The sequence below is a fragment of the Nicotiana tabacum genome, chromosome 5 (genome assembly GCF_000715075.1).
Source record: "Nicotiana tabacum cultivar K326 chromosome 5, ASM71507v2, whole genome shotgun sequence".
Lineage (NCBI taxonomy): Eukaryota > Viridiplantae > Streptophyta > Magnoliopsida > Solanales > Solanaceae > Nicotiana > Nicotiana tabacum.
Genome location: NC_134084.1, coordinates 12,839,511 through 12,911,599, shown reverse-complemented (window position 1 = coordinate 12,911,599; position 72,089 = coordinate 12,839,511). Strand labels below are relative to the sequence as shown.

The following is a 72,089-nucleotide window of genomic DNA, read 5'->3' as shown; positions in this document are numbered from 1 at the left end:
ACTCCTTGATTTTGTCGAAGGCCTTTTGGCAGTTGTCAGTCCATTTGGTAGTGGTGTCCTTCTTCAACATCTTAAAGATTGGCTCACAGATGATAGTAGATTGTGCTAGGAACCGGCTGATGTAGTTAAGTCTCCCCAAAAAACTCATTGCGTCCTTCTTGTTCTTTGGTGGTGGCAATTCTTGAATGGCTTTGACCTTTGATCGATCTAGTTCTATTCCTCAGTGACTCACAATGAACCCAAGTAGTTTTCCAACAGGAACCCCAAATGCACATTTTGCGGGATTCAATTTCAAGTTGTACCTTCTCAGTCTATTGAAGAACTTCCTCAAATCTTCCATGTGATCAGTGGCTTTCTTGGACTTAATGATAACATCGTCTACATATACTTCAATCTCCTTATGTATTATATCGTGGAAGATAGTAGTCGTGGCCCTCATGTAGGTGGCCCCTACATTCTTCAACTCAAATGGCATTATCTTGTAGCAGTACATTCCCCATGTCATAATGAAGGCCGTTTTCTCAGCATCTTCTTCTTCCATCCAGATCTGATAATACCCAGCGAAACAATCTACAAATGATTGCAACTCATGTTTGGCGCAATTGTCAATCAGGATGTGTATGTTCGGCAAGGGGAAGTCTTCTTTTGGACTGGCCCGGTTGAGATCCCAGTAGTCGACACAGACTCTGACCTTTCCATCCTTCTTCGGCACTAGCACAATGTTGGCTAGCCATGTCGGATATTCTACTACCCTGAGAACCTTAGCTTTGACTTGCTTAGTGACTTCTTCCTTAATTTTCAGACTCATATCAGGCTTAAACTTTTTGAGCATCTACTTTACCAGTGGACATGTCGGATTAGTTGGTAGTTTGTGTGCCACAATAGATGTACTTAGACCAGTCATGTCATCGTACGACCATGTGAATATGTCCTCATACTCCTTTAGAAATTCTGTGTATTCTTCCTTTTCTGATAGTGACAAATGAACGCTGATCCGTGTTTCTTTGACATTTTTTGCATTTCCCAAGTTAACAATCTAGGTCTTGTCCAGGTTGGACTTAGGTCTATTCTCAAAATTCTCAACTTCTTTAACAATCTCTTCTGGTATATCATCTTCCTCTGAATCTATGTCCGTTTGTTGCGTTGTCTCATTGTATGTCACAATCATCAATTCATCAAGATAAGTAATAGTAATATTGTATGAACAAAGTAATAATAAGAGTAAGATTTGTAAGAAAAATTGGAATGCTTTGATAAATTTCATAATTGTTTTGAACACTGAAGACCTTATTGCGAAATTAAAAATACGAAAGGAAAGTCAACTAGTAAAATAAAAGGTAGTGCATGATGCTTGTTCAACCTTGCTACCCCGAGGCTCGTCGGGCTCTGGTGGTTCAGATGGTCCAGTTCTTGAGGCATGCTCCTTGGCTTACGACCTATATGGAAGGGTCTTCCTCCCCCTCCTCCTCGAAAATGATACAATAATCTATGTCATCATCTTCTAGGAATAAATTCTTCACTACTGCCAGTGCTTCCTCTTCTTCCGACCCATAGATAACATCGGTTGGCTGGAAGGTCTGCTCCAAATGTGGTATTGGCTGCTCTAGCGGGTAATAAGGGCCTCTCCATGGTGGCGACCAGTTGTTGAATTCCTCCCAAGTATACTCATATCCCAGACCAAAGGTGGTACCATGTTTCTTTAGTTTGATAGGCTTAGTGATTCCTTGGAGGTTCTTGCCAAGTCCCTTGCCAGGTTCATATTCGCTCCAGTTTAATATGCTTTCGATTTTGTTATTCCACCATTTGTCCTTGTCAACGGCGTTGACTCGCTCGATGTGGTGATAGGTCTCCCCTCCTATCTTTCTTCTGCCTCCGATTGCTGGGATGGTCTGGCGACTGTATATAGGATTGCTACCGTCGCTGTGAATGATCACCTTTTGGTGGTTCCACTCAAACTTTACTGCCTGATGTAGTGTGGATGCTACGGCCCCTGCGGCATGAATCCAGGGTCGTCCCAACAACAAATTGTAAGATGCCGGCAGGTCTATCACCTGGAAATCAACATCGAACCAAGTAGGCCCCATTTGCAAACACAAGCTAATTTCCCCAATAGTGGACCTTTGGGAACCGTCGAAAGCTTTGACGTTGATGGCTCCGTCCTTGATCTCATGCAGCCCCATTCCCAATGTCCTGAGTGTTACCAATGGGCAAATGTTGAGGCTAGACCCTCCATCAATCAGGATTCTGGTGATAAAATAATCTTCGCATTGCAAGGTGATATGCAACGCCTTGTTGTGACTCAACCCTTCTGGTGGCAGCTCATCTTCATAAAAAGTAATCTTGTGACTTTCCAATACCTACCTACCATGTTTTCCATCTCTCCTCCGGTGATATTTCTCGGTACATATGCCTCACTCAGCACCTTTAATAAGGCATTCTTATGTGCATCAGAACCTTGTAGCAAAGCTAGGATAGAAATTTGTGATGGTGTCTTGTTCAGCTGGTCAATGACCAAGTATTCCTTGGCTTATATCTTTCTCCAAAGATCATCGGGTCTAGTTTCAGTGAGGTTGGCCGCCTAGAGGCCTGCTTACTTGACTCAGCCAAATGTTCTGGGGTATAAACCCTACCGGTTATTGTTATACCTTGTGTCGCAACGGCTTCCCCGAACTTGACCTTTCCCTTTCTTCTTGCCTCAGCGGTGTAGTCCCATGGTATGGCATTTGTACGGAATGGTGTTACGGCCGACATTGCTACTGGGATGGGAACCTTCACTCCGAACGGAGCATGTATTTTGGAAGGCAAAACCGCAACTTCAAATGGTACGGGTGCGTTTATCGGAGACCCAAAGTCGACCTCAATTGGCGTTGGCGTTGGCATCTTTGACGAGGATGGAGCTTCAAACTTAAGCGGCATGGACATATTCACCTCGGCGTCCCCAGAAGGCTGAATCTGGACTAAAATCGGATTAAGGGTGACTATTGGCTTCTTTGGATCGTCGCCTTCCATGATCAAACCGATCGATCCCTTGGGGTCCCTGTCATCCTCTATTTCAATCATATGAATGCCTCCGCCCTTATGGTCTAGTAAAGGGTTATTGCGAACATTCAGAGCAGGCGCTTTTTCCACAATAATCTTGTTATCAATCAAAGTTTGGATCTTATCTTTTAGAGAGCGGCATTCGTCAATGGCATGTACTTTCATGCCGAAATGGTATGCACAGGATTTATTTGGGTTGACCCATTGAGAAGGGTTTTTAGGGGTTATAGAAGGGATAGGGGTGACATAACCATTAGCTTCGAGCCTTTCATACAGCTTTGAACCTTTCATACAGTTGGTCAAATGATGTCAGAAAATTTATGATTCTCGATCAGCATCAGTCTTTCATAGTATTGCGGGTCCTGAGCCTGGACAAAAAACTTGTTCATTTGTTCCTCTTCTAAAGTAGGTCTGACCTTAGCAGCTTCCGATCTCCAGCGAGTGGGGTACTTGCGAAATGTTTCCGTGGGCTTCTTCTTTAAGTTTTGCATGTAGAACACATCCAGTGCATTTTTTGTATTGAACCTGAATCTGTCCATAAAGTCGGATGCCATACTCACCCATTTCGACCACTTCTTCGGGTCTTGGCTAATGTACCAGGACAGATCATCTCCTTTTAGACTCCTCATGAACAGTTTTATGCGGATCCTCTCATCTTTCCCTACTCCGACCAGTTTGTTGCAGTATGTTCTCAAATGAACTCTTGAATCCCTCGTACCATCAAACATCTCGAACTTATAAGGTTTGGACCCCTCGGTCAGTTCGACATCGGGTTGTATGCAAAGATCTTCATAGTTCAACCCTTCAATCCATTTACTTCCTTCGACGCCCTGAATTCGGCTAGTCAACTTCTTAAGCTCTTCAGCCAGATTCCTAGTGAGTGAGTCTTTATCATCAGTCTCGGGTATGCTTGAGACGGGTTGGGTGGAGTGTGGCCTGGTCTCCACGTAGATGGGGGTGTTATGGTGATTATGGAAATGATTATTTGTGGAGTCCAAAGGTTCTGGGATGAGTAGTGGAGTACTGTTGGAAGTGTGGCAAGTATTGCAGTGGTGGTGAGGGGTGGGATGGTTTTGTGGTTTGGGATATTTTGCGGAGGTGTGGGGTTCTGAGCGTTTGGGAAACTAATGTCGGGAATGGTGAGGGAATATGACAAATTTGCCAGATTTCGAACCTGATCAAGTTCCTCCTGAAATTTCAACAGTTTTTGCTCGAGTTGGGATGCATTTTCTTTGGAAACCTTAGTACCATGGGTGACCTCTACCCGTTCAGTTGAGTTTTCCTTTCTGGTGTTGCTCAAATCTTCCATCTTTCCTTTGTTCTTGTTTCTGACGGGACTAGGAGGAGAAGGAGTGGGTGGAGGGCCATTGGATCTTGTAGAATAGGATGATGATGCCAGAGTGCATGAACTAACCTTTGGGGAGGGGAGTAAAACTAAAAAGTAAAAACAAAAAAGGTAACAAGTTAGTGAGGATTATAAGAAAATGTTGCTATATTTAAACACAGTGCAAGAATGTAAATCGTGTCCTATTTTGGGGAACCTCTTTGTGCCTAAGGTAGGCCTAGCGACAAGTAGATTTGGAGAACTCAGAATGCTAAATGCCTCATTTTATTGATTAAAGTAGACGAATCCCAAAACGACACTAAATAACAGGGAATAAAATGTCACTACTGGCCATTGGCCTTACTACAAATCCTAAAGCAAAAAGAAAACTCCTATCTATGTGGTCCCAGAAGGACCTTCCCTAGACTCAGCATCTTTGGCTCCATCGACCAGCTTCACCAACTCGCGAAGTCCCAGCAACAGGTAGGCTCTGGCCAGGTGTCCGCCCTCGTTTCCTTCATCATTCTGACAATCCTTGATTCTTTTGAGAAACTTCCTTTCCAGCTCCACTAAACCCCGCTCCAAGTATCCCAGTCACTTGTTGGCACTAACAGCCATGTCTTTCCAACCTTCAATCAGCTTTTGATTGGCTTCTTGTATCTCACGGTGCTCTCTTTCACATTCTCGAATCTTCTTGCGTAGTTGGTTGTATTTGACATGTGCTTCAGCCTTTTCATCTATGATCCTGTGACCTCGAACAAATCCGGGTTGACCCAGACCATTATGATTGTTCTCCAGCCAACCTGAATAGTATGGAGTACAACCAGCATGGTATCTGTCTGGCTCGATGGTATCCCTTCCCATGATAATTTTGCAGTGCCACATATGCTGAGCTTGGCACTTATAAGGACTGTCATCATCCTGAAATTCAGCCCAGAAGTGACTCATATTGTCGACCCTTGGTATAACCTGCCTCCTACTAGCCTGTCTCATAACTCTGAGAGGGACGTAAAGGTAGGTTCCTCTCAAACCAATCAGTATCAGAAATGGTGCATCCCTGGATCGGGCGATGAATTCTTCGATAGGGAACCACTCGAACATCCACTGTACTTGGTCTTCCTTTAGCTTTTCAAACAGCTCGACCCATCCCTTGGCATCTTCCAGTTGAGCAAACATGTTGGGCATGTAATTTATCCACCTTGGCTGATGGAAGGCTATATGATCTTCCCAGTCCCTACACTAAATCTCTTTTCAGTATTCACCTTTTTGGAGATGCTCCATGAGCCAGAGCTGGAGTAGCAAATTGCAGCCCTCGAAGTGTTTGGCTCCTTGTTGACACTTCTCCAAGGCTCAGTATATCTCTGCAATGATCATGGGTACTATGTTAAATTATTGTCCACCAATTCCCTCCATTAACGTTTTGGTGACCATAGCTAGCCTGGTATGGATCCTTACTTTCTTCATAGGAAACACTATCATCCCCAAGAAGCAGAACATGAAGACAAAGACCCTTCAGTGAATATGCCTTAATGATGTAAGGGCTAACTTCTCCGGATATGTACGGTAATATTTGCTGTGACCGTACCTCTCGTACAAAGAATGTACGACTCCTTTAAACATGTCAAGTCCGGGTTCTTCTTCAGACCCATCATTTTGAGAAAACTTCTACTCTTGCGGTTTTCCGGCATTAACAAACCCGGAGTTTCCCATGGTATACTAGCTAATCCTCTTATTTCCTCTAACAAGGGTGTCATCTCGATATCTCCGAAGCGGAACATAGACCTATCACAATCCCAGAACAGAGTAGCAGCTTCTACAATTTTGTTGTTGGGTTGGATTTCCAGGAGAGAAGGTAGATTTCCTAGGTATTTCCGGACAAGAGTCTGGTCACTAGAATGAATATCCTCCCACCAGCTTAGAAATTTTGGGTGGATGTTGGTGACCATGCCGAATTTGGGGACTTCGTGCCTCATATTTCTGCAAGACAAAAGGGTTAGGCCCTTACCCTTACCAGAATCAACTATTAAATATCAATAATTGGAATAAAATATTTAGTTCTCCAAATAAATGCACAAAATGTGGTAGTGTCTGTTTGGGTTTTAGGGAAACCCAATGGACTTTGGACAAGACTATCATAAAGAGTCATTATGCGGACAACATAACTGACTCGGCTAGGTTTAACCATGATGCATGCATGATTAAATAGAGTAAGGTTTCTTATGGGGTATTAGACTGGTACCCTTGAGCGGACAACTTAAGAGGAAAAGGCACGGAACCGTCGACTACACCGTTGATCGACTGGTTTTACCGCAAATATGCCTTTGCCAGATTTAGGGGGTGATAACATCGGAAGGGCGCAAGCATTCATTATAAGCGTTGCTATCGTATTTTGTTTGGCACGAGTGGAATATGATGTTGAATATGCAGTTACAATAATCAAACAAGTTGTCACGTATTTGCACGTTCATAAAGTAATAAATAGAATAGTTCATCAGAATATAAAACAGTAATGAAGGAAAGCGGTAAAGGAAAGAAACAAAGAGACAAGTTAGTTTTGTAGTTGAAGAAGGAATTAATGCTTAAAGGTATTAAACAAATAAAGCCGCATAAAGAAATGTAAAATCACAGTAATAGTCTGAAATGGTAAAAGCCTAAAAGGTTTCCTCAGCAGAGTCGCCATGTTGTCGCGCCCCCTTTTTCTCGCGAAATCGGGTTTATGACATTTGGGAGGACAACTCGTTCCCTTTTCGGAATTGGGTTTTTTAATTGAAGAGTCGCCACCTAATGATTTAAGTGCATTAGACACTAAGAGGATTTGATTTGAGTAACCAGAGATTGGGTAAGGACTTGAAATTATCGCAAGGGGAAGGTGTTAGGCACACCTCAGGATCCACTAGTGTGGTCCCGGCCAAACTATTGTTGTGACTTTAGGTGCGAATAACACGTAAACAAATAAAGCTTCAAATAAGAGGGGATTTTCACATAAGGGTTTGCAAACAAATAAGGTTGGAAAGAAATAAAAAGAAGCTTATTTTCTTAAAAGAAAAAAGTTTGAAATTCTTTAAAAGAGATAAAAAGAGAAAGGAAAGGGGGTCCTAGGTTTATTAATAATATGGATCACCCCACACAATTTCCGGTAATCACTGCTCGATGAGGGGTTACACGTGGCATTATCGCGTGGTCATCATCTCCATATCTACCCTTCCCACCCCGTTAAGGTATTAAAGCGCGAAATGGTCTCGTTTACTTATTATATGCTATTACCCACCCCAATCCTATCAGTCCCGGAGGCATTTAAGACTACTAATACTAAAGGGGGAGGATGTTAGGCTTATTTGTAGTTTCAAAGGCAAAATTCTAAGGCGACATACAAAAACATGTATAGCAGTTTGGGGGAAAGCACATAACAAGTAAAAGGGCTCAAATAGACTTCCTTTAAACAGAGAAATCAGGTAATTAGCACGACTTACACATACTGTTTAGGGTCTGATTAAGAACTTAAAAGTTGAGGCAGACTGATTTATTACATAATTCAGATAAGAAACCCGAATCAGGCCTGCCTGCTAGTTTTAATTAATAAAAAAGATTTCGTTTACAATTTTTTACCCTAAGTCTTGCCTAAGTGTTGGACAAGGATCCTATACGCATGATATCTACTGATTTCATAAAAATAATGAAATAAACTGAATGTGTACTGGTTAAGAGAGGTTGCCAGATTATTAAAGAAAGGCAAGTTTTAGCAAAAGGTTATAAGTTCTGCAGATGATGACACATCGTTATTACTGGTTTTAGCCTTATAAGTGAATGAAGCGATTCAGATTCGATTAATAGTTCCTATGGACATGCTTTCTATGTGTTGTTGATTTTAAAACCTTTTATAGGCATGGTAAAGAATGCAGAAGTCTTATAGTCATGATATCTAGATACTGAATTTTGTTTAAAACCTATAAACATAATTGCTAGATGAAGAATGTATATACGGAATTTAGAAGGACCTATAAGCATATTTCTCTCTATGCATATGCAAAATTCAGATTTCCAAGAACTTATGGACATGATTTCTATATGAGAGCATACAGAATTCAGAAATACTTATAGACATGGCATCTATGTGAGAAAATACACAATACCTATATGCATGATATATATGTGAGAATGCAGAATTTCAGAAATACCTATAGGCAGGATATCTATGTGAGAATGCAGAATTTTAGAAATACCTATAGGCAGGATATTTACGTGAGAATGCAGAATTTCAGAAATACCTATAGGCATGATATCTACCCTTTGCATACATAGTTACCCGCCCCTTTTCACTAGCCATCCTCAAGAGTTTATTACAAATTATTATAGTCCAAAAAAAAAGTAAAAGAATACATCAGAAATTAAAAAGTACAACCAAGGGGAGCCTGATTCAGGCTTCATGTTTGAAATATGAGGTAAACCAACTCCAAGAGACGTGATCCAAAGCCTTTCTCCCATTTAGATGTGTCAAAGTTCTCTAAGAGCCTCAAAGGGCACTCCGGGCAATGCTCACACCCAAATACATTATCAGATTAAGACAAGTGCAGTGTGGAAGGGCCAGCCCTCAAGTGTCCAAGTTCAGAGGGAGCTCAAGGACCCAAGGCAAGGCTCACAAGAGGGGGGCAGAACTTAAGGACTAAGAGAGTGTGCAAGTGCAAAAAGAGAATTCTGAAAGGGGGAAAGGGAAAGGGAAACAGCTACAAATAAGTACACATAGGGGTACAAGGGGGAATAGGGCAATTGAAAGAGGCAAAAGCAGGCTGTGGGCATACCCAGCCATAGTGAGTGCTAGCACACCCATAAGCTTGTTAGAACACACTATTTAGAGGTTAGGATCCCAAGGGATCAAATTTAATTCATGGACAATAACTTTTATATTGCCATGTCTTAAACCATAGCTCAAACACATAAGGGGGCAGGGGTTTAGGATTCATAATAGAAACAGGAAGAAGGAAATCAGCATGCTAATTTAGATGTTGAACAATACAGAAACAGTAAGTAGACACGGATACAACAGCAGTAAATTCACATTGTTGTGGTGTTAATGATTAAATCCGGACATACCAATTTCAAAGAGACAAATTGAGAAAAGTAGTAGGTCTTGCAAACAGGCCACAGTACAGACAAGAAGAGAGAATACTATTGTGTATGAATGTGAGTTCGGAAAGATTGTGAATGTGTTCTTGAGTTTGTGAAAGAGGCATGCCTTTATAGTGTGAAAATCAGGTAGAAATAAGGCAAGAAAACAGTTAAGGAACTGATTATCAATTAAGAATCAATCACACAAGACTTCTTTTAATTAATGAATTCAGAATCAAACGGGAAAACTAATTAAGGGAAGAAGTCAAATAAACATCTCGTGCAAAGCATGCAATTAGGGGAAAATACATAAAAGTTATTTAATAACAAAATTTTGAAATACACGGTTGTACAAATAAGGTAAGAAAATCAATTAGAATCCAATAAATCAGGAGTCAGAGATTTTGTAATTATTGGTCCATGAATGAACCAAGTCAGAAAAGCTGAGAAAGGTTTTAACTTAAGTTGAATCATAGGGAAATCAGCAAAAAATGGAAAGAAATCAATCATACCTATTAAGAAGGAAGTCTGAACTAATCACAAATTTGAAAGCTATTTTAAAGGGAAGTTCATCACATATAAAGAGCATACAGACATGTTAAGCTGAAAGAGGATTTCGTGTCATTGCAAAATCAGTAGATAATAGACTATAGGAGCATGGTTGTTACTTACGTCAGCAATGTTTAAGAGAAGTAGCATCTAGTAGCATATAAAATATCCAGTGTAAAAGGCCTTAGAAGAGTTTAGCAAAAAGTCAAAATCATATGAAAAACAAGGATGTTAAAACTCAGTTCAGAAACTCGAAATAGTTATGAAAGAGTTAAGGTTTCTGAAATAAAACCAGTTCAGGTAAATCACATAGCCAATGGCTTCCAAACTTGGAAGAAACCCCCAAATTCTAGGGTTTCTACCATCAATCAAGTGCAGAGATGAGAGGACAAGTAATTAAGTCGAAACGGGTTCAGAGGTTTCAGAAAAGAACTGAAACTTTTAACATGTTTCTTTCAGCAACAGAAACTCATGAGAAACATGATAGAAGAGTAGCATGCGAAACACTAATACGAAACATACTGGAGAAAGTGATAAGAACAGTAGGAGAAACATATTAAAAAATATTAGAAGAAACTTAACTAGAACATAGTATAGGAAACTAAATAAGAAACACTCAAGAACACAGTAGGGGAAAATACAATAGAAGAAACACACAAGAACACAATAGAGGAAAATACAGTAGAAGAAACATACAAGAACATAGTAGAGGAAAATATAGTAGAAGAAACACATAAAAGAAAGAGAAAATCAGAGAAAAATCTAAATATTTCAGAAAAACCCTAGATCGGAAAAAGAGTTTGTTTCGAAAGTATAGTTTTTTGAAAGAAAATCCAGGAAATAGTTTAAAACTTAAGGAAAGCATAGAACTGGAACAGATCTAAAGAGATCAGAAAAACCTCAAAGCTAGGGTTTTCAGAGGGACCCAAATGGTGAGAAAGGCTTGGATCTAAACAAAAGGAGTCGTAGCCAGGCTCAACGCAGACATAGCTTGCCGGAGCAGGGTCGGAGATGGCCTTAAAGCTTGAATCAACAGAGGTCTAGAACCAAATATTCATGGTTGAGTCATGAAGCTTCAGTTAATCAAACTTGAGGAGACATAGGTGGTTTGGTGGGTGGTGAAACCACCATAGATTTAGGTTAGAAGGTGGCCGGAGAAGATGAACAGAACTCATCGGAGAGGAGAGGAAGGGGAAGGTTCTAGATGTTGCGCCCCCTTTTTCTCGCAAAATCGGGCTTGTGACATTTGGGAGGACAACTTGTTCCCTTTTTGGGAATTGGGTTTTGGATTTGAAGAGTCGCCACCTAATGATTAAGTACATTAGGACACTAATAAGGGTTTGAGTTTGAAGAACCAGAGTTTGGGTAAGGGCTAGAAATTATCTCGAGGGGAAGGTGTTAGGCACCCCTCAAGATCCACTAGTGTGGTTCCCGGCCATGTTACAATTGTGACTTCGTGTAATCAAATAAGCAATTAAGGGCTCAAGTAAGAAGGGGTTCACATACAACATTGCAAGTAAGTCAAAAATTGAGAAAGGGTAAAAAGGGGCATGAATTTAATGAAAGATTTAAACAATTCTACAAGGAATAGAGGAAAACAGATAAAAGGGAAGAGGAGGTCCTAGGTTTATGATTAATATGGATCACATCAATGCAATACTCGGTAATCACTCCTCAAAAGAGGGGCTACACGTAGTATTAGCGCACCGGTCATCATATCCATATCTACCCTTCCCACCTCGTTAAGGTATTAAAGCATGGAATATTATCGTTTCTTATTGCATGCTATTACCCGTCCCATTCCTATCAGTCCCGGAGGCATTTGGGATTACTAGTACTAAAGGGAGGGAGGTTAGTCCTTTTCAGAGTTTTAAAAGGACAAACTTCTAATGCGACAAACAAAACAAATAGCAGTTAAAGGGAGAACAAATAGCAGTTAGGGCTCATACAGGCCTCCTCACTTAAAAGAGAAAATACAGCATGACTTCAGATACTGGGTTGGTCTGAATTAAATTAAGGCATAGGGTGGGCTGATTCATCATATATTTCTCAGATGATGAGTCCGAATTAGCCTTGCCTGGATGTAGTTATCAAAGACTGACACAATTAATTAATTACCTACTTCTTTCCTAGGTGGAAGTATAATGATTTTAAAGAAGGGTTATTGATTATGTTAGCTAAGATCTGCAGATTTATGATTGATTTTAGACTTATAAACGAAATAGACGAAGTGGATTCAATTTATTACTCCTATAGGCATAATTTCTATGCGTCATTGGTTTTAAGTGATTGCATAGATGCAGGAGTCCTATAGGCATGGTATCTAAATGAAGTAGATTATTTTAAACTTAAAACTGTTTGCCTAATGACATGCAGAAATGCAGAAAACCTAAGATCATGATTTCTATATGCAAAACTTATAGGCATAATTTCCAAGATGCAGAAATGCAGAACTTATAGGCATGAGTTCTAAAATGCAGAAATGTAGAAACCTATAGACATAATTTCTAAATGCAGAAATGCAGAAACTTATAGGCGTAATATCTAAATGTATAAATGCATCACTTATAGGCATAATTTCTAAAGTGCGGAAATGCATAAGTTATAGGCATGACTTCTAAGATGTAGAAATACAGGAGTGCAGAAACCTATAGCCATGCGTTGCTAAAAGTGCAGAAATGCAGAAATTATAGATAGCCTATAGGCAGGTTTTCTACCATTTCTGCGTGCATTCATCCCTATCCCTTTCCACTAAACATCCCCAATAGTTATTACAAAATTATTACAGACCCGAATGAATTAGAAAAAAAAAAGTAAAATTACATCAGAAGCTCCAGCTACATCCAAACAGCCTAATTCTGACTCAAAGTCCAACAATATGAGATAAAAAAACTTCTAGGATCAGATTTCCAAAAAGGCCTTTCTCATATTTGGGGTGTGTCAAAGTTCCCAAGAGTATCAAAGGGACTTAAGGCAGTGCTTACACCCCAAACATATTGTAGAATTAAGAGCATAGTGCAGTATGGAAATGCCAGTTCTCAGATGTCCAAGTTCAGAGGGAACTCAAGGTCCCAAAGCAAGGCTCATAAGAGTGGGGTAGAACTTAGAATCTAAGAGTAAGTGTAAGTACACAGGGGGGAATCAGGGAGATCCATGGTAGGCTAGTGGTCATACCCAACAATTGGAAATGTTGGCACACCCCTGACCAGCCTGTTAGCCAAACTTGGGAGTTAGGATCCATTGTGGATCAGGTTATAGCCTGGGCAGTAATTAGGATACTGCCAGGCCAAGACCTTAAATCATGCACATAAAAGGGAATAGGGGCAGGGATTCATAGTAGAAAAAATGCAGGGAAAGAACACAACTAACATAGATAATTGAACATGGGCAGTAGAGTAGACAAAGATGCAGAAACTGTAAAGTAAACACATAGGGATGAGGCAGAAACTTAAAATAAAGAACATACCAGTTTCAAAGGAAAACAAGTAATAAAATAGTAGTCTTGAGAGCCAAGTTGCAAACAAAGTGATTCCAGAAGATCCCAAGCAAGCAGAGTGTTGAATTCAAAACAGTATTGCAAGTGTGCAAGTACTGAGTTGGAAGTTAAGAACTAGCAGTGTCAAAGTGGTGAAGATGAAATCGCAAGGTGTAAGGTTAAGTTCTAAGGTGTCTTAAAAGTGCAAAAGGGCATCCCCTTTTATAGTGCATAGAAGCAAGCAAGAAAGGAAAAGAAATACCATTGAAATCAACCTCCCTTTGGTTAAGGGATTCTGATTCCAATAGGTAAAATTTAATTAAGAAAAGAAATTTCTGATTAAAACCTTTCAAAGTAGCATAAAAGGGGCAAATACATAGAAGTTATTTAATGAAAATAGTCAACGGTACACGGTTTGTGCCAAATATGGCAAGGGGGTCAATCAAACAGCCATGAAACCAAAATCACAAGTTCAAATTTGAATGAACCAAGTCAAGAAAGGTAAAGACGGTTCAATAGAAGAAAATCAGTGATAATTCATCAGCCTTATTAAAGGGATTTCAGAATCAATTACTTAGTTGGTAAAAAACTTTTGAAAGAGGAATCTTCTTATATATAAAGCACACAGCTTCAAACAAAAAGAAAGAGTCTAACATTGAAAGTTTCAGAGTCACAAGCAATCAGATTCAGGTTCAATTACAAACTCATAGTGAGTCAGAAAGACTAGGGTCCCAAAATGGAATCCTAATGCCATTTACTCAAAGAAAACCCCAAAACCTAGGGTTTCTAATAGAGTCAGACAAAGAGGTGAGAAAACAAGGTCATTGAAAGAGACTAAGAAGTCTCTTTCAAAGACTTATGAGAGGCAAACACACACGATAGAAATAACACTAATTCAAAAGTCATGAGAACAAGTCTGAGAGAACTTGGGGTCGAAACAAGTTTGAAAGGAAGGAGATGATACGAGTTCTTAAACAATAGTGGAGAAAATATGCTTAGTAGGAACACGAACAGAACTCAATAAGGTGAACTAGATCAAAGAGCTCAAACATAAAGACACGTAGCAAAGAATAAGGAAAACAATATCGATTAATCACGCGAGTAGGAGAGTGACAGCAAAGAACAGAAAAGTCTTGCATAATAGAAAAGAAACAAGAGAGCAATCTCAAGTATAGTAAGAAGCAAACACACGATTATAAAACACACATAAAGAAAGAACAGGAAGAATAAAAAATATTTGAATAAACCTTTTTCAAAAACCCTAAAATTGAAATTGAACGATTTTAAAGAGGAAATTTGGGAAAACCTTTAAAAAGTCAAGTAGAACACAAATACGTCACAGATCTCAGAAAACAAATAGGGAAAGAACCTCAACTAGATTAGAGTTGCAGAGAAAAACCCTAGAATGAGAAAGGTCTTGAGGAAAGTCGGACCCTGAGTCGAAAAGACTCATATTGCTTCAAAATGCAGGAAAATAGCCGGAGCCGCCATAGATCTACAGGTCTGAGAAAGATCTAAAGAGAAACATCAGAGTCGGCTTCCAACCTCGAGAAGCTTAGGTTTAATGGTGATAGATAGTGAGTATAGGCCACCCATGGCCTAAAACGCCATGGATTCTGGTGGGATTGCAGTAGGAACAGGTAGGAATCAATTAGTGTTTCGGAGAGGCTAGAAAGGATTTGGGAGATGAAGAGAGTTCAAAGGCGGCATCTCTGATAGAATGAGTTAGGGTTAGGTAGGTTAGGGGATTAAAAAGGAAAGGGGGGATCTTGGCCGTTGATCAAAAATGATCAACGGCTTGGATTAAATGGGAGCCGGTGGGTTTTACAATTAGGTCAGGGGCCGTGTTAAATTGGAATTGGGCTGGCCTCAATTTGGGGTGGAATTGGGGTTAAATTGAGGCAAAAATTGAAAAGAATTGAGGCTGTAATTGAAATAGAAATGGGCTAAATGTTAAATAGCTAATTTTCCCCTTTTATTTTATAAAAATAGCGAAAATTAATTTTAAAAACAAATTAAAAGAACTGAGCTAATTAATAATGTATAAATATTAATCCAAAAATACTGGAAATAATTTTATAATTGCAAAATGTTGTTAATCTTAAAATAGGCTATAATTGCAATTATATGCAATTTAGCCTTAAAAATACCAAATAAATTTGTAAAAAATATACAAAATCACCTTAATTATATTTTGGTGTAAATATGAGAATAGAAATAAATTATTCACCAAAATGATAATCTTGGGAATAATTATTGAATTTTGTACTGCTAAGATAGACAATAAATTGATTTTAAAATCTTTAAAAATTAGGAAAAAAATACTAAAATTCTTGGGCATGCTTATATATGTATGTACATGCTATTTTGAAAGAATTTGGTATATAAAAATACATAGGAAAAAAATTGGGTAACAACAGCTGCCCCTCTTTACCCGGGAAGGATGAAAGAGTTGTCGGGTAAAGATATGATGGACAATTTTGACCGAATGAAACGATTTGAAGAATTTTGACCGAGCTCTAGTTCCTGAGTTGCCTACATATCCCTGGTCTTACAGGAATTAGGCCATATGTAGTTCAGGATCCATTGGCGGAATATGCCGATGGAGATTTCGAAAAGCAGACGCGATGTTCGGGTTGAGAAGGATGGTCGGAGTCTGATAAGCTGCGAGTACTGGAGCAAGATCGTCCCTGCTGAAACGGCCGTTACCAGCCAGTTTACCTGCAAATGAGCGTATATTGTGCATAAATTTAAACGTGATGCAAGTTCCTATTGGACCATGAATGCTGTCATTAGACGGTTAGGATGACGTCCTGGGCCATGAAGCGTATGATAAAGGTTTCGCAGGCTATGACATGATGTTCTCGGGCTATGAGAATGATGCCTCCAAACTATGATGCCTTTGATTAATGATATGCAAGAGATAAAATGGGGTCCTCAGGCCATGGCATGGCATTCTCGGGCTATGCAAATGGTTCCTCCGAACAATGACGCCTTTGGACGATTTGGCGATCTTTCAGCCCATGAAATGCAGAAGGTGGAGATATTTTAGCCGAGCAAGACATAAATAAAAGGTGGCGATATTTCAGCCATGCAAGACGTAAATAAAAGGTGGCGATATTTCAGCCATGCAGGATGGGGATAGAGCTTAGTCTCGGAAGGCAGAACAGTACCCTTATGCAATGTAGAGAAATGCAGGATGGTGACAGTGCTTAGTCTTAGAAGGCAGAAAGGTAGCCTTATGCAATGCAGATGGAGGTAGAGCTTAACCTCAGAAGGCAGAAAGGTAGCCTTATGCAATGTAGAGAAATGCAGATAGAGGTAGAGCTTAACCTCGGAAGGTAGAAAGGTAGCCTTATGCAATGCAGATGGAGGTAAAGCTTAACCTCGGAAGGCAGAAAGGTAGCCTTATGCAATGCAGGAAATGCAGATGGAGGTAGAGCTTAACCTCAGAAGGCAGAAAGGTAGCCTTATGCAATGCAGAGAAATGCAGATGGAGGTAGAGTTTAACCTCAGAAGGTAGAAAGGTAGCCTTATACAATGCAGATGGAGGTAGAGCTTAACATCGGAAGGCAGAAAGGTAGCCTTATGCAATGCAGAGAAATGCAGATGGAGGTAGAGCTTAACCTTGGAAGGCATAAAGGTAGCCTTATGCAATGCAAAAAATGCAGATGGAGACAGAGCTTAGTCTCGGAAGGCAGAAAGGTAGCCTTATGCAATACAGAAAATGCAGATGGAGACAGAGCTTAGTCTCGGAAGGCAGAAAGGTAGCCTTATGCAAGGAGTAAAAGGGTAAAATGATGATAGAATTTTCTTAGCTGATAGCGGATCGAGATATTGCGGCTGCTGGGGATACTATGTCTGCTGGGAGCACTGCGTGCAGATATCAGCTGTGAGTAAGCACAACGGTTCCGAGAGTTGTATTTCTGAGCAATGTGAGTCTCGTGAGGGTATAGTATATTTGATGATTTTGCAACTAAAGTGCCTGCATTCAAAGAAAAATTGTGAGTTTTGTAAAGGGGGGAGGTTAGTTTGTCTTCCCGCTGGCTCTACTTGACCTACCCAGCTCTGTTCCGACGATATTGGGCATATTATTGGGGTAGCGTTGCTAAACAACGCAATTTTAGTAATGAACATGCATGACTTAGTAAAAGCATAATATAAGTGCATAATTAAGAATAATTTTCTTTAGATGAACCGACGACTGCGACGTGGTTCAAGACATTGCAACTTCGCTTGCTCCGGAATTTTGAGGGTTCTCCTCAAAATTCTGCCCCAGTTTATTGGGCTGCTGCTGCTTGCGTCAAATGGCTGAAATAACTTCGGAATTTTGAGGGTCCTCCTCAAAATTCTGCCCCAGTTTCCAATAGCGGGGGGGGGAATGAAAATTTTATTGAATTATGACCGAACCCATAGGGCTGCCTACGTATCCCCTCTTAAATAGGAATCAGGTCAGGCGTAGTTCAAATTACATCATACAGGAAATAATAAGAGTTACACATAGTATCGCTTCATTGCATTTGAATTGATCGGCTTCGGCCAAACTTCACCGTCCATTTCTGCAAGTATGAGGGCTCCTCCGGTGAGGACCCAGTGAACCATGTATGGACCCTTCCAGTTGGGAGAGAACTTCCCTTTGGCTTCCTCTTGATGTGGGAAAATCTTTTTTAACACCAGCTGCCCCGGTGTAAACTGTCTCGGCTTGACTCTTTTGTTGAAGGCTCTGGACATTCTATTCTTATAGAGTTGGCCGTGGAAAACTGCATTCATTCTCTTTCCATCTATAAGAGCTAGCTGCTCGTAGCGACTCTCTACCCATTCTGCATCGTCAAGTTTTGCTTCTTGTATGATCCTTAAGGAGGGAATTTCTACCTCGGCGGGAATGACTGCTTCTGTACCATAAACCAACATATAGGAAGTTGCCCTGGTTGATGTGCAGACTGTGGTGCGGTATCCCAACAAGGCAAATGATAACTTCTCATGCCTCTGCTTATGATTTTCTATCATCTTCCTTAGTATCTTCTATATATTCTTATTGATGGCTTCTACAGCTCCGTTCATCTGAGGTATGTGAGTTGTAGAATTCTTGTGTTTGATCTTGAAGGTTTCACACATGGATTTATTAGTTCACTGTTGAGATTGGAACCATTATCGGTGATGATTGACTCTGGAATTCCGAACCGACAAACAATACGGTCGCGGACAAAATCTGCTACCACTTTCTTAGTCACTGCTTTGTACGATGCCACTTCAACCCATTTGGTGAAATAATCAATTGCCACTAGAATGAACCTGTGCCCGTTTGATGCGGCAGGCTCGATAGGTCCGATAACATCCATTCCCTAAGCAGCGAACGGTCATGGCGAGCTTGTTGCAGTAAGCTCATTTGGAGGCACCTTTGTCATGTCTGCATGTATCTGACAGCGATGACATTTTTGGACATACTGGATGCAGTCCGTTTCCATAGTCATCCAAAAATTACTAGCTCGGAGTATTTTCTTGGCTAAGACAAAGTCGTTCATATGCGAACCGCAGGTCCCTACATGAATTTCCTCCAATAGCCTGGATGCTTCCTTTGCGTTGACACACCATAGTAACCCCAAATCAGGAGTCCTCCTATACAAGATTTCTCTGCTATGAAAGAAGTTGTTAGATAATCTCCGAAGTGTGTGCTTCTGAGTAGGATTTGCGAGTTCTGGATATTCTCCCTTTGTCAAATATTCCTTGATATCGTGAAACCAAGGTTTTCCGTCTGCTTCTTCTTCTACGTGAGCACAGTAAGCTGGCTGATCATAGATCTTTACCGGAATAGGATCAATGAAGTTCTTGTATGGGTGTTGTATCATGGACGATAGGGTAGCCAATGCATCGGCAAACTCATTCTGAACTCTGGGAACATGTTGGAACTCTCTCTTTGTGAACCTCTTCCTCAATTCCTGTACATGATGCACATAAGGGAGTATCTTGGAGTTCTTGGTTTCCCATTCTTCTTGGACCTGATGTATAAGCAGGTTTGAATCTCCGATCACTAGCAACTCCTGAATGTTCATGTCAATGGCCAGCTTGATCCATAAGATGCAGGCTTCGTACTCGGCCATATTGTTGGTGCACGGGAACCTGAGCTTGGCAGACACCGGATAATGCTGGTCAGTTTCTGATACTAGGACCGCTCTTATGCCAATTCCTTTGAAGTTTGTTGTTCCATCGAAAAACATTCTCCAACTATCATAAGGTTTTGCAATATCTTACCCTATGAAAGATACCTCTTCATCAGGAAAATACGTCTTTAGAGGCTCGTATTCTCCATCCACGGGATTTTCAGCAAGATGATCTGCCAGTGTTTGTCCTTTGATTGCCTTCTAAATCACATAAACAATGTTGAATTCTCTCAGCATGATTTGCCACTTGGCTAGCTTGCCAATGGGCATGGGCTTCTGAAAGATATACTTCAAAGGATCCATTCTTGATATGAGATAAGTAGTATAGGCACAGAAATAGTGCCTCAACTTCTGAGCTACCCAAGTCAGAGCACAACATGTGTGTTCTAATAGAGAATACCGGGCCTCGTATGGGGTGAACTTGTTGCTGAGATAATAGATGGCCTGCTTCTTTCTTCCCGTTTCATCACGCTGCCCCAGAACACAACCTAAACCTCCATCCAATACTGCAAGGTAGAGTAATAGAGGTCTAATCGGCTTGGGTGGGACCAAAATTGGCGGCGTTGACTGGTATTCCTTGATTCTGTCAAAGGCTTTCTGACAATCATCAGTCCATTTGGTAGCGGCGTCCTTCTTCAACATCTTAAAGATTGGCTCACAAATGATAGTGGATTGAGCTATGAACCGACTGGTGTAGTTAAGTCTTCCCAAGAAACTCATAACCTTTTTCTTGTTCTTCGGTGGTGGCAATTCTTGGATGGCTTTAACCTTTGATGGATCCAGTTATTCCTCGACGGCTCACAATGAACCCAAGTAGTTTTCCGGCAGGAACCTCGAATGCACATTTGGCGGGATTCAGCTTCAAGTTGTACCTTCTTAGTCTGTTGAAGAACTTCCTCAGATCTTCCATGTGGTTATTGGCTCTCTTGGGTTTGATGATGACGTCGTCTACATATACCTAGATCTCTTTATGTATCATGTCATGAATAATAACAGTCATGGCCCTCATGTAGGTGGCCCCAGCATTCTTTAACCTGAACGGCATCATCTTGTAACAATATATCCCCCACGGTGTAATGAAAGCCGTTTTCTCCGCGTCTTCCTCATCCATCCATATCTGATGATATCCAGCAAAACAATCAACGAACTACTGCAGTTCATGCTTGGTGCAGTTGTCAATTAGAATGTGTATGTTTGGCAAGGGGAAGTCGTCTTTCGGACTAGCCCGGTTGAGATCCCGGTAGTTGACACAAACTCTAACTTTCCCGTCCTTCTTCGACACTGGCACAATGTTGGCTTACCATGTTGTATACTCTACCACCTTGAGAACCTTGGCTCTGACTTGCTTGGTGACTTCTTCCTTGATTTTCAAACTTATGTCAGGCTTGAACTTCTTCAGGACATATCGGATCGGTTGGCAGTTTGTGAGCTACAATAGATGTACTGAGACTAGTCATGTCATTATAAGACCAGGCGAATATGTCATTATATTCCCTTAGAAATTCCGTGTACTCTTTCTTTTTTTATGGTGACAAATGAGCACTGATGCGCATTTCTTTGACATTTTCTGCATCTACCAGGTTGACAATCTCAGTTTCGTCCAAGTTAGACTTAGGTATGTTCTCAAAATCATCAACCTCTTTAACAACCTCTTCTGGTATCTCATCTTCTTCTGAGTCTGTATCCGTTTGTTGCGTTGTCTTGTTGCATATCACAATCGTCGGTTCATCAAGATGAGTAATAGTAATGATGTGTAAATAAAGTAAACGATATAAAGTAGTAAGGGCAAGATTTAAAAGAAACTGAAATGCTTTGATAAATTTTGTTTGAACATTGGAGATCTTATTTCAATATTAATACTGTGGGAAGAAAGTCAACTAGCGAAAAATAAAGATAATGCATGGTGCTTTGTTCAACCTTGCTACCCCGAAGCTTTTCGGGCCCTGGTAGTTCTGATGACCAATTGTTGAGGCGTGCTCCTAGGCTCACAGCTTGTATAGAAGGGTCTTCCTCCCCCTCCTCCTCGAAAATGACACAACAGTCCATATTATCATCTTCCAAAAACAAATTCCTCATTGCTGCCAGTGCTTCCTCTTCTTTCGACCCATATATAACATCGGCTGGTTGGAAAGTCTACTCCAAGCAAGGTATCGGATGCACCAGTAGGTGGCAGGGACTGCGCCATGGTGGCGACCAGTGGTTGAACTCCTCCCAAGTGTATTCATATCCCAAACCGAAAGTGGTACTGTGTTTCTTTAACTTGATAGGCTTAGCGATTCCTTGGAGATTCTTGCCAAGTCCCTTACCAGGTTCGTATCCCCACCAATTTAGTATACTTTCAATTTGTTATCCCGCCATTTGTCCTTGTCCACGGCATTGACTCGCTCAATGTGATGGTAGGTTTCTTCGCCTATCTTCCTTCTTCCTCCGATTTCTGTGATGGTTTGGCGACTGTATATAGGATTGCTATCGTCGCCGTGAATAATTACCTCTTGGTGATTCCACTCGAATTTCACTGCTTGATGTAGGGTTGATACTACAGCCCCAGCGGCATGGATCCAGGGACGTCCCAATAGCAAGTTGTAAGATACTGGGACGTCTATCACTTGAAAATCAATGTCAAATCAAGTCGGTCCCATTTGCAGACACAAACTGATTTCCCCAATAGTGGACCTTTGGGATCCATCGAAAGCTTTGACATTGATGGCTTCATCCTTGATCTCATGCAGGCTCTTTCCCAATGTTCTAAGAGTCACCAATGGACAAATATTGAGGCTGGACCCTCCGTCAATCAGGATTCTGGTAATGAAATAATCTTCGCACTGCACAGTGATGTGCAATGCCTTGTTGTGGCTTAGCCCTTCAGGTGGCAGCTCATCTTCGTGGAAAGTGATTTTGTAACTCTCCAATACTTTCCCTACCATGTTTGCCATTTCTCCTCCAGTTATGTTGTTGGGTACATATGCATCGCTCAGCACCTTCAATAAGGCGTTCTTGTGTGCATCAGAACTTTGTAGCAGAGCCAAGATAGAGATCTAGGCCGGCGTTTTGTTCAACTAATCAATGACCGAATACTCGTTGGCTTGTATCTTCCTCCAAAGATTATCAGGCCCAGTTTCAGTGATTATTGGTCATCCAGAGGCCTGCTTACTAGACTCGGCTGGATGTTCTAGGGTATAAACCCTGTCAGTTCTTGTCATACCCTGTGCTGCAATTGCTTCTTCACATTTGGTTTTCCCTTTTCTCCTCGCCTTGGCTATGTAATCCCAAGGGATGGCCTTCGTATGGAATGGTGCTATGGCTGACATAGATACTGGAATGGGTACCTTTGCCGTGGATAGAAGCACAGCCACTTCGAATGGTACAGGTACCTTTGGGGGGCGAAACTCGACCTCAATAGGTCCGGGCGTCTTTACAGAAGAAGGTGCTTCGAACTCAAGTGGTATGGATATGTTTACTTCAGTGTCTTCAGAAGGCTGGACCTGGACCACAATCGGATTAAGTGTGACTGTTGGTTTCTTTGGCTCGTCACCTTTAACAATTAATCTGATCGACCCTTCGGGGTCCCAATCGTCCTCTATCTCAATCATGTGAACGCTTCCACCCTTGTGGTCAGGCAGAGGGTTGTTGCGGACATTTGGAGCTGGCTCCTTTACTACGATGATCTTGTTGTCAATCAAAGCTTGGATCGTATCCTTCAGAGAGAGGCACTCATCAATGGTATACCCCTTCATACCGGAATGGTATGCACAGGTTTTGTTTGGGTTAACCCATTGGGAGGGGTTTTTGGGGTTTATGGCAGGGATAGGGGTGATGTAACCAGCAGCTTTGAGCCTTTCATACAGTTGGTCGATAGGTTCAGCAATGGCGGTATACTGTTTGGGAGGTCTGCGGTCAAAGTTTGGTAGGGTTCTAGGAAGGTTTTGGTGGGTAGGAGGTGATTGATAGTGAGAGGGTTGAATATTGTAGGTTTGATAAACATGTGCGGGTTGGGAATATCTGGGTGAAGTAGGCTGATATGTGGGAGGTGGAGGTGATTGGTAAGTAGGTGGTGTAGTTTGGTAAGAGGGCGAGTGTGCTTGGTAATTTGGGGTAGGTTGATATGTGAGTGGAGGTACTGGGTAGGTTTGGTATTCAATTGGGGATTTTGTTCTTTGTGCAACCATCACGGTGCTCACGTCCCTTTTCTTGGACATGCCGCCAAACTGTCGAGCCTTGTTGATGGCCTGTAAAGCTTCCAACTTAGTGACCATACCACTTTTGATACCTTTCTCTATCCTTTCCCTTAGCTTGATGATGTCGGAAAATTTCTGGCTTTCAATCAGCATTAACCTTTCATATTATTGTGGGTCTTGAGCTCGGACGAAAAACCTATTCATTTGTTCTTCTAAAGTCGGTCTGACCTTAGTAGCTTCTGATCTCCAATGAGTGGCATACTCGCGGAATGTCTCCATGGGTTTCTTCTTTAAGTTCTGGATGTAGAACACATCTGGTGCATTTTTCGTGTTGAACCTGAACGTGTCCATGAAATTGGACGCCATACATACCCAATTCGTCCACTTCTTCGGGTCTTGGCTAATGTACCAAGACAGAGCGTCTCCTTTCAGGCTTCTCATAAAGAGTTTCATGCGAATCTTTTCATCCCTTCCTACTCCGACCAGCTTGTCGTAATATGTCCTTAAATGGACTCTGGGATCCCCTGTGCTATCAAACATCTCGAACTTGGGAGGTTTGTACCCCTCAGGAAGTTCGACATCTGGCTGAATGCAAAGGTCCTCGTAATTCAGTCCCTCAATCCCCTTTCTTTCTTCGACACCCTGAACTCGGCTAGTCAGCTTCTTATGTTCCGCGACTAGATTCCTAAAAAGAGTCTCTTTATCATCAGGCTCAGGTGTGCTTGAAATAGGTTGAGTATAGTGTGGTGTGCTTTCCACATAGATGGGGGTGTTGTGGGGATGATCATTTGTGGAGTTTAGTGGTTCAGGAATGAGTAGTGGGGTGTTGTTTTAAGTGTGGCATATGTTGCAGTGGTGATGGAGAGAGGGTTGGTTTTGTGGTTTCGGGATGCTTTGTGGAGGTGTGGGGTTTTGAGTGTTGGCAAAGTTGACATTCGGGGTAGTGAGGGAAAATGACAAATTCGCCAAGTTCCGAACTTGGTCCAGTTCTTCCTGAAACTTCAATAACTTCTATTCGAGCTGGGAGGCACTTTCCTTGGACACCTGAATACCCTGAGGAACCTCTACCCTTTCGATTGAGCTCTCCTTTCTGATGTTGCTCAAATCTTCCATCTTTCCCTTGTTCTTGTTTCTGATAGGACTCGGAGGAGAAGGAGGTGGAGGGCCTTTGGATCTTGTGGAGTAAGATGACAATGCCAGAGTGCACGAACTAACCTTTGGGGAGGGGAATAAACAAAAGGTAAAAATAAAAAGGTAGCAAGTTAATGCGGATTATGAGAAGAAAACATTGCAATATTTAAACACATAGTGCAAGAATATGAATCATGTCCTAATTTGGGAGCCTCGTTGTTCCCGGTGTGGGCCTAGCGACAAGTTGATTTGGAGAACTTATAATGCTAAATGCCTCATTTTATTGATAAAAATAAGACGAATCCCAAAACGACACTAAATAACAGAAGATAAAAATGTCACTAATGGTCATTGGCCTTATTACATTTATAAAACAAAAAGTTAAATTCCTGGTCCCAGAAGGGCCTTCCCAGACTCGGCATCTTTAGCTCCATAAAACAGCTTCACTAGCTCACGTAGTCCCAGCAGCAAATAGGCTCTAGCCAAGTGTCCACCCTCATTGCCTTCAGCATTCTGGCAGTCCCCAATTCTCTTGAGAAACTTCCTTTCCAATTCCACCAAACCTCGCGACTAGCGCTCCAAATACCCTAGTCGCCTATTGGCGCTGACAGCCATATCTTTCCATTCTTCGATCAACTTTTGATGGGCTTCTTGAATTTCACGGTGCTCACTCTCGCATTCCTGAATCCTCTTGCACAGTTGGTTGTACTTGACCTGTGCTTCAGCCTTTTCATCGATGATCTTGTGACCTCGAACAAACCCTGGTTGGCCCAGACCATTGTGATTATCCTCCAGCCATCCTGAATAGTATGGGGTGCAGCCAGCATGGTATCTTTCTGGCTCAATAGTATCTCTTCCCATGATGATCTTGTAATGCCACATATGCTGAGCTTGGCACTTATAAGGACTGTCATCAGCTTGGAAGTCAGCCGGGAAGTGACTCATCTTGTCGACCCTTGGTATAACCTGCTTCCTACCAGCCTGTCTCATGATCCGGAGGGGGATATAAGGGTAAGTTCCTCTTAAACCGATTAGTATCAGAAACAGTGCTTCCCTGGATCAGGCAATGAACTTGTCAGTAGGGAACCATTCGAACATCCATTGTATTTGATCCTCAATCAGATTTTCAAACAGCTCCACCCATCCTTTGGCATCTTCTGGCTGAGCAAATATGTTGGGCATGTAGTTTATATGCCTTGGTTGATGGAAGGCTATATGATCGTTCCAGTTTCTCCGCTGAATCTCTTGCCGATATTCACCCCTTTGGAGATGCTCCATGAGCCAGAGCTGGAGTAGCAAGTTGAAGCCCTCGAAGTGTGGGCTCCTTGTTGATACTTTTTCAAGGCTCGGTACATTTTTGCAATGATCATGGACACTATGCTAAAGGGTCGCCCACCAATTCCCTCTATTAAGGTTTTAGTGACCATAGCGAGCCTGGTGTGAATCCTTGCTTTCTTCATAGGAAACACTATTATTCCCAAGAAGCAGAACATAAAGACAAAGACCCTTCTGTGGATATGCCCCAATGAGGTGAGGGAGAATTCATCTAGGTAAGTGCGGTAGGACTTACTATGGCCGTACATCTCGTACAGATAGTCGAAAGGAATGTAGGAATCCTTCAAATAGGTCAAGTCTTTGTTTTTCTTTAGTCCCATCATTTTGAGAAAACCCCTACCCTTACGATTTTTTGGTATAAGTAAACCTAGAGTCTCCTACGGAATACCAGCTAATCCTCCTATTTCCTCGAGCAGAGGTGTCATCTCAATCTCCCCAAAGCGAAACACAGACCTATCACAGTCCCAGAACAGAGTAGCACCTTCTGTGATTTTGTTGTTGGGTTGGACCTCCAGGAGATAAGGCAAATTTCCTAGGTATTTCCGGACAAGAGCCTAATCACTGGAGTGAAGATCCTCCCACTAACTTAGCAACTTTGGGTGGATGTTGGTGACCATACCAAATCTGGGGACTTCGTGCCTTATTTCTGCAAAACAAAGTGTTAGACCCTTACCCCGCCAGACTCGACTATTTAAACCAATAATTAGCATAAGCAACATTTAGTTCTCCAAATAAATGCACAGACATGGTAGCGTCTATTTGGGTTCCTAGGAAACCTAGTGGACTTTGGACAAGGCTATCTTAAAGAGTCATTATGTGGACAACATAACTGACTCAGCTAGGTTTGATAGTGATGCATGCACAATTGAACAGAGTAGGGTTTCTATAGGGTATTAGACTGGTACCCTTGAGCGGACAACTCAAGAGGGAAAGGCACAGAACCGTCGACTACACTATTGATCGACTGGTTTACCGCAAATATGCTTTTGCCAAATTTAGGGGGTAATGATATCGGAAGGGCACAACCACTCATTATAAGTGTTGCTATGGTATTTTATTTAGCGCGAGTGGAATATGATGTTGAATATGCAATTACAAGAATGAAACAAGTTGTCATGTATTTGCACGTCCATAAAGTAATGATTACAATAATTGTTCGTAATTACAACAGTATTGAAGGAAAGCAGTAAAAGAAAGCATTAAAGAAAAGAAACAAGGATCCAAGTCAGTTTTGTAATAGAAGAGAAATAAAGACATTAAATAAAGGCAATATAGAAGCAATAAAGTCACGAATAAGATGAAATGGTAAAAGCCTAAAAGAAATATCCCAGTAGAGTCGCCACGCTGTCGCGCCTTTTTCTCGCGAAATCGGACTTGTGACATTTGGGAGGACAACTTGTTCCCTTTTTGGGAATTGGGTTTTGGATTTGAAGAGTCGCCACCTAATGATTAAGTGCATTAGTACACTAAGAAGGGTTTGGGTTTGAAGAACCAGAGTTTGGGTAAGGGCTACAAATTATCTCGAGGGGAAGATGTTAGGCACCCCTCAAGATCCACTAGTGTGGTTCCCGGCCATGTTACAATTGTGACTTCACGTAATCAAATAAGAAATTAAGGGCTCAAGTAAGAAGGGGTTCACATACAACATTGCAAGTAAGTCAAAAATTGAGAAAGGGTAAAAAGGGGCAGGAATTTAATGAAAGATTTAAACAATTCTACAAGGAATAGAGGAAAACAGATAAAAGGGAAGAAGGGGTCCTAGGTTTATGATTAATATGGATCACATCAATGCAATAATCGGTAATCACTCCTCAAAAGAGGGGCTACACGTGGTATTAGCGCACCGGTCATCATATCCATATCTACCCTTCCCACCCCGTTAATGTATTAAAGCGCGGAATAGTATCATTTCTTATTGCATGCTATTACCCGTCTCATTCCTATCAGTCCTGGAGGCATTTGGGATTACTAGTACTAAAGGGAGGGAGGTTAGGCCTTTTCAGAGTTTAAAAAGGACAAACTTCTAATGCGACAAACAAAACAAATAGCAGTTAAAGGGAGAACAAATAGCAGTTAGGGCTCATACAGGCCTCCTCACTTAAAAGAGCAAATACAGCATGACTTCAGATACTGGTTTGGTCTGAATTAAATTAAGGCATAGGGTGGGCTGATTCATCACATATTCCTCAGGTGAGGAGTCGGAATTAGCCTTGCCTGGATGTAGTTATCAAAGACTAAAACCATTAATTAATTACCAACTTCTTGCCTAGGTGGAAGTATACTGATTTTAAAGAAGGGTTATTGATTATGTAAGCTAAGATCTACAGATTTATGACTGATTTTAGACTTATAAATGAAATAGACGAAGTGGATTCAATTGATTACTCATATAGGCATGATTTCTATGCGTCATTGGTTTTAAAGCGATTGCATAGATGCAGGAGTCCTATAGGCATGGTATCTAAATGAAGTTGATTATTTTAAACCTATAACCATTTTCCTAATGACGTGCAGAAGTGCAGAAAACCTAAGATCATGATTTCTATATGCAAAACTTAAAGGCATAATCTCCAAGATGTAGAAATGCATAACTTATAGGCATGAGTTCTAAAATGCAGAACTTATAGGCATGAGTTCTAAAATGCAGAAATGTAGAAACCTATAGGCATAATTTCTAAATGCAGAAACTTATAGGCGTAATTTCTAAATGCAGAAATGCAGCACTTATAGGCATAATTTCTAAAGTGCGGAAATGCAGAACTTATAAACATGACTTCTAAGATGCAGAAATACAGGAGTGCAGAAAACCTATAGGCATGCGTTGCTAAAAGTGCATAAATGCAAAAATTATAGATAGCCTAGTCTATAGGTAGGTTTCCTACCCTTTTTGCATGCATTCATCCCATCTCTTTCCACTTACCATCCCCAATAGTTATTACAAAATTATTACAGACCCGAATGAATCAGAAAAGAAAAGTAAAATTACATCAGAAGCTCTAGCTACATCCAAACAGCCTAATTTAGACTCAAAGTCCAACAATATAAGATAAAACAACTTCTAGGATCAGATTTCCAAAAAAGCCTTTCTCGTATTTGGGGTGTGTCAAAGTTCCCAAGAGTTTCAAAGGGACTTAAGGCAGTGCTTACACCCCAAACATATTGCAGAATTAAGAGCATAGTACAGTGTGGAAATGTCAGCCCTCAGATGTTCAAGTTCAGAGGGAACTCAAGGTCCCAAAGCAAGGCTCATAAGAGAGGGGCAGAACTTAGAATCTAAGAGTAAGTGTAAGTGCATAGGGGGGAATCAGGGAGAGCCATGGCAGGCTGGTGGTCATACCCAGCAATTGGGAATGCTGGCACACCCTTGACCAACTTGTTAGTCAAACTTGGGAGTTAGGATCCATTGTGGATCAGGTTATAGCCTGGGCAGTAATTAGGATAGTGCCAGGCTAAGACCTTAACTCAAGCACATAAAAGGGAATAGGGGCAGGGATTCATAGTAGAAATAAATGTAGGGAAAGAACACAACTAACATAGATCATTGAACACGGGCAGTAGAGTAGACAAAGATATAGAAACTGTAAAGTAAACACATAGGGATGAGGCAGAAAATTTAAATAAAGGACATACCAGTTTCAAAAGAAAAAAAGTAATAAAATAGTAGTCTTGAGATCCAAGTTACAAAGAAAGTGATTCCAAAAGATCCCAAGCAAGCAGAGTGTTGAATTCAAAATAGAATTGCAAGTGTGCAAGTACTGAGTTGGAAGTTAAGAACTAGTAGTGTGAAAGTGGTGAAGATGAAATCACAAGGTGTAAGGCTAAGTTCCGAGGTGTCTTAAAAGTGCAAAAGGGCAGCCCCTTTTATAGTGCAGAGAAGCAAGCAAGAAAGGCAAAGAAATATCATTGAAATCAGTATCCCTTTGGTTAAGGGATTCTTATTGTAACAGGTAAAAATTAATTAAGGAAAGAAATTTTTGATTAAAACCTTTCAAAGTAGCACAAAAGAGGTAAATACATAGAAGTTATTTAAGGAAAATAGTCAATGGTACAAGGTTTGTGACAAATATGGCAAGGGGATCAATCAAACAGCCATGAAACCAAAATCACAAGTTCAAATTTGAATGAACCAGGTCAAGAAAGGTAAAAGGGGTTCAATCGAAGAAACTCAGTGACAATTCATCAGCCTTATTAAAGGGATTTCAGAATCAATCACTTAGTTGGTGAAAAACTTTTGAAAGAGGAATATTCTCATATATAAAGCACACAACTTCAAACAAAAAGAAAGAGTCTAACATTGAAAGTTTCAGAGTCACAAGAAAAGAGATTCAGGTTCAATTACAAACTCATAGTGAGTCAGAAATCCTAGGGTCCCAAAATGGAATCCTAATGCCATTTACTCAAAGAAAACCCTAAACCTAGGGTTTCTAATAGAGTCAGACAAAGAGGTGAGAAAACAAGTTCATTGAAAGAGGCTAAGAAGTCTCTTTCAAAGACTTATGAGAGGCAAACACACATGATAGAAAGAACACTTATTCAAAAGTCATGAGAACAGGTTTTAGAGAACTTGGGGTCGAAACAAGTTTAAAAGGAATGAGATGATACGAGTTCTTAAACAATAGTGGAGAAAATATGCTTAGCAGGAACACGAACAGAACTTAATAAGGTGAACTAGATCAAAGAGCTCAAACATAAACACACGTAGCAAAGAATAAGGAAAACAATACCGATTAATCACGCGAGTAGGAGAGTGACAGCAAAGAACAGAAAAGTCTTGCATAATAGAAAAGAAACAAGAGAGCAATCTCAAGTATAGTAAGAAGCAAACACACGAGTATAAAACACACATAAAGAAAGAACATGAAGAATCAAAAATATTTGAAGAAACCTTTTTCAGAAACCCTAAAATTGAAATTGAACGATTTTAAAGAGGAAATTTGTGAAAACCTTTAAAAAGTCAAGTAGAACACAAATACGTCACAGATCTCAGAAAACAAAATGGGAAATAACCTCGACTAGCTTAGGGTAGCAGAGAAAAACCCTAGAATGAGAAAGGTCTTGAGGAAAGTCGAACCCTGAGTCGAAAAGACTCATATTGCTTGAAAATGCAGGAAAATAGTCGGAGCCACCATAGATCTACAAGTTTGAGAAATATCTAAAGAGAAACATCAGAGTCGGCTTCAAACCTTGAGCAACTTAGGTTTAATGGTGATAGATAGTAAGTATAGGCCATCCATGGTCTGAAACGCCATGGATTCCGGTGGTATTGCGGTAGGAACAGGTAGGAATCGATTAGGGTTTCGGAGAGGCTAGAGAGGATTTTGGAGATGAAGAGAGTTCAAAGGCGGCGTCTCTGATAAAATGAGTTAGGGTTAGGTAGGTTAGGGAATTAAAAAGGAATGGGGGGATCTTGGTCGTTGATCAAAAATGATCAACGGCCTGAATTAAATGGGAGCCAGCGGGTTTTACAATTGGGTCAGGGGCTGGCCTGGCCTTGATTTGGGGCGGAATTGGGGTCAAATTGAGGCTAAAATTGAAAAGAATTGAGGCTGTAATTGAAATAGAAATGGGCTAAATGTTAAATAGCTAATTTTCCCTTTTATTTTATAAAAATAACGAAAACTGATTTTAAAAACAAATTAAAAGCACTGAGCTAATTAATAATATATAAATATTAATCCAAAAATATTGGAAATAATTTTTTATTTGCAAAATGTTGTGAATCATAAAATAGATTATAATTGCAATTATATGCAATTTAGCCTTAAAAATACCAGATAAATTTGTAAAAATATACAAAAATCACCTTAATTATATTTTGGTGTAAATATGAGAATAAAAATAAATTTTGGAGATGAAGAGAGTTCAAAGGCGGCGTCTCTGATAAAATGAGTTAGGGTTAGGTAGGTTAGGGAATGAAAAAGGAAAGGGGGGATCTTGGTCGTTGATCAAAAATGATCAACGGCCTGAATTAAATGGGAGCCAGCGGGTTTTACAATTGGATCAGGGGCTGGCCTGGCCTTGATTTGGACGGAATTGGGGTCAAATTGAGGCTAAAATTGAAAAGAACTGAGGCTGTAATTGAAATAGAAATGGGCTAAATGTTAAATAGCTAATTTTCCCCTTTTATTTTATAAAAATAACGAAAATTGATTTTAAAAACAAATTAAAAGCACTGAGCTAATTAATAATATATAAATATTAATCCAAAAATATTGGAAATAATTTTTTAATTGTAAAATGTTGTGAATCGTAAAATAGACTATAATTGCAATTATATGCAATTTAGCCTTAAAAATACCAGATAAATTTGTAAAAATATACAAAAATCACCTTAATTATATTTTGGTGTAAATATGAGAATAAAAATAAATTATTCACCAAAATGATAATCTTGGGAACAATTATTAAATTTTATACTACTAAAATAGACAATAAATTGATTTTAAAATCTTTAAAAATTAAGAAATAAATACCAAAACTCTTGGGCATGCTTATATATGCATGTACATACTATTTTGAAAGTATTTTATATATAAAAATACATAGAGAAAAAATTAGATATCAACACTAGAGAGAATCAGAAGTAGAGAGATAGAAACGAGTGAGGAATGAGAGGGGTATTGGGAGGGTCGTTTAGTTAAAAAAGGTAAGGACGGATGAGGGTCGTTGATCTTTTTGATCAACGTCCAGGATTTAATAAGGTTTTGAGTCGGGTAGGGGTAATTGGAGCCTCGGTCGGGTTTTAATTGAAATTGGGCTGAAATTGGGATCCAATTAGAGGTAAGATTTTAGGCTAAAATCGAAACAAATTGGGCTATTATTTAAATAGTCAATATTTCACATTAAATATTATACAAATCGTCTGTCATGACTGCGGATTCGCTTGCGTAGTGCCGTTATGACTAAATAATAAATTTCGTCGATCACGCATTCTCATTTTATGAATATGAGACGAATTTAAACCTAAAATGGCTAATATTGCAATTATGCAATTCTATCCTTAAAAAATACCAAATAAATTTGTAAAAATATGTAAAAAATAAATTAACTATATATTAATATAAACATAAGACTCCAATAAATGAATCACCAAAATGATAATTTTGGGGATAATTATTGGGTTTTTTTGATAAAATAGGGCAGTAAATTGATTTAAAAATCTTTGATATAAATTAAGAAAAAATAATGTAGCCTTGGAAAATACTCATATATGCTTATACATGCTATTTTGAAAGGTATTTTACATATAAAAAATATAGGGAAAAAATTGGGTATCAACAGGTGTAGGAAGAGCGCAAATACGCCAATCCGAATTTAAAGGATGATATATAGGAAGAGCGCAAATACTCATCAAGTGTTGATATAGGATTGATTACGCACGAGTGGAATATGGTGTTGAGCATGATTTATGCAGCAACAAATAGCATGTTGTCAATTATTTGCACGTAAACATGATAAATGCAGTATTTAAATAATTGAAAGACAGTTACGAAAAAAGAATATAAAGAGACAAGTCAATTTCAGGAAAATAAAAAATCATGAATGCTTAAAAATAGACAGTTCAATTCAAATAAGGGGAAAGGGTACGTGGGATCGAACATGCTTAGACTAATTCAAAAAAAATAAGTTCGTTATGGTAAGAGTCTAAAATATCCCCAACACAGTCGCCATACTATCGCGCCCCCTTTTTGTTATTTTTCCGGGGAAGTCCGGGTTTCGACATTCATGGGGGAACAACTCGTTTCCTTTTGGGAATTGGGTATTTTAAGAGTCGTCACTTAATGGATTATGGTGCGTTAGAGCACCTACAGTGATTAACTCATGTAACTAGTTTGCATTACCAGATATTAGGGTAAGTGCTCGAAATAACCTTGAGGGGAAGGTATTAGGCACCCCTTACGGTCCACAACTATGGGTCCCGGGCGAACTTAAACTATGTGAATTAGTCATTTAACAAGTAAACGGTTTCAATACATATTTGCAAATAAAGGCATGTTTTCACGTTCTAAGTACATGTATGATTCAGGTAATGAAAGTAAGAGAGAGGTCTGAACAGCTTACACATGCATATGTAAGGAAAAGAAAGTTTAGAGAATTTAAACACATATGAGAATTGGGAAAGGGAAGTCCTAAGTTGATTAGCCTACAGGATCATACCCATGCAATGACCGGTAATCACTCCTCAATGAGGGGCTATACGTTATATTAGCGCGCAGTCATCATATCCTTTTACTATTCATTACCCTCCCCTTAGTGGTTATATAAGTGAGTTTAATTAACGACCTCTAAAGCGTGCTGCTACCCGTCCCTTACTTATGGTCTTGGAGGAATTTAGGACCTCTAAATCTGGACAGTTCTAGATGACCTAAGGTTTTAAAAGGTAAAAATCTAGGCTACAGGCAAATAACATGTAGGACAAGTAAATAGGAACAAACAGCTAGAAGGCTCATATTTACCTCCGCATATATATAGGCAATCAAACAGCACGTCTAAAACACAGATTTTCAAAAGACGTTCAGAAATCTTAAGAACATGATATCTAGATGAACATCACAAAAACAGAACATGTAGCGTTTGTTTTTTAGGGAAGTGGCTGGATCCTAACCAGTTTGCCTATTGGTTTTACATCTTGTTAAACCTGGATAATTTCACATATAAATAGAACTTGTTTCACGATTATTTACCGCCCTAAGGCCAGCCTAAGTGCGTATATGCAGTCACAATTTTGAGAAGACATTTTTTGAAGTCATTTATCCTACAGGCATGCTTTCTAATGAAATTAATTAACACAACGCTGAAGGCTATTAAAGAAACGAGTAGGATAATTGATTAAACTGATTCAGAACCTACAGGCGTGAGTTTTAATTAACTGGTTTTAGATCCTATAGATATGATTTCTAAAGAGACAAATTTGAATATATGCCGTAAATGAAATTGAACCTTAGTTATTTTATTCCCTATAGGCATGGTGTCTAATCATGTAAAGTAAAGCAGGCAGAACGTATTTGACCAAAGCAAAACCCTATAGGCATACTATCTAACAAAACACATTTGAACCAAAATGAACCCTATAGGCATGTTATCTAACAAAACACATTTGAACCAAAAATGAACCATATATGCATGTTATCTACCCAATGGCTATCCTGGGCAGTGCTCATACCCAGACTTTCTCAAATAAAGACTGATTATGTGCAGTGTGAAAGAACTAGCCCTGATATGCCAGAGTTTAGAGAGATCTCAGGGATCTCTAAGTAGTACATATACCAGAGGGCCAGGACTTAATAAACTAAGAATAAGTGAGAGTGCATAATTTTGAAAAGGTTTTGGTTAACAGTATAAAGAAGGGTCTTAGGAGTGAAAAGATTTTCTAAAAACAGTACTAGTTTGGTAAAACAACAATTAGAAAAGCATGAAAAATATTTTGAAATCAGAACACAAGTCACAGAACAAACAGCTTCAGAAAACACTTTGGAAAACAAATTCCACACAAGGAGATAGGGGTTGGGGACACATAGAATACACCTCAGTGTATAGTGGAGCATATAAACAACAAGGTACATAGAATTCTCATGGGGTTCTACAGAACTAATAGGTTAGCTATAAGGTAGGTCATTGAGACAAAGAGCAAGGATTACAGTAAAGCCCGATTGAAAACACATGAACACTAGACAAAACCAACAACACAACTAAAGTTACCTAAGGGACTAGATGACTTAACATGAGCAATACAGAATGGGCAAGAACTTAAATGGACAGGCTAGGCAAATATCAACAAGTAGACATAATGTAGGAATGTTGAACAAAACAAGATTTAAACATGCTAGGTAAACAATAGACAGGCCATCATAATTTAGACATGCTAATCATATATGGAACCAAGCAGTATTAGGCATGTTAGATAAATAGTAGACAAGCAAGTAAGTTGAGACATACTAATCACATATTGAACAAGATGTATTAGGCATGCTAGATAAGCAGTAAACAGAAGCAGGAATGAACTCAGGTCTGATGAACTAAAGCAATAAATAAACACATAGGTTTAGATTCTAAAATTTAATTAGAGGCATACCAGTTAAGGGAAAGAGAACACAAGATGTAAGACAGGTGTTGTGCAGTTTCTAGCCTTGGCTTACAGCCGACAAGACTAGTGAATATCACAAGTAGCAAAAAGAATAGAGAGTTTTTTTTAGAGTGTAAGAGTAGTTGATGAACTAATGTTCGTCTCTTGAAGGAGAAAAATGAGAGTGTATATATAGCACCTTAGTGAGTACAATAAATAAGGTAAAGAATCATAGTTTAATCAATTAGGAGCAATTAATCAATTACAAGTCAATTACTATAAAAAAATGTCCGGAATAGACCCCTTGATTGGGGGCAATTAATTAACGGTCAGAACTGGGACTGAAAATAAGGCAATAATCAACACCAAATCATATAAGGAATCCATCAAATCCCTAAGACTGATAACTAATTGAGGCAAGTGTAATTTGTCATAGATAGGAAATAAGTAAAAATATTACGGAAAATAATGATTTTAACCAAGAAAGAATCATTCAAATTCCCTAAATAGAAATCAATTAAGCGACAAAATCCCCAAGCATAGGATTTAACAGGAAAATCACTCAAAAACCCTAAATAGAGTCAATTAATATGATTAGTTCACAGAAAGAAACATAATAGAGGAAATTAGTGTTACCATCAGAACATCTAGGGTTCATACATATGGAAGTTAACCAAACACGTAAAGAGATGAATAAATAAAACATTGAAAGTAGAAAAACCTTTTGAAGAGGAGTCTTGTAAAAACTCTAATTTGAAAACACTTAAATAAGGAAACAACCATGGAAAACTTGAAAGCATGTCAACACACAGAGATTCGAACAATAAAAATCATAGAAAGCGAAACATGAAGTAGCGCAGTGCTTAAAAATCGGTTAGTAGTAAAGAAGTAAAAGGACCCAAAAGAATAGCCATGGAAGTTTGAAAATACTTCAGATACCAGAGGTTCGACCAACAAACAACAAGAAAGTAAACCCTAATATAACAAAAAATGTTCAAAAATTGATTAATCAGTAAAAAAAATGAAGGAGTCTTAAGGAAAAAATACTAATGAACTCATATTGCTCCAGATCTACAAGGATCTGGACGGATTCAAGTCCAAATGCTAAGATTTTGAAGAAAAGAGAAAGGGTAAAGAGAATGTGGCCTTTGAATCAAGGATTTGAGCCGTGAAACTTTGATAGAAAGCACTCACAGCCCATGGACAGGCTCTTTGAAGAGTTTTAAACGAGATCTGGACCAGATTTCTTCGAGGTCCTTCCACAAAACCACACAATCGAGCAACCAGGGGAGATAGGAGATAAGTAGAGGCCTCGTACAGCCATGGGAAGCCATAGATCGAGTAGTAATCACAGAGATTAGGGCTAGTTTTGGGTGGCGGCGGATAGGGTTTAGCTTGGTTTCAGAGACAATTTGAGAGAAGAGGGTTTCATGGGCGGCAGATATAGGCAAATGATTTAGGGTTAGGGGTTATTAGGAATAAAAAAGAAAAGTTTTACGGGGGCCATTGATCAAAGGGATCAACGGCCACGATCTGATGGGGTTTTGAGTCGGGTATGTGTCATGAGTTTGGGTTGGGTAGATTTTAAGCCTGGTTTAACTGAATTGGGACTGAGGGGAGGTTGAAATTGGGCTATATAATTAGGCTAAATCCGAAAATAAGAGGGTCATTTATTAAATACTCATTTAATTGGTAATACAATTTTAAAAATAGCTAATAGGTTGTAAAAAATAATTTTCTTGCCTGGAAATATTTTAAAAAATATAAAAGTCTATTTGTGCAATAATTGAAACTTAGTACAAATGCAAATGATAAAATTAAGCCACAAAAATTATTATAAAACTATTTGTGATGCAATCAGTGATTGTTTTATAAATAAAATATTGGGAGAAATTAATTAAAATATTTTAAAATGCAAAAATTGTATGAAAAAAATATTAATTGATGTTCAGGCATAGTTTTAATATATTACGGAAAAATTGGGTATCAACAATAGTAATTAAGGTCCGTCAAAGGAGATTAGGGGAGAGGTTTATATAGTAGTAAAATTGAACGAACAAATATGGAAAATAGTAAATCAAGCACAAATAAGGGAAAAATTATCACATGCAATCACTAATAGAACCAATGAATGAGAAATCGGAGTTCAAACCCTAATCGGAATCGGATTCAGGGCATACTGTTCACAGACCCTAATCACGACGGAATCAACGGAGATATGCCACAAACTAGAAGAAATTTACTCTTTCTGAGTGTATAGAATTACAATCTCATCCAGAACCATAGAATCGAAGCCAAATCTGTTAGAATCGAACTTGCCATAAGTATTAAGGTAACAAAAGTTACCATAAGTGAATGATGATAGCAGAAAAGGTAAGTAAGATCCATGTCTAACGCGTATGAGAAAGGGAAAAATGGGGTATTTTAGGTTGGTTAGGGTTTGGTACCTGAAGGAGAAGAGAGCAGGTGAGGGCGGCTGCGGAGAGATGAGTGAAGGCTTAGGGTTTGGGTGAGTGTAATTAAAAATGGGGGAATGATTGTGAGTCGTTGATCATTTAAGATCAACGGTCATGATTAGAGGAAAAGCGGGGCGAGTCAAATAAACGGGTACCGAACGGGTTAAGATTAAAGGGGTCATCTGGTTTGGGCTGGGGAGATTGGGCTTAGAGGTTTTGGATGTTTGGGCCATTAAATTGGTCCAGAATTGGTTTCGAATTAGGCTACAAACTAAATGCACAAAAATTATAAAATATTTATGAAAAGTAATTAACAAATAGTAAAAATTATTGTTTGTCTAGTAAGATGCTTGAAAATAATAATTTAACATTATAAAAATATAAAATACTATTTGGACACAAATAATGTAATAAAATGTAATTATGCACGACATATAGGCTATTATTGCAAAACTATGTAAATAGCTTAAAAATACAAATATACTTATATGAAAATGGGGTAAAATATTATGAAACATATATGTGGATGCAAATAATAAATTTAGATAAATATCATGAAGCATATATATGGGTGCAAAATAATAAATTGAATGATTGAGTCATCACAAAATAATTTAAAGGGTAATTAATAAATATTTGAACAATTTAAATGCAAGAAAATTGATTTTAAAGCTTTAAAATTATGAAAAATTGTAGAAAATGCTTGTGACTCTTGTAAATTAGGTAATGATGCAAAACGATATTTTAAAAGTATATATAATATTTGGAAAAATATGAGGGCAAAATTGGGTATCAACAGCCTCTGCTAGATTGTTGCTTTTGGATTGAACACGGACTGAGAAAGCCATGATTAAATCTCTCATTTCTGACTACACCTCCTATACCAGCTCTATCAGTTTCCATAACATAACTTCCATCTGTATTAACCTTTACCATAAGGATGAGAAAATTCCACAGAATTAAAATATCTTGCTAATTCTCGGGATTAATGAAATAAAACATATAATCCTAAAGATAACCAAATTACATTTAATAGCAAGATTGATTAGATTTCTACAATGTTTTCCTTTTTTATTGGTTGTTTTGATCTTTGCTTCATTATTCCATGAAAATAATATGAATACAATGTCATAGAAAATCTTGTAATCTAATGCATCTTCTGGATTTTCTGTTTCTATTTAAAAATAATAATAAAACCTTGGCTACTCTAAGGGATATAAAAATTATTGAAGCAACTTCAATGAAGTTGCCCAATTTATCCTGGAATAGACAAATTAATTGACATATCCTGTGAGTGTACGCGTGGTACTTTACAAGATGATCGTGCGTGCATAATTAGCCAGGCCAAACCTGATTCCAGAGGAAGGCTTCTGTCTTTGGTTGGCCAGTACCGTAAAGGCTAGATTCGGATTCAGAATTTAAATTTAGGATGTATTTGGTATGAAAAAAAATATTTTTCAATTTTTTTATATTTGGTTGGCTTAAATATTTTGAAAAACATTTTCTTCATCAACTCATTTTCCTTCAATTGGAGGAAAATATTTTCCTTATCTAGAGAAGGGAAAACATCTTCCAAATATCTTTTTTAACATTCCCCACCATATTCCCCATCCCTACCAACCCCCCTCCCCACACCCCCATCACATCATACCCCACGTCGCCCCCACTCCCCACCCTCTCCCCCACCCTAAATAAAAATATTATTAATAGTATTTTCTTTTCATGATGTATAAAAAGTGTTTTATTTCATTTCAACAAAATGAGTTTTTTCTTTTCATCTTGAGCCGAAGTTCTATTGGAAACAATTTCTCTATCGTCACAATGTAGGGGTAAGGTCTGCGTACACACTACTCTACCCAGTCCTTACAGTGTTGGATAATACTATGTATATTGTTGTTGAGTTTTTTTCTTTTCATGATGTAGAAAAAGTATTTTCTTTTATTTCAATAAAATGATTATTTTATTTTCATGTTGTAGAAAGAGTACTTTTTTTAAACCAAAAAAGAGTATTTTCTTTAATAATTATGGAGCATAAAGTTCAACGTTATTTTGCGCAAAAAAAGTAAAGCAACACATTAGTTCTTTTGTTTTTATATGAATTTTTAGAAGAATAATTAAATTATTGGAGAAAATAAAATCCTGAAAATGTTGAGTATTTAGAGGAGGAGGGGGGGAGGCAATGAAACATGGGGACTTAGGGGAAGGGGGTGAGGAGAGTAGCATAAAAATATATTTTCTACTCTCTAAACAAACAATAGAAAATATTTCATGGAAAAAGTTTTCCACTCACCAATCAAATAAAGGAAAATAAGTGATAAAACCACTCATTTTTCATGAAAACATTTTCTAGGCAAAATATTTTCTTTCATACCAAACATACCTTTCATGGGTTCGATTTTTAAGATTTCTAGCATTGAATTCATTAAAATTATCCGTTCAATTCAAATATATACTTGTCGAGATTATAGTAAGTTTTTACATAAAAATTCATAATTCATGTCAAAAATTATGGGTTCAATTGAATTCGTAGCTGAACGACTACATCCGACATCAATAAGGCCGCAAGCTATCTCTTTTACCCGAAGCTTTTCTTTGATTTGTCTCTTTATAGATCCATGGATAGAGTTTCTCTTAGTTTCACATTCATTTTCAAATAAGTAAATCAAATATGGCTTCAGGACAGGCATGTTATGTAGAAAGATTGATTGGTTTGTAAATTACTTCAGTAATATGGTTTTTCATTTTCTCCGGGAAGCGAAACTCATCGCCATGTGAATATAAGCAATAACACAATTTGCTTGTCTTCCAAAAAAGATCCCTGCAAACTTGTGGCAACTGTCTTCCTCTTCTTTGAGAAACAACCATCCCTAGCAACTCTCTTCTTTGACTTTCTAGCATTTCCTTTATTTGTCTTGTAGCCACTTCTTCTGACATAGTTCCTTGACTTTGTGTTATTAAAATTGAGACTATATTCGGTGACCTTTCTGCTTGTTCTCTCTGCAGGAAAACACAAGAGGATTTAAATTATACTTCTATACGCTTATAGTGTAATAATATTCTTATACTATCAATATAGATTATAAAGTTTACTTATCAATTATTCCAGGTGATGAACAATAAAGTTCAGTCCTGTGCACTAAGTTCCCACTATTCGTGGTGTCGGGGGAAGAGCTGGACCATAAGGGTCTATTATATGCAGCCTTACCCTGTATTTTTGCAAGAGGTTGTTTCCACAGCTCGAACCCGTGAACTCCTGGTCACATGGCAGTAATTTTACCAATGTCAACAATCAATGCTAGTACTAAATAGAGCTACTCGCAATTACCTTTAAGTGACCATGTTGGGTGTGGAAATAAAGTCTCATATTGGTAGCTGAAAAGATTGAGAAAAACCAAACAGGCTTGGCGCAAAGTGGACAATATCACACCATGCGAAGAGTATATTCGGGCTGGTTGAGCCCAACAGCTGGTATTAGAACCCAAGTTCAGAGGGACGAATATGGCGATGGATGAGCGATGGTGTGGGGCTCGGTTTGTTTACCCTTACGAGTTTGGAGACGCGCATACAAGATGAAGCTAGTGGCGGGCTTCGGTTGCCATAATACTCTAACAATGTAAGTTGCAAACAGTGAATCTCGGAAATTGGTTCGTGGATCATAGTAATAGGCATCCACATTGGTAGCTGAAAAGATCGGGAGCCTACATATAAAGTATATAGATTTCCTAATCGTGTGAGGCTTTTGGGAAAACCGTGCGTGCTTGACTGAAAGCGGAGAATATCACATAATATTAAGAGTATTTTCGGGCTAATCGAGACCAACAGACCAAAGTAGTGTTTAATACTTTTTACACCTTTTAATTCAAACTTAAACGCTAAATGAATTAGCAGTAGAATTACCTTGTAAGTTCGTATATCATTATGGAGTCGAGCCACCATACTTGTGCGATTGCATAAGGCACTGACCTCAGAACATTCTATGAAATTTTCGGACAATTTTGGTCCAAGAAGATATTGTGTTGTGAGGACAACACACGGAACACCAATAGTCACACATGCAACAGACAAGTACTCTTCTATGCTTGGGGTTGTCTTACTTTTCCACCAGTCGAATTCCATCAGCATACACTTCACCAAATCAAACCACTATACAAAAAATACGCATATATTTCTAGTCAATTGAAAAATATATAATAGGAATATATATGCATGAATTTTTTTACAGAATATATAATTGCTGCATACACTTTTTCGTACCATCTTAATAAAATGATCTTTGACAGATTGACCTTGTCTAATTTCTGCTTTTGCCGCAATGTCCTCTATTGTTTGATAAAGTGCTGAAAAGAAAATGTTAATCCTCTCTGAATGGAATCCGACAGTTGAGTATTCATCCCACCTGTAATAGGTAAAGTCTAATCATAAGCTCAAGTGCCTCCACAAAATGTGAATTGAACAATATAACACATGCAAGTTAAGGATTTAGAGCCGGTGCAAGAATGAGTGTGACATTAAGATATGTAAAGCCGACCCAGGATTTGAAAATGGAGGGCACCACTATTGAATAAATATTTGTGAAATGCTAAAGCTGGAATCGAGCCCAGGCAAGGCACAATAAGTCAAGTTGTGTCCCCTAAATCGACCAATTCAACTGCCTAAAATTTGAATCGTAGGGTGTCAATCAAAATATATAGTTATTCTAGATATATACACATATATACATACATTTTTTCAAAGTTACCGCGTGCCAGTGAAAGTACTCTAGCCAAAAGGTAGGTACACAATCGAGTAAAAATAAGTTTCTTCTTTTCCACCTGGTTTTTAAAATATTAAAAGAGGTGAAAGATGATTACAATAGTTCAACTCATGACCTCAACTATGAGTTTGAATCCCTTCGTTTCGGCAGAACACCTATTAAGTAATTCAAGGGACTTCAATATAAATATATATATACAAGTCGTTCCAATTTCTTTGTCTTCTTCTTCTTCTAATAACAATAATATAACGGATACGGAAACAAATACCTCTCTAGTAATTCTATGATGTTATGCAGTTCTTCTTTGCAAGCAAAACCATCGAAGAAATCATCCACTAAAGTTATAAGCATGGTGTTCTTTGCATAAGCGAGACGAGCATCAGAGTATTCAGGTTCGAAGAGAGTGGAAGCCATTAGGAAATAAGAAGTATATAAATGCTGTTGTGAAAAGTCAACTTGGTCCAGTCTGCAATCTTCGAACCACCTACAATCGTTATTTATAAGAATGACAAATTCGTGAATGGTCACTAAAGTTTCAGTTTATTGCACCAAGAATTGCTAAATAATATATATAAAAAAAAGTCACTCAGCTTTACCTGAATATCATAAAAGTCACGAAGCTATTTTTTTGTAAGCAAAAAAGTGAGTATACTTCGGTTACATAGCACAGAAAGTTGTCGGTAGCAAACAAAGGAGGTATTTTTATGATGTTTGGGCAAAGTTGAGTGACTTTCAGATTTAAAAAAGATAGTTGATACTTAGGTAACACATAAGTTGAATAACTTTTTCATTAAATAGTTTAATAACGTAAATATTGCACAGGCGTCTTATTTGGTCGCCCCCATTTCATCTATACCCATTTTTTTAAAAAGTTTTAATTTGTACCTACTTTTTAAACAATTTCAATCCCTTTCTCCTCCTCCTCCTCAAAGTTATTTCCGCTCTCAATCCGATAGACCACTCCTTTTTTTTATTACATGGACAAAATTGAGCTAAAATTTTCTCCATATAGCCTAGGGTTGTTATTCAGTTGGTCCCACTGAATGAAAGTTACAGTTGAAAAGAGAGTAAAAAAGTCCTTACGCACAAATTAAAAGGTAACACTACCAAATGAAGAGGTTTCAATAGGTTTCAATTCTATGTAGTAAAGTGTAACAGGGGTGATTTGTGTCACTCGAACTCAGCCCGAGGTTCACCTCCGTGCGGCAGTCAAGCCCAGCCTTGACTTCAGCCTTTCCAACACTTAGTTTTATTTTTAGGGACGTTTGAACTTGGAATGAAAATAGGCAGCAAAAATCTGTAAATAAAGGCACACGATATACACGAATTTCTTCCCAACTTGTATTAATAAGTGAATACAAGAACACAATAGCCAACCCTATGGCCAAGACAAAGAATTCCCTAATTCCCTGCCCAAAATAGTTTTCCCACCCTTAGGAAAATAACTTAGACGAATTTTGGCTAACACAATGCCTTAGACTAAGTTTCTGCCCCGTTTTGGGACAGGCTAGGCAAATATTTAAAGGCTACAATCAGTTGACAAGCCCCCAACTGATGGGCAACAAGTTAAGACAAAGTACAAAAACGTGGGCACACTTTTAGGCCATGATCAGCATGTCTTGGAAGAGGTTGCAACTGCCAACTGCTTCCCATGTGTTTGGCACATGTTTTCCAACTGCTGCTTGTGCACAGCTTGGTCTGATTTTCGCCCAGCTGCTTTGTGCCAAGGCTGGCATTGCGCCCAACCTTGCCTTTGACACTGCTCCGCGCCAATGTCATTGCCACAGCTCGCCACCCACTGACTTAGCCGCACACATTCATTGTCAAAGCTGCCCGCCCATGTCAAGTCGCCCCCGACTTGATCAAATATGTCCGTATCATTTGCCTTTGCTTGTCCCGCCTTGCCTTGCCTTGCCTTGCCTTGCCTTGCCATGTCTTTGCCCCTGCTTGACATGGCTTTGCCTAGCCATTGTTTTGCCAACCCGCACATCTAAGTAAAATGCGCCTTGCTTCCGTTCAAGGTGCATTTGTCGAACTCCGCATTGTCCGTCATGCCGAGCAGCCCTTCATGATGTTGCCCCATTTTTCAGGTTGTGTGCCAAGGCCATCATGAAAATCCTTGTCACAACCCACACCTGCCGAGGACCTTTGTCAGGGGGTTAACAAACCACCCCCACCAGAAGAATTCGTCGTCCTCGACGAAGCAGCTTCCGCATTTTTCAGCACCACCATAGGTCCCAAATATGTTGTTGCTTGCACATGTTCTTCCTTGTTTTGTTCATCTTCACTCTTTTCTTCTTCAAACAATGCTGAAAGCCGTTTAATTCTTGGACAATCCCTCGCCATGTGTGGCCCTTTGCAAATAAAACAGCCATCAAACTTGCTGTTTTGTCCCTTGTTTGTCGAAGGTCCAGCACATTGCTTTCCCTTCTCATTGCCATTGCCCTCAATAGCATTACCCTTGTCATTTCCGTTTTTCCTCCACTCTTTTCCCTTGTCCTTGTTCCCGTTTTTGGACTTTAAAGTAGTAGAGAAATCAGAACCATCTTGTCCCAATCGGAAATCACCCAACGCATCCGCAGTAGCAATGGCACTAGGAAGATCTTTCACATTTTGCCTTCGGAGTTCCATTTGCGCCCACGACTGCAACCCGTAAAGGAAATTATGCAGCTTGTCCTCCTCAGACATGTTGCTAATATCCAGCATCAAAGAACTAAAATCCTTAACGTAATCCCTGACCGTTCCAGTTTGTTTCAACTTCTTCAAACGATCTCTAGCAATCCAGCCCGCATTGCTAGGAAAGAATTGATCCTTCAACTCTTTCTTCAGCCCTTCCCAAGAGTCAATCTTCGGCCTACCAGCACTTACATCATCTGCCACGCGCGTACGCCACCATAGCTTTGCATCATCCACCAAGTACATAGTCGTAATGGGGACTTTGTCTTCATCTTGCACTTTGGCAGCATGGAAGTACTGTTCCATATCCCACAGGAAGTTTTCAAGTTTCTTGGCACTCCTTGCGCCATTGAACTCTTTAGGCTCCGGAATTCTGACCTTGGTACGATCTGCCCCACGCTGTGCTTCATCATTGCCAACAGCACGACACAGCAACCCATTTTCCGTTTTCAGATCTATGCACTCCTGGCTCAGTCTGTTCATCTCGGCCTCAAGATAGGCGAGACGAGTTAAGATAGCCAGAAATTGATCCCCATCAACAGTTCCGACGAGTGCCTCTAATGCAACAACCTTTTCCCTCAGTTCTGAGTTGCCACCAGCCATTCTTCACAAAATTCAACCAATGAACGTTGTGTCTTCGCCCCGATCCAGCCTGGCTCTGATACCAGTTGTCACAGGGGTAATTTGTGTCACTCGAACTCAGCCCGAGGTTCACCTCCGTGCGGCAGTCAAGCCCAGCCTTGACTTCAGCCTTTCCAACACTTAGTTTTATTTTTAGGGACGTTTGAACTTGGAATGAAAATAGGCAGCAAAAATCTGTAAATAAAGGCACACGATATACACGAATTTCTTCCCAACTTGTATTAATAAGTGAATACAAGAACACAATAGCCAATCCTATGGCCAAGACAAAGAATTCCCTAATTCCCTGCCCAAAATAGTTTTCCCACCCTTAGGAAAATAACTTAGACGAATTTTGGCTAACACAATGCCTTAGACTAAGTTTCTGCCCCGTTTTGGGACAGCCTAGGCAAATATTTAAAGGCTACAATCAGTTGACAAGCCCCCAACTGATGGGCAACAAGTTAAGACAAAGTACAAAAACGTGGGCACACTTTTAAGCCATGATCAGCATGTCTTGGAAGAGGTTGCAACTGCCAACTGCTTCCCATGTGTTTGGCACATGTTTTCCAACTGCTGCTTGTGCACAGCTTGGTCTGATTTTCGCCCAGCTGCTTTGTGCCAAGGCTGGCATTGCGCCCAACCTTGCCTTTGACACTGCTCCGCGCCAATGTCATTTCCACAGCTCGCCACCCACTGACTTAGCCGCACACGTTCATTGTCAAAGCTGCCCGCCCATGTCAAGTCTCCCCCGACTTGATCAAATCTATCCGTATCATTTGCCTTTGCTTGTCCCGCCTTGCCTTGCCTTGCCTTGCCTTGCCTTGCCATGTCTTTGCCCCTGCTTGACATGGCTTTGCCTAGCCATTGTTTTGCCAACCCGCACATCTAAGTAAAATGCGCCTTGCTTCCGTGCAAGGTGCGTTTGTCGAACTCCGTATTGTCAATCATGCCGAGCAGCCCTTCATGATGTTGCCCCATTTTTCAGGTTGTGTGCAAAGGCCATCATGAAAATCCTTGTCACAATCCACACCCGCCGAGGACCTTTGTCGGGGGGTTAACATAAAGTAATATAGCACTATTTTGTGAGGTTGATAGTTCAGTCTGAAAAGACCAGCAAAAAATGAAAAAGGAATGGTAATGGCAAAGATAAAAAATCAAGATTCTGTTTGTACCGAAGAAGTCTATCTGAGGGTTTGAAAGGGATGATTTGTGATTGAAACTTGACAAAATATCAAATGTAAGTTACAAAAAAAACTTTAGCTCTAGAGCTGAAGTTCGTCAGTTACAAAACAAAAACTCGCCAGTTATAAAAACAAAAACTTCAGCTCTAGAGCTGAAGTTCGCCAGTTAAAAAATAAAAATTTCAGCTCTTCGCCAGTTACAAAAACAAGAACTTCAGCTCTCGCCAGTTACAAAACAAAAATTTCAGCAATTACAAACAAAAACTTCAGCAGATAGAGAATAAAACTTCAGCTACTATGCTTAAGTTTGACAATTACAAAAAAAAACTTCAGCACACTTGCTACTTCAGTCTCATCTACTAGAATGCTGAAGTTTTGCGTGATTGTCTTTGCTACTTCAGCCCCGTATGCTGAAGTTATGCGAAAAAGTGGGTACGCTTGCAATTTTTTTTTTGCAAAGCGGGCACAAGTTAAAAAGTGACCCAAAAAGCGAGTATAGATGCAAATGCCCCTTTAATAACTGTGATACAAAATAAAAATCGAGCACACAACACCTAAGAAATTACCGTTATTTAAGAATGTCTAGTTCTAATTAATCGAGTTAATTAGTGGATATACCTCTTGAGTTGTTGAAGTTCTTCTTTGTATCGGGCTTGGCACAAGTTAAAATCGTGTAATGAGAACCTTTGTAAGTCTACGTTTTCAATGTTAGGAAACCTAAAAATGAGAGAAAACATAAAAATGTGACCTTTTTTCATATAACATCATGTAATCTAACATATATATTTAGAAACAACTCGTGAAAAAGCAAATGAAACAGCAGTCCAAGAATGTAAGGTGTCCCTTCTTTTTCCGGGTAAGAAGAAAATACCTTAGGTCAATGTTCGAATATCAAGCGCTACGATGAAAGAAGGTGTCCAAGTAATTACCAACTAATTAAAAGTAATGGGTTATTCTATATTCTAGTCCGCCTATAAGTTTGAATGCATAAAAGCTCAAAACAAAATATAAGCATATACTTACTCTGCCTAAATTTGTGTGTTTTACTTTCCATTTTAATATTTTTAGTTCAAGATCATAATATTCACAAGTTCCCTTACTTAAATTCGGTGCTAGTCAAATAAGATACATAAAATGAAACGAAGGGAGAAGTAGAACTATACAATATATGATATAAATTTGCTTGAAAGAAGAAAAAAAAAGACACTGGTGCTAGAATTGTACCTGTAAGCTGCTTTTAAGATTTTAAAATTGTTCACTTCATATGACTCGATGTATCGCCTGCTTTCTACCCGATCATGTGTGGCATAAAATTTCCTCAAAGCAAGTTCCACCTGATATATTTCATAGGTTAGTGATGGAATATCAAAAAATTGAGGTGTAATACATAAACAGGCCCTTAAACTTAGCCTCGGCTGGCAAGTACGCCATCTAACTTTGAATGTGCATAAGTGGGCAACTCAGCTTGTATAGAATTGAACACGTAACACAAATGTTGGCGTGGCACTGATGCGGCACATAAATTGTGGAGGTGTCTAGACGATTTTGTAAGTTGGAGTGTTCAACTGATAAAGTGGAGATAAGTTGAGGTACTTACTTGTGCACACCCAAAATTGGAGGACATAATTACCGGCTGAAGCCAAGTTTGAGGGCTTGTTTATGTACATTCTTTATTGATTAATATATTACAGGTGATACCTCCTTCTTTGAGCTATCAACGATGTCCTTGTCTAAGAGTTTTTGCTCCATAAAAGTTCTTGTCCAAGTATAATTTTATCTAAAATGTGATCTTTCTCGTCATGAGTAGCCATTTGTGAAGCTTTGTGGAGTTCAAGAATTGCAACATCACTGGCAAGTTGCCCTCTTGATGTTCTAAAGAAACATTCTTCATTGACAAATCCAAATAATAGTTTTTCTGCACAAATATATAAAATTAATTTATTGACAAGGGATGGTTGCTCATATGGTCAGTTTCCCACATCTATCATCTCAGAGTCGTGAATTCGTTCAAGTTATCAAATAAGCAATAGCTCAAACAAAGAAAAATCAAAGGGTTGGTTGAAAAATCAAAAAAATTATATATATCAAATTAATCTATTGATGATGCATTAGAAAGAAAAAAAAGAAATTACTGTACTAAATTTTATGAGATTCAATTACGGACCTGTGGAAACTTCATAGTTGTTCATCCGTAAAAGTCGAAACGCCATGGCACAACGGGCAACATCAGAAAAAATTTCGTCATTCTTTTGTTGCCAAAGCCTATTCATAGTTTACCATTAATATAATAATTAATAATTGGAGGTTTTTGGAAACAAATTGTACAAAATAAACGATGATTATCAACTCTAATTACCTGTAAATTTCATCTAGAACACTTTTGACTTGTGTTTTAAAATACCGATCTACTCCAAGATTTTGAAGGGCATCAACCAAGCAGAGACATGAATGTATCTTTGTAGGGTATATAGTGGGAACTATAAGACCATCAATTGAAAAAAACAATTTATATTAGTAAAGCTAACGATGGGTGTATATTACCAACACACATACGAAATTTAATGTGCTGAACATATGGAATTTTCAACTTATTCCTATATACAGCAACCCATTTAAATCTTGTCAATTAATAATATTAACATCATAATATAATTTCTTTTTTTGTTTAACCATCCTGTATCCACAGCTCACTAGCCCGACTATTAAGGATTTGGGTCGGGTAGTCCCTCTACAAGAGTAAATTGCTCCTACTAAGAAATTTCGGATAATTGCACTGGAGGGACCTTTTTACAATCATTGTTGAAATTTGGATCCCATTAAATAAAGTTTTAAAAAATAGCCTTGTGTCAGAAATTTAAAGCACATTCTTCAAAATGTTGAAGCACTATAAATTGTGACGAACAACCGAATCAGAGAACCATACATGTGGTTTTACTTCTTCTTTTATAAAAAGAAGGAAGTAGGTAAAAATAGTCACCATTTACCAAGTCAATGAAAAATAGCCACTATTTTGCTGCAACAGAGACCGGTCCAGCATAATATACTGGAGTTCGGTGCACCTGTGTATTAACTCCAGCATATTATGCTGGACCGGTATACTTTGCTGGCTCCAGCATAATATACTGGAGACTGGAGCACCAGTGCTCCAAACTCCAGTATATTATGCTGGACCTGTATACTTGCTGGAACTCCAGTATATTATGCTGGAGTTTTAGTGTACTTATGCTGGAAGTCCATCATATTATGCTGGAGTTCCCGCATACTTATTCTGGAACTCCAGTAATAATATACTGGAGTTCCAGGATAAGCATGCTGGAACTCCAGCATAATATGATGGCGTATTTTCCGGGTTTTGAATAGTGTTTTCGCTCAGATTTATCTTTACATGAAAAGTAACTAAATTTCGATTACTTTTGAAACTGGACTATTTTTGAACGACCAGTTGTAAATCGGCTATTTTTGAATTTCTCCCCAAAAAATCCTGCTGGCTTTTCTACCAAAACTTCTATTACTGGGCCCAAAAAATCAATAGTGACGCGGAATAATCCTATTTAAATCTCCCCCGACTAGTTCCTATAACCACATCATATATGGAGTAATATATTTGTTTGCTTAAACAAATAATCTCAAGGTATTACAGTGAACATGGTACGTACCCCAATTTTTGTGCAGTTCCAAGATTGAATTTAAATATTCAAAGCATTTATCATCGTGCTGATGGTAAATCAACGCAGCTGCGGTAGTGGCTGGTGAATCAAAAAGCGACCCGTTGTTTCTTTGATGAAGCATTGTTGTTTTCCAATTACAAAATTCCCCAAGCCCTTCAGCAAAATATTCAAGATTCTCTATATTCCCCTTCAAATCATTCTTTAGGGCTCTAGAAATGGCCCAACAAATTAAAATAATAATGAGTTTAGAGAAGTAAGATATGTTCATTAGGATGCAATTATATATGATGAAGTCTAGAGTATCAAATATATAGTCTGTCACATATTTGCAATATCCTCTCTTTTTTTATTCTATAATTAATTAAGTACTTAGGCGTCATTTAGTTATCGGGATAAGAATATTAATTACGGCGTAAAATTTTGGATTGTATTTATCTCATGTTTGGATATGAGTCGGGGTGGCAAACATGCAGGTCGGGTTGGATATGGATAAGTTGAAAACGAATAATGTTAAAATAGATAAATTATCAGACCCCATTCATATTTAATACGAATAGAAAATGGGTTAACCTAATATGGATATCCGTATTAATTATCGCTTTTTGAATATGACACTCTTGAGAAAATTCCATATTTGACCTATTTTTAAAAAGTTCATTATACAACCTATTTTAGCGAATAATATGGGTAGATAATTACTTTTTTTTTTATCGATTTTGCTACCACTAGATATGGGTATTAGCTAATATCGATATAAATTTTATACTATAAGAATTTTATACCATAAAACTTGATATTATTTATCTCATATAGAAAATGAGATAGCTAATCTTATGGAATATCCCTACCTATGAGATATCTTTGTCTATCCCACAATTGAACCAAACGACCCCTAATATATGGAGGGATGCTCGAATCATATTTTCATTGGGGCAAAATACATATTTTACCCATCGATCTTATACCCAAATCCCTCGTACACACCCGTTAAATGCGGGAATAGTATTACACACCAAAACTTTTAAAAGTGTGTCAATTACACACCACTTCGGTGTTTGACCACATTTGCTTAAAGATTGCTATTACGTACACGTGTCAATCAGCATCTGACACATGTCATAAATTGAGGAAAAATAAAAGAAAAAATGAAAAAAAAACCTCTCCCCCCCCCCCCCCCAAATCTCCCCAAAAGAAAACAGAAAAGAAACCCCCTCTCCTCATCTTCCCAACCCCATTATCTTCTCCACCACCACCAACTCTTCCACCATAAGCACCTTCTTCCCAAACTACTGATTCAATTCTTTGTCGATTTTTAACAAGCTTTAACAACATTCATCACAAATTCTTATACAAATTTCAAATTCAAGTTCAAACCCAAAGCTTCAAATTTGTTAATGATGTTTTTGAATTTTATCAAAATTAATCACCAAATTTTCAACATATTTTTAGTAAATTTTTACTCAACAATAATCACGAATTCAAATTAATTTTCTAGGTCATGGAATACCAAAATCAAATTCTGAAGCTTTTTCAAAAGGTCAATAATTGTGATTTTTACAAGACCCAATAGCTCCCTTTTTCTTCTTCTTTTTTTCTTCTTAGTCATGGGGGGTGAAGAGGCAAAATATAAGGGGTAGACAAAATTAGAATGGGGATTGGGGAAGAAGACGAATAGGGGGGGGGGGGGAGAGGGCTGGGGTTTGGAGTTGAGGAAGAAGACATGAGTTTATATTTTTTTCTTTAATTTAAAAAGGAAATAGTTGAAAACAGAAAAAACAAAACAAAAAAAACTTAATTTCAGATGACTTTTTTAGTTTTCACGCGCCTCTTTTATGTGTAATGCATGCGTGTGACACATGACAAAAGAGGTGTGTAATACTATTTCCATGTTTAACAGGTGTGTAAGAGAGATTTGAGTACAAAATCAATAGGTAAAGTATGTATTTTGCCTTTCATTGGAAATAAAATACTGCACTCAATAAATTAAAATTTTTCACTGCTTTCTTGCTCCGTAAAGTACACCCCTATATTTTCATAATTTTTAACTTCTATATGTACTTATAGGATAAAAGAGTTTTTTACAACATGTTAAAATATATTGATAATGCAAAAAAATTTTTACGGAAAAGAGCCAAAACTACTCTCGGTATATTTGACTTAGTATAGATTTGTCCTCTGTCTACCTATCGAGCCAAAAATACTTTTACCATTATTTTTCAGGTTCACTTATGCATTAAAACTAGCAGTCCTATCTGTATAAAAAAATCAATTAATATCCACGTGTCAATTTTCTATTATCTGAACTTAAAATCCACCCTGAATAGATCAAACCCACTCGTATGTGAAGACCCATATGTGCATGGAGGATATTGTTGTACCAAATCCAATATCTAGGGGTAGTTTTGATTCCTTTGTTATTTTTTTTATTAATCATCTTCTTTCTTTTACATTTACTATTGAAACTGTCACTTTTTGAAAATGTTTGTCAAGAAACCTTAACTTTCACAGTCAAATGTCATTTACGATGATAAATCTCATTTCCTTTCTCATCAGGTAAGATGATCGAATAACCCATTATGAATCTATGGGCTTTAAATTTCTGAATAGTCTAGTTTTTTTCTTCACAATTTTTTTAAGTTTTGCAAAATCTTAGTAATATGCTAGATCCACATGATTTATTGTAGAAAATGAAAATTTTAAGGCCTAAGTACTCATCATTGAACGATATCCCAATTTCACAACAAAAAAAGACATCAAAAAAAAAAAAAAAAAATTCTAATTGGACGACCCTTTCGATTAGCATAACGTTCTTGCTGTTATTGTTTGGAAATGAAGGAATGGAGCAAACGTAAGAGTCATGCGTATGCTGGCCGCGTGGTTGCGATGGAGAAGAAGTGGTGGTGGCAATCATGGTAGTGGTACTGGTATAGTTGAAAAGATGGAGAAACTAATTTTTTTTGACAATCAAGAGCTTGACCATTTTTTAGGCGGGTCGGATTTTTGAATTGGGTAAAAAATGGGTTATGAGTGTGTTTATTTAATTGGGGTCATCGTTTAAAATTAAACCACTAAGAAGTTGCCATGTATAAGTTAGATAAACTTTTTTATTTGGCGTTGGCCGTTAGTCATAGGGGAATAAATTAGTCAGAAAGATAATGGTGGCGTCAATTTTGGATCAATAGGTGGACAGAGGGCATATTTGTACCAAATCGAGTAGTCTTAGTGCATTTTTTGCCCTTTTCAATACTTTTTATACTGTCAGTGTATATAAGTTAAATCTATATTAAAATACTATCATAGGAGCAGGGACGGACCCACGATAGTTCAAGGGGGTTCATTTGAGCCCGCTTTGTAATTTTTCTCTGGAAATTATCTTTTCTGCCCTCCTGTTTCTTAATTTCCACTTCACTATTTTCAAGTTTAAGAGTAGAGCCATGGTTGTACATTTTTTAAATGTATAATATTGATTTGTTTTTTTTATTTTCTTCATGTTTGTTCCATCAAAATTTGACACCCTCTGGATATGAAACTTTGATATTGCTTCTTCGTCTTCTTTCTTTTGTTGTTTATTTTAAATTAGTTTCTTTTCATAGTTTTGGAACTTTTTTTATAAAATTATTAATTTACATTTGCTTATAGCTTTCTTTCATTGTGTTTTGTTTACTATTAACCCGAGTTAAATTAGAACTAATAAGTAATTTAGTGTTTTAATATAGGTCACATCGATGATTGTACGGTTAAAGCTTGTCTAAGGTTTAATAAATTTTTGACTTTATAAAGGTAAGTAGATTTGTTGTTAAAATTTAGGAAGCGTTATTAATTCTTTTTTGAAAAGGTCGCTATTTTAAAATAAAATAAATAGTAGGTGGCAAACCTCTTTTCATGTTTTGATAAAAACCAAAATAAAGAGAGTATGGTAAATTATGTTTGTTAACTCAGCGTCGTTTGTAGTGTCGATTGTAGCCGAGGATTTTAGTATGTGTCTAAACCGTGTTGCATAAAGTTCTGGGTACTGTATAGGAGTTTTATATGTCAATTAACAGATCTGAGGAGTTTAGCTATAAATATGTGGAGTGCACTAATTAATTGTTTAGTAAATTAATTATAAGTTCCATATATGTGAGAATATATATATTAACCATTTTACAAAGAAGAACCGTACCTTTCAATTGTCAAATCACGTTTAAGGATCATCAGATTTACAAGGTCAGGATCCAAAGGCAGATTCAAATTCAGTTCTTTTGCATAATTGATCATATTGGGAAATATGATATTAAATCCTTGAGGTGAAATCTGATTCTCCTCTTTAACTGCCCAACCATGCGTCTCAATAAAGCCAAGGCCTGAAAAAAATTGAATGAAGCAATTTTTTTTTACATCATTCTTAATTTAAAAGGTAATACTAACAAGTAACAACTCAAAATAAGTGAAAATTGTACATAATATATATATAACCCTTAGAATATATGATATCTAGCTTGTTATAATATATAATTAGACCCCTCTATAACAACCTCTTCATATAACAGTCATTCACTATAAAAGCTAAGTTTTTCTCGAAATCGATTATTATGTTATGTTATAATATATGTCCTCTATAACAGCTCTTAACTATAGCATCCAAAAACTATCAGAACAAATGAGTCTGTTATAAAGAGGTTTGAATATACTAATCGTATAAAATTCTAATTTATATAGTTTGTGTGTATAAGTCTAATTACCTCTCTCAACTTGTGTATCCCCAATTCTCCATTTGGAGAGGGCAAGCAAACATGCAAGAGTAGAAGAAAGAGAGTCCTTGACGAGCAATGGATGGCTAGGATTTAGCCCCCAAGATCCATCTTCTCTTTGATTTTCAACAATCCAATCCAAACACTGAGGAAAACATGGCTTGTTTAGGGAAACTCTTGAAGGGACCATAGCCACCCATGCTGTGTCATAGAAAGAAGGAGATAGCTCATTTTTTCCAAACGTTTCCCTTATTCTCTCCTTTGCATCATTGAAACCATCCTGCGCAAGCAAACATGTAAATATAAAACTTCAGTAATTGGTTGGTCGGGTGCCAATGGACGAGTCAGGTCGGATATGAAAAGATCAAAAATGTATCAATAATTTTTGTTGTTGAGAAGATTGAAAATTGGAGAGGATTAGGCTAAACAATTTTTTTTGGGGGGGCCCAAATAGTCGTCCACTCAACCACCTCAACTAAAAAATGGCAGTTGGAGGTATAATGTATGCATAATTTATGTATTATATGTGTATAATTATGTCTAATCAATATATAACCTATGTCTATAGCTAGAAAAAGTAAACAATGAATATGATCGAGTAAAGATCCTGAGAAGACACCTAGATAGAGGCGGATGCAAGGCATCAGTATCGGGTTCAACTGAGCCTAGTCAAAGGCGGATCCAGGATTTAAATCTTTGGGTTCAATCTCTAAGTCTTTTAGCATTAAACCCATTATATTTTTAAAGTTATAGGTTCATACCTACTATTCGTTACTATTTTAATAAATTCTTATACGTAAATTATGCTTCGCGTTAAAAGTACTAGGTTCAGATGAACCCGATACCATAAGGCTAGATACGCCCCTAAACCCAGTACTTTTGGCGTGAAACATAAATTTATGTATAAAAATTTATTAATATTGCAATATATAGCAACATGAACCTATAACTTTAGAAATATAATGGGTTCAATGCTGAAAACATTAAAAATTTAACCCAAAAAATTTAAATCCTAGATCAGTCACTATACCTAGAGTGCCTCGATTATCTTAGCTGAGAGAAAATGGTTGTCTAAACGGACCGACCAAAGTTTGGTCCAAAAACTTTTTGGAATGACTTTAAGACATAAACCTCTTTTTGGAGACTCTTACCATTGATGAAGCTGCATCGATGCTGCATCTTACTATAGATGGTCTCTGGTAAATTGCATATTCTTTGCATAATGAGCAAGAAAAACAAAAAGGAAACACTGAAATAATTAGAAATGAATAGGTATCTCAAGAAAACAAAAATATATGTATGTATGTATATGCAATAATCAAAGTGCCTAGCTCTTACTAAATGAATCCAATTTGTCATTTCCCAGTTTATGATCAGGGAGCCAAATGATTTTGTTTCTGCAGCCAAGTAACATTCTGAGATGCACAGTATTCCTGATGAAGAGAGAGAAAGAGCCTCGAGAAGGAGAGATCTAGAGAGAGAACCAAGAGGAAGACATATCAAGAAAAAGATAATGTATAAGCTATAATGTTCGCAGTGCCCGCCACCAATGGCGGTGTCAGAATTTTTATTAAGGAGTGTCAAAATATAAAAAAATAAACACACCAAGAAATCAAACGATGTCATTATATAATATATATACATATTTTAAAAAATAATTATCGAGCTAAATAATATAATTTTCTGACGAATGGTGTCGGTTAACACCCCTAATTAGGTGCATGTGGCTCAGCCACATTACACTACTGTCCAAGTCAACGAACTCCCAAATAGAAGTAATTAAAATATTACTTCCTTTTCGTATTTATGAAAAAGAGTTTGGCTAAACACAAAGTTTAAAATACAAATTAATGCTAGCTTTTGAAGCGTAAGATGTATGCAAAGTACAAAGCTATTGTTACTACGAATAATTACATGATTGGTGTTTCACACGTCTTTTTATTTTCCTCCTCCTAATAAAATAATAAACTTTATATTAAATGGATTCAAACCAATCATGTTGTTAACGATAAAATTGTATACTAAATTTTATTTTTTTGGTTTCTATCTCTTTTTTTTTTTTTTTCAATATTTTTCGCGGTCTTTGTCGCAATCTAAAAATCGGTGAGCCATGACCAACGTAACACCTAACGAGCTCTGAATCACATCGTTCAATTGTTATTAAAATTATCTAATCGAAAGAGTATGATCACAGATTGGTCAAATTCTAATTATATATTTTGTATTAATAAAAAGACAAATTAAAATAATTTTATTAAAAATAAAAGAAAATAAGCGCAACATCATAAACCACAACTAAAGGTAGTGTTGAAGGCAAATTAAAGGAAAGTCTCTAAAATAATTATTTCAAAAAATTAATACAAAATAAGATGCTTAACTTAGTTAGAACGTGGGGAGTATTATTTAATTGTCAAGTGTTGATGCATCTTTCTCCATAATTAATTACAATTGTACAATTTCATAACTTATGGAGTATTGTATTTTTTCGAGAAACATTTGTCTTTTATGTTGTTATATAGTGGTGGCTTTTTAATATACCGGCAGGAGATAAATTAAGTCTATAATAAAGTGAGAACAGATGAAGTATAGCCGAGTCCGGAACCAAAATGTGGTTCTTTTGGACTCAAACTATACAAATAGGTGAGCAAAAAAGGTTACATTTTTATATATAACGTCACAATACCTGGTGCTATACATCAACAGTAACGACATCGTTACTATATAGCGCCAGGTATTGTGGCGTTATACTGTAAAATTTGACACGGGCAGGTATAGCGCCACAATACCTGGCGTTATACATAGAGCATTAATGTATATCGCCAAGTATTGTGGCGCTATACTCCTTTTTCCTGGCCCCACCAATAATTCCGGACTTCAATAATTCAAAAGCGTATAGTGCCAACTTTTTTGGCGCTATACATATTAAAAAAAATCCGGCTAGCCATTTCCTATATAAAGAGGTTAGGATTGTATAGAAATTCATCCAAAAATTTGTTAACTCTTGTTGAAACGTTTATTGTTCTTAAATTCTCCAAAAGTTTTTCATTATGTCTGAAGAACGTAGAATAAGAGTTTCATTATATTGGGGGGGGGGGGTGAGGCTGTGATGGAGAATAACACTGTGGGCTACAATTTACCTGCTCAGTGTCATGTTAAATTGCCACTTACAATAGAGTACGATAAATTGATATCGTTGTTATGCAAAAAACTGAGTGTGAGGAAACGTTCAGTTATAGTTAAAGTAACCGGAAGATATCCGTATTCCGTCACTCCGTAAGGGGTTGCTTTTTACTCGGAGTTTAACATCGACGATGATGAAACTTTGAGTGATTTTTTGAGGACTCCGGACGAATGCCGGGAATTTCTTGTAATCACAATGTTGGAGATGTACGTGAAGGTCGAAGACGTTCCCAAAAACGAGGTTGTGTGTAGCAGAGATAACCCTCAGTCATCGGGTGGTTATTCTGGAGCAGTTTTTGCCGGACAGGTTCTGGATGAAAGAGTTTTCATTGATTTAAACTTATCACCGCCGGCGAATGAGCAACGAGAAAATAATTTATACCCTGCTTTCCATAATTCACAAGATGAGTGGTAAACTTTAGTTTTCATTTGTGTTAATTATGTATATTTTTAGCATATTGAATTTGTATTAACGCTCATATATTTAATAGGGGGTGCCAGCCGGATACGAATTTTAAAAGTGGCTCATCCGGTAGTCATCACCTAATTGAAAACACCCATCATAGAATTTCATCACATTACGACTTGTAAGTGAAGTGATATAAAGCCATATGGAAATCATTTATTAATTCAGTAGCTTATATTTTTGTTGGTTGTGCAGTGAAAATGTCACAACCCAAACTGGAGGGCCATGACTAGCACCCGACCATACTTGCCGAGCACCAACATACATTTCATCTAACCTTATTTATTATCATTTAAGGCTGACGAGATCAATATAAATGGTAGACCTGGATCATGGACAACCAGCAATAAGATATGACGGCATGAGCATACATAGCAGGGGATGACCAGACAATCAAGAAACTACATATAAGGTATGAGCTACCACGCTACCATGAAAGACTATACAACAAAAACTAGCCGACAAGGCATACCAAACTATACATGAGTCGACACTTGTCTATGAGCCTCTAAAGGAACATAAGTGCTGCAACATAGCCAGAACACGGCCCCGACATACCCATAATGTCTATAACAAAAATGCATACCAAGACCCAGGCAAGTCCGGAGAAGGGATCTCGCCAATCACCGCTGAACTGGACAACCTACTATGGTGGGGGATCTGCACCTGCTTGTCTATCGGGACCTGCAGCACGACATGCATCGTCCACTAACAAAAGGACGTCAGTACGAATAAAGTACTGAGTATGTAAGGCAGGGAACCATAAATACGAACAGTAATGTAAGCAAAGATAGAGAATATACAACCTGTAACATCTTAGTACCTCTGAGGGCTACTGACACGAAAGGCATGATACATATGTATAAATACATAAACCTTTAAAACATTCACCTCTGTGGGCACCATCATTATCATATCGTACCCGACCATAATAGGCTCGGTAAAAAATGTACCCGGCCATCATAAGGCTCGGTAGAATCGTACCCGACCACGTGGAGCTCAGTAAAACCCAACTGATCAGTGGTTGCACAATAGGGTGCCGTACCCGGCCAACTATAGTGTGGCTCGGTAGAGTAAAATAGATACATATATATAATGCATGCTCGACTCATGGAATCACATTCTAAACCTTTCGGAGTAACGTAAGGTCGGTATCCTCTGTACACGTTATTAGGACTAACTCTTCACTATGAACCTTATAAGAATTAGGAAGTACCAACAACATTGATAACATAAGAATAAGAGAAGCAACATTAACATCAATCGTTCCATAAGAGGGAAAGCAATGGAAGTATTGCTAGCTTCTAAGAGTAGAGTATCTTTGGAAGCTCGTTCAATACATTATGCACAATCAGAGTCGTGCAAAAGAAGAAAAGGGATAGCCTCACATACCTTGTATATACTGCCCCAATCACAAGCTATGCAATTGTCACAACTCCTTAGTCTACAATAAGAGAAACGATACAATCGTTATCATTTAATCATCATAACTATTATGTATTGACCACAACCTATTTTACGTTGAAACGGACAACACATCCCCTATATATATGACTTCACACCATTCCAAACAATCACCAAACATATTGAGCCTCCCAAAATAGTCCACGCACAGCCTAATCACTCCATACATATGACGACCACCGTAGTCGTGCCAAACGACCCGGAAATGTTACGAATAACTATAATACCAAAACCTACATATATATGGTGTTTCTACACACCCTTACTCCTCCAAAACTCCACAAAAAAGTAGTAAAATACGCAGCCCAACAGCAACGTAAAACAGTCCACAAAACAATAACATTATTACCACGCCTTTCGATATATATTTCACAAGTTCTAGCTTCAATGGCTTAGCCGCAACTTCGATAATCTTAAATACATATAGAGTAAGAGGTTCCTTACCTTTATACAGAAAGAACAACTCCAATTTGACCTTAAATTTCCATGAAATATCCCTCCAATGCTGCCACAACCACAAAAAAGCGAAACTAGCGATCAATTAGTGTTTTTCGGCACTAGAATCACTTTAGAAGGCTTGAAATTACCTAGGATTGATATTAAGAACATGAGGGAGTATTTACAGAACATGAACCCTTTAAAACAACCTCCCACATGAGCTGGAACGACACAAAAATGAGCAACAACAAGAAGAACAAGAGACTTACTAGCGCCACAGAATTCCCGACACTTGATTTATGTTGTTTGCCTTTTTTGGGGTCTTGAATCTTGAGAGAACCTTGAGAGGATGTTCCTAGGGTTCTAATGTCTGAAAATAGTGAGAAGAAATGACTTAAAACGGGTTGGAGGAATCCTATATAGGTCCAAATATCTTAAACCGCCTTAGTGGGCCCCATAGAGAGGTGCTTGGCGCAGTCTTGCGAAAATACGAATATCTCTCTACTCCAAGATCGTATCGATGATCGGTTTAATGAGTTGGAAACTAGACTCATAGATCTTTAATGTGGTTGGTATATCACCCCGTTATTCCTTGTAAATTAGGAGAAAATATTAGAAACATTTGACCTAATGTTTAAGTAAAATTATGAACCTAAGTTGCGACAACTTTTGTCGACTTTTGTTTCATAGCTCGTTTGACTTCAAGACTTATGATAAGGATATTATATGATTAAAATACCTTAATATATGACCTCTTGAGTGTATTAAGCACCGCTAGATTTACCTGAAAATATGAGTTACAACATCCTTGATTCATTTAACTTCTAATACTTGTTAATCACCCTTATACACTCTTGTATCACTTAAGACCAATAGGATTGACTTCTTATCATCTCAAAGATAATTCCTTCTTGGATTTATGTTAACTAATATATGGCATTAACTAACACATGTGTATATGGGTTGTAACACCCTCCCCCCCTTAGGAACAGTCGTCCTCGAATGTAAGGGTTCATGGGGAGTTTAAATCATCGTGGATTCCAATAGAAATTTCCGATCAATTTCCCCCTATAAAATGGTCACTAGCAAAACTTGCAAGCAAATAAGCCCAACATATGGCTTCACAAGGCTACACAAAGCATTATGCATATTTACATTCTCTACATATCACCATTTCGTATTAAGGAGGAGTATTCTCAAATTATTGCTTACCTCATAGAGCCGTTTCACCTTCCAATGTATCATGTCTTCCACCAACATCCTTGTTATCTTCATCCTGGAATAGGTAAGGGTATTTAGACTTCATCTCCTCTTCTTCTTCCCATGTCATTTCTTCCATATTTTTGTTCCTCCACAATACTTTGACGGAAGCTATATCTTTTGTTCTCAGCTTGCGGACTTGTCGATCTAATATCGCCACTGGCACTTCTTCATATGATAGGTCCTCTGTAACTTGTACATATTTGATAAGTATGACTCGAGAAGGGTCTCCAATACATTTTCTCAACATAGATACATGGAATACCGGGTGGACAAATTCTAATTCGGATGGCAATTCTAACTCATAAGCAACCTGTCCAATTCGTCGAAGAATTTTATACGGCCCGATATACCTTGGACTCAGCTTACCTTTCTTCCCAAAACTCATAATACCCTTCATTGGTGAGATCCTTAGGAAAACCCAATCACCAACCTCAAACTCTAGATCACGACGTCGAACATCAGAATAAGATTTTGCCTGCTTTGTGCCGTCCTCAATCGCTCCTATATCACTTTCACCTTCTCAATAGCTTGGTGAATCAAATCTGGCCTATATAATTCTGTTTCACCGACTTCGAACCGTCCAACTGGTGATCTACATCTCCTCCCGTATAGTGCCTCGTATGGGGCCATTTTAATACTGGAATGGTAGCTATTATTGTAGGCGAATTCTATGAGTGGAAGATGGTCATCCCAATTCCCCTTAAAATCTAGAACACATGCTCGTAGCATATCTTCCAGTGTCTGAATGGTACGTTCAGCCTGTCCGTCAGTCTGCGGATGAAATGCAGTGCTGAGATTTACTTGAGTGCCTAAACCCTTCTGGAAAGACCTCCAAAAGTTAGCCGTAAATTGAGATCCTCGGTCTGATATAATAGATACGGGCACACCATGAAGCCTAACAATCTCCTTGATATACAACTTCGCATAATCTTCAGCCGTGTAAGTTGTCTTCACTGGCAGAAAATGGGCACATTTTGTAAGTCGATCAATTATCACCCAGATGGAGTCAAACTTATAATAAGAGCGAGGTAATCCAATAATGATGTCCATATTAATCACCTCCCACTTTCAGGTCAGAATCTCTATATTCTGAAGCAATCTACCGGGTTTCTGATGTTCTATCTTTACTTGTTGACAATTGGGACATTGGGCTACAAATTCTGCAATAGACTTCTTCATATTATCCCACCAATACTGCTCCTTGACATCATGATACATCTTTGTCGTGCCGGGATGGATGGAATATCGGGATTGATGAATCTCATTCATAATCTTCTCTCGCAACCCTGCCATATTAGGCACACACAATCGGCTCTGGTATCTCAGTGCCCCATCTTTTCCGATCTTAAAAATCGTACTTTTACACTGTTGAATGCTTTCTCTTAATCGTACTAAGATAGGATCTTCATATTGTCGTGCTTTTACCTCGGCTACCAAAGATGATTCTGATGTATTCTGTACAGTAACACATCTGTCATCAGAGTCTAACAATATGATTCTCATATTGGCTAGCTGATGAAGCTCTTTAGTCAACCCCCATCTACCTGCCTCAATATGTACTAAGCTTCCCATTGATTTACGGCTGAGAGCATCTGCCACAACATTGGCTTTACCGGGATGATACAATATCTCGACGTCGTAGTCTTTCAATAATTCAAGCCACCTACGCTGCCTCAAATTCAACTCTTTCTGCTTGAAGATGTATTGTAAACTCTTGTGATCTGTGTAGATGTCAACATGGACGTCGTATAAGTAGTGCCGCCATATCTTCAAAGCATATATTACTGCAGCCAATTCCAAATCATGGGTTGGATAATTCTTTTCATGCTTCTTCAATTGTCTTGATGCATAAGCAATCACCTTCCCACGCTGCATCAATACGCACCCCAAACCTATACCTGAGGCATCACAATATACCACATAACCTTCTGTTCCTTCAGGAAGAGTGAGCACTGGTGCGGATGTCAATTGATTCTTCAGCTCCTGAAAACTACGTTCACAAGTGTTAGACCACTGGAACTTGGTAGCTTTCTATGTTAACTTAGTCAATGGTGATGATATAGAGGAAAACCCTTCCACAAACTGCCTATAATATCCTGCTAGCCCTAGGAAGCTGCAGACTTCTGATGGTGTTGTAGGTCTCGGCCAATTCTTTACTGCATCGATCTTCTGAGTGTCGACACTAATACCCTCATCAGATATCACATGGCCAAGGAACGCTACTGAGTTCAGCCAAAATTCACATTTGGAGAGCTTAAGCATATAACTTACGATCCTGAAGCGTCTGTAATACTATCCGCAAGTGGCCCGCATGTTCCGCCTCCGAACGAGAATATACTAGAATGTCATCAATGAATACAATCACGAACACATCAAGATAGGGCCTAAATATAGTATTCATGAGATCCATAAAAGCTGCTGGGGCATTTGTTAGCCCGAACGACATCACCAAGAACTCAAAGTGCCCGTATCTTGTCCGGAAGGCCGTCTTTGGAATATCCTTCTCCTTAACCCTCACCTGATGATACCCTGAACGTAAATCAATCTTGGAGAAATACTTGGCACCCTGGAGTTGGTCAAATAGGTCATCAATTCTTGGAAGTGGATACTTGTTCTTTATAGTAGACTTATTCAACTGTCGATAGTCGATACACATTCGTAACGACCCGTCTTTCTTCCGCACGAATAGGACTGGTGCACCCCAAGGTGAAGTGCTAGGCCTAATGAAGCCCTTATCCAGCAAGTCCTCCAACTGCACCTTCAACTCTCGCAACTCTTCCGGGGCCATTCTGTATGGAGGAATAGAGATCGGTTGAGTGTTTGGCAACACATCAATGCTAAACTCAATCTCCCTTCCAGGAGGAAGGCCTGGGAGTTCATCTGGGAAAACATCTGGGAATTCGTTGACCACGGGGATTGACTGTAAAGTAGGCGGTTTCGCCTCCGCATCCCTAACGCGAACGAAATGATAAATGTAACCTTTTGAGATCATTTTCCTTGCCTTAAGATAGGAAATAAACCTACCTTTTGGTGTAGCAATATTACCTTTCCATTCAATGAAGGGTTCACCAGGAAATTGAAACCTAACCATCTTCGTACGATAGTCAACATTTGCATAGCATGAGGCTAACCAGTCCATTCCCATTATCACATCAAAATCAACCATTTCTAACTTAAATAAATTTTCCGAGGTTTGACGACTACAAATCATCATAGTGCAACCTCTATATACCCTTCTAGCAATCACAGAATCTCCTATCGGAGTAGATACCACAAGGGGTTTACTTATCAATTCAGGTTCAATGCCAAACTTATTAGCCACAAAGGGTGTAACATATGATAATGTAGATCCCGAATCAATCAGCGCATATACATCATAAGAAAACACAGATAAAATACCTGTAACAACATCTGGAGACGACTCGAGTCCTGTCGACCTACTAGAGCATAGGTTCGATTTTGACCACCCCTCAAACTCGGCACTGTACCTCTACCTCTACTACGACCTGTCGACTGCTGAAAACCCTGTGCTGGAGGTCGAACTGATGAGGAAGAAGCAGACACAGATCCAGTCGGCTGAGCCATACCATCACCTCCCCTGTTAGGACAATCCCGTATCATATGGCCAGGCTGTCCGCAAGAATAACATGCATCAGAACCTCGACGGCACAGTCCAAAGTGGGCCTTGCCGCAATGATCACAACGTGGTGTTGTGGGTCTTGTCTGACTAGTATCCCTGTGATGTTGCGAGCCTGATGCCTGCGAACTCTAACCTGGACCAGAATGGGTAAATCGATCATATTGAGGCCTCTGAAACATTGGGGGAGCACTAGCTACAGGTGGTGCCGAACTCCTCAAAGACTGGGGCCTGACGCTGCCTCTGAAGTCATTGGAATACCTTGCAAATCTCGCCCTCTTATGCTGGCCCCTATCCTGCTCCCTATCTGCCCTTTTCTGGCGCTTACGATCCTCTAGGGTCTGGGCATAAGCCTGAATACGGTAAATATCCATGCCCTCCACCAAGGAGGCTGTCGTGCACTCATTTATCAGATGTGGTCCCAATCCGTTCACGAACAAATGCACCCTATCACTCATCTCGGCCACCATATAGGGAGCATACCTTGCTAAAGAATCGAACTGCATACTGTACTCTCGCACACTCATATTACCTTGTCTAAGGTTCAAGAACTTATCAGCTCTAGCTCGTCGTATCTCAACTGGCAAGTAGTGACGAAGAAAGGCCTCAGAAAATTCCTTCCACACATCTGGAGGAGCGTTCGAACCCCTGGATCTCTCCCAACTATCATACCAGAGAACTGCTAAATCCCGTAGCCGATAAGAAGCCAACTCTACCCTCTGTATCACTAGCATGCATAACCCGAAGTGTACGATGAACCTGGTCAATAAAAGTCTGCGGGTCCTCCTTGGGGTCTGATCCGGTAAACACTGGAGGGTCTAAATTAATAAAATCACGAACTCTCGTACTAACTAGTTTCTCAGCAGCACCTGTATTCTGCATTTGAGCCTGAGCAACTACCAAGCTAGTCAATAACTGCAAAGCACTCTGCATATCCTGGTTTGGAGTGCCAGACAGAGGAACTGGAGGTGCTGGGTGCCTCCTAATATCCTCTGAAGGAGATGGGGTAGATGAGGTATGAGATGATATCTCACTCTGAGCCTCACTTTGGCCTGCTCTAGCTTGGGGCACCTGACTGGTACCCTCTCCCGCAGCTGTATCAAGCCGTCTACTAATTGTTTGCTTCCTAGTCGAAGGCATCGCTGAAAGAAAATAAGGTGAATATTAGAGACAAACACTTACGACTCAACTCTACGCACGATCTAGATTCAGGAAGAAGGTAACAACCCTAGATGTCATGTAGCCTCCTGATTATAAATGTGGCACGCTACACATCCATAATCAAGACTCTACTAGACATGGCTCATAGACAATCCCTAGGACAGACTTGCTCTGATACCAAGTTTGTCACGACCCAAACTGGAGGGCCATGACTAGCACCCGACCATACTTGCCGAGCACTAACATACATTTCATCTAACCTTCTTTATTATCATTGAAGGCTGACGAGATCAATATAAATGGTAGACCTGGATCATGGAAAACCAGCAATAAGATATGACGGCATGAGCATACATAGTAGGGGATGACCATACAATCAAGAAACTACATATAAGGTAAGTGCTACCACGCTACCATGAAAGACTATAAAACAAAAACTAGCCGACAAGGCATACCAAACTATACATGAGTCGACACCTGTCTATGAGCCTCTAAAGGAACATAAGTGCTGCAACATAGCCGGAACAGGGCCCCAACATACCCATAATGTCTATAACAAAATACCAAGACCAAGGCAAGTCCGAAGAAGGGATCTCGCCAATCACCGCTGAACTGGACAACCTACTGTGGTGGGGGAGCTGCACCTGCCTGTCTATCAGGACCTGCAGCATGACATGCAGCGTCCACTAACAAAAGGACGTCAGTACGAATAAAGTACTAAGTATGTAAGGCAGGAAACCATAAATACGAACAGTAATGTAAGTAAGGATAGAGAATACAACCTGTAACATCTTAGTACCTCTGAGGGCTACTGACATGAAATGCATGATACATATGTATAAATACATAAACCTTTAAAACATTCGCCTCTGTGGGCACCATCATTGTCATATCGTACCCGGCCATAATAGGCTCGGTAAAAAATGTACCCGACCATCATAAGGCTCGGTAGAATCGTACCCAGCCACGTGGAGCTCGGTAAAACCCAACTGACCAGTGGTTGCACAATAGGTGTCGTACCAGGCCAACTATAGCGTGGCTCGGTAGAGTAAAATAGATACATATATATAATGCATGCTCGAATCATAGAATCACATTTTAAACCTTTCGAAGTGACGTAAGGTCGGTATCCTCTGTACACGTTATTAGGACTAACTCTTCACTAAGAACCTTATAAGAATCAGGAAGTACCAACAACATTGATAACATAAGAATAAGAGAAGCAACATTAACATCAATCGTTCCATAAGAGGGAAAGCAATGGAAGTACTGCTAGCTTCTAAGAGTAGAGTATCTTTGGAAGTTCGTTCATTACATTATGTACAGTCAGAGTCGTGCAAAAGAAGAAAAGGGATAGCCTCATATACCTTGTATATACTGCCCCAATCACAAGCTATGCAATTGTCACAACTCCTTAGTCTACAATAAGAGAAATGATACTATCGTTATCATTTAAGCGTCATAACTATTATGTATCGACCACAACCTATTTTACGTTGAAACAGACAGCACCTCCCCTATATATATGACTTCACACCATTCAAAACAGTCACCAAACAGCCCAAACAACATCAATAATAAACATATTGAGCCTCCCAAAATAGTCCACGCACAGCCTAATCACTCCATACATATGACGACCACCGTAGTCGTGTCAAACGACCCGGAAATGTTACAAATAACTATCATCCCACAACCCTACATATATATGGTGTTCCTCCACACCCTTCCTCCTCCAAAACTCCACAAAACAGTAGTAAAATACGCAACCCAACAGCAACGCAAAACAGTCCACAAAACAATAACATTACTACCAAACCTTTTGATATATATTTCACAAGTCTAGCTTCAATGGCTTAGCTGCAACTTGGATAATCTTAAATACATATAGAGTAAGAGGTTACTTACCTTTATACAGAAAGAACAACTCCAATTTTACCTTAAAGTTCCATGAAATATCCCTCCAATGCTGCCACAACAACAAAAAAGTAAAACTAGCTATCAATTAGTGTTTTTCGGCACTAGAATCACTTTAGAAGGCTTGAAAACACCTAGGATTGATATTAAGAACATGAGGGAGTATTTACAGAACATAAACCCTTTAAAACAACCTCCCACACGAGCTGGAACGACACAAAAATGAGCAACAACAAGAAGAACAAGAGACTTACTAGCGGCACGGATTTCCCGACACTTGATTTGTGTTGTTTGCCTTTTTTTTTGGGTCTTGAATATTGAGAGAACCTTGATAGGATGTTCCTTGGGTTCTAAGGTCTGAAAATAGTGAGAATAAATGACTTAAAACGGGTTGGAGGCATCCTATATAGGTCCAAATATCTTAAACCGCCTTAGTGGGCCCCATAGAGAAGTGCTTGGCGCAGTCTCGCGAAAATGCGAATATCTCTCGACTCCCAGATTGTATCGATGAACGGTTTAATGAGTTGGAAACTCGACTCATAGATATTTAATTTTGTTGGTATATCACCCCGTAATTCCTTGTAAATTAGGAGAAAAGATTAGAAACATTTTACCTAATGTTTAAGTAAAATTATGAACCTAAGTTGCGACAAATTTTGTCGACTTTTGTTTCATAACTCGTTTGACTTCAAGACTTATGATACTAATATTATATGATTAAAATACCTTAATACATGACCTCTTGAGTATATTAAGCACTAGATTTACCTGAAAATACTAGTTACAACATCCTTGATTCATTTAACTTCTAATACTTGTTAATCACCCTTATACACTCTTGTATCACTTAAGACCAATAGGATTGACTTCTTATCATCTCAAATATAATTCCTTCTTGGATTTATGTTAACTAATATATGACATGAACTAACACATGTGATTATGGGTTGTAACAGAAAATGAGCAAGTTGAACCACCCGTACTCACTCAATTGACGGAAAATGACATATTACATCGGGATCTGGCAGATGCACAGAGTGAGGAACATAACAGTGATTACAATAACAATGCCGATGAATCCGGAGACGAGACACCCTTTTTTCGTGAGGATGGTGATGAACAGGATGAGGAGGAAGGACCTGATTTGAAGAGAGACCCCCTAGACGAAGAGTGTACGAGTCCAATGTGTCGTTTCATTCAAGGGACATTCCTTACATTGATAACTTGCCAACCGTGCCGGATGTGGAAGCTCTCACAAGGGATTTTGATGAAATCCGGACAGCAATATGGGATGAGTCTAGACCAACCGTGCTTGCAAAGGGGATGGTTTTTCCTGATAAAGCACGCTTAAGCAGGGGTTGTAAAATGCACAACGTAAAAGAGTGTCGTGAGATGCAGGTATGGGAGTCAAGTCCGATGGTATACAAGGTTGTTTGCCGCAGGTGGTTTTGGCCATGTAATTGGATGTTGCGTGCGACCAAGAAGAAGACAGGTATATGGAAAGTGGGTAAATACATTCCCACCCACACATGCGAAATGGACACATTCAACGGGAATCACTTCAACTTGGATATTGACTTGATATCTCTTGTACTTATTCCGTACCTCGAAGCGTCCATAAGGTATACAATCAAAGAGTGTATTACATCAGTCCACTAGGAATATGACCATACCATTACGAAAATAAAGGCATTTCTCGGGCGCAAACGAGCGTTTGAAATTGTCAACGGTAATTGGGATAAGTCATTTGCATCTCTGCCAAAGTACATGGCCGCACTGCAATACTTTAACCCCGGGACAGTTGTTGAATGGAAGCTTGAGCAGAGTCCGGGAACACCAGAATACATATTCAATTACGTGTTCTGGGCGTTTAAGCCAGCAATTGATGGTTTTTTGCATTGCTGGCCCGTAATATCCATAGACGGAACTCATGTCTATGGAAAGTACGATATCAAGCTATTGATAGTCATGGAAGTGGATGCTAATGGACATATATTTCCTCTAGCTTTTGCTGTTTGTGCCAATGAAAGCACAGAGACGTGGACGATGTTTTTGAACCACCTGAAAGAGTACGTTGTCAAACAGCATTCAGGTATTTGTCTAATATCTGATTGGCACGGTGG

General features: G+C 38.7%; 1 pseudogene; it reads right to left on the bottom strand.

Annotated features, from left to right (window-relative positions):
- Nucleotides 1–41,364: 41,364 nt before the first annotated feature.
- LOC107807493 (cis-abienol synthase, chloroplastic-like) lies at nt 41,365–57,930 on the bottom strand (annotated as a pseudogene).
- Between the last annotated feature and the right edge of the window lie 14,159 nt (nt 57,931–72,089).